The sequence below is a fragment of the Rhinopithecus bieti genome, unplaced genomic scaffold, assembly GCF_001698545.2.
Source record: "Rhinopithecus bieti isolate Rb0 unplaced genomic scaffold, ASM169854v2 scaffold_20101, whole genome shotgun sequence".
Taxonomy (NCBI): Eukaryota; Metazoa; Chordata; class Mammalia; order Primates; family Cercopithecidae; genus Rhinopithecus; species Rhinopithecus bieti.
In genome coordinates, this window is record NW_016810242.1 from 2555193 (window position 1) to 2627281 (window position 72089).

Sequence of the window (72089 nt, forward strand, 5' to 3'; positions counted from 1 at the left end):
TGTGCTTCCAAGCTTGGGGGAGGGTTAGGGAGAAGCAATAGCCTGGGAGTGGCCATGAAGAGCAATGCAGATACCTACCCCACCATCCGGCCCCGGTACATTTAAGGGGTGTCCCCCTGTCCCCAGGAGCTAGTCGGGCATCATTTAGAGCGTAACAGTGAGGTTGAGGATACAGAGGAAGGGGCTGGGGGTCAGGCGCCTGGGAGATGAAGTCAAATAAGGAACCATACAGAGCCGTGTAGGGGAAAGGCCCGGGAACCTTATACTCAGGTAATCACCAGGTAGGGCACAAAGGGACTAGGATCAAGGCCTTTCAGGGGAAGGTAGGTAACCTATTCTAATTAGAGCCTCTCTTTTGTATTTTATTTAGACTCTTGGGCAGCGTATTAGTTTTCTGTGGTTGCCATAACAAATTACCACAAACTTTGTGGCTTAAAACAACAGAAATGTATTCTCCCACGGTTCTGAAGCCTGGAAGTCTAGAATTGAGGTGTGGGCAGGGTCACGCTCGCTCTGCAGCCTCTAGAGGAGAACCCTTCCCTGCCTCTTCTGGCTTCAGGTGGCTCCCAACCAGCCTTGACATTCCCTGGCTTGTAGCTGCATCAGCCCACTTTCTGCCTCCATCTTCACACGGCCATCTTCCCTCTGTGCAGCCACATCCCTCTCTCTCCTTACAAAGATGGCAGACACTGGATTTAGGCCTCGCCCCAATCCAGTATGGCCTCATCTTAACTTGATTACGTTTGCAAATACCCTATTTCCAAATAAGGTCACATTCACATATGCCACAGGCTAGGACTTCAGCATATCTTTTGGGGGACATAATTCAACCCACAGCAGGCAGTTGGTGAAAGCAATGTGACATCCGGGAATGGGGTTTCCACCTAAATGACACCAGCTCCTTGGGCCACTGTGAATTCCACTGAGAACGTGTCACAAGCAGAAGAGGGTCAGCCATAGGCCTCCTTTCTGGCCCTCTGTGTCAGGGCCGGGGAAAGACAGTCTCAGCAGGCACATACACAGCTCCATGGGCTTCCTCAAACCCGCTTGAGAGAGAAAACAAAGCTCCACCAGGAAAACACATCCCCACAGTGGGTAAACAAGTCAACTCTCTGTTCATAGCAGGTCAGCAGTGTCTTTGAATACACATATTGCATATATTTGATGAGAAACCACAATTTGACAAGAGAATGAAAGCCTCAAAAATCTCCTGCTAGCTCATCATTAGCAACAATCAGTGAAATTGAATCCATCAAGACAATAAAAATAACCTGTGTTGTGTGGCAGAACCCAAATTTTGTTAAATGGGTAATGTACTCCATCCATCAATTATCAAGAATTAAGTGCCTAATATTGCAATGTTAACACAGGAAAAATAAAATGCACAGCGCCCTCCTGTGCTTAGCGACTAGTTGGGGATGTGAAGAAACTAGAGCCACATATTAAAGACACGGTATAGTTAATTGTTAAATTGCATGATGTAGATAGACTCAATAACACAGAAATACAAAAATAGGAGAGATCAAAGATTGAGGATTACTCAAGTTGGGCTTTCTGGAGTTTGGTAAATATTTCTATTCTGTATATTCTAGTCACCAGGCTGGCTGGACACTAAACCTTCCATATTTACTCTGTGAGAGTCTCAGCATTCCTGTTTTACAGGTGAAGAAACCAAGATTCACAGACATGAAGTGACTTGCCCAAGGTCAGATAGCAAAAATTTCCAAGTCGAGAATTGAGCACAAGTCTTTATCCCCAACTCCAAGGCTTTTTCTACAATGCCCTGAGGGATGAGTAGGGTCTGGATAGGTAAGGGAAAACAACAAGAGTAGTTCATGTATGGGAAATAGGATTAATATTTTATTATTACATTTAGCTCATCAGCTCCTGAGAGCTGGCCTGAATCCCCAGATGAGAAGCGGCTGTCAGTCTCTTAAAATAACTGCTCTTAAAATATCTGGGTCAGTGAGAAGAGGATCACAAGGTCTCCTTGTGGTTATTTTTAACTTAAAAAAGATAACCTTTGAAGCAAAAGAGAGGATAAAAATGAAATTAATAAATACATCAGAATTTTTACAAGCTGAAGTCAAAAGAGAACTGTTCTATAGGAAGAGCAGGTTATTGACCCTGACTTGGAAGCTGTAGGGAGGTATCCCCGGTGGATCACAGTAGTTCCTGGTTCCATCAGATCTGTAAAGGGTGGCCTGGAATCAGAAAATGGACCTGAGACATGAGCAGAAATGCAAAGCAGGATATGTGCAAGGGCTAGTGTCATTTCCTCACACTGCCTCCAGAGAGGCATTGCCCTTCACCCTTTCTTGAGAGAAGAAAGGGGGGAAGAAATTCAGCAAACCTGCACCTTCTACCACTGGCTCTCGCAATTTTCAGAACAAAAGGAAAGGAAGGGGAATCTTTTAAGCAAGCATGGTATGTTACGTGAAAGTGGCACTAATTGACATGTAAATGTTGTTTAATATTGAGAAAAATATTCTGACATATAAATGCTGTGTTAGTATTGAGAAAAATATTCTGAGCACTGTTTTATGTTTATTGTGACAAATTAGCAATAACATGAACTCCCTGCACAGGTTTTCCATCAAGTCAAAGGTTCTAGGAATGAGGAAGGAACTCTAGTTGTAAGCGCCAGAAAATATGTTTCCATCAAACGGAAAGGTTCCTGCAAAGCACCCCACTGTGTCACATGTCAAAGGCAGCACATGAAAACAGTAGGTTTCCCTCAGGTCCGAGGCAAGACAGGCACTTTCCTGCACTGAATCCCATGCCGGGGAAAAAGTATCAGATATAATAGAAGTCCCGAATCTAAGGAATTGACTTCTTGGTCGCATCTGTAATCCAAGACCTGGATCATAGCAAGTTTCACCGTTTGCTGAACATCACTGAAGGACAGGACTAACAGATACAATGCCGCAAGTCAAATATGCGAATCTATGGCGATCTGAGGACTGAATTGTTATGGGAGTTCTGAGGAGAGAAAGATCAATATAGGCTGGTTTCACTGAGGAAATGAGCCTTCAAATGGGCCCTGAATGGATACAACTTGCACAGAAAGGGAATGACAGAATCTTGGTACAGGGAGACTTGTTCCTCCAGGCTCTGGCATGCACCACAGACAGCATGGTGGACAAGGTGCATCCCAATCCCCACTTTCATAGAACTCATAGTCTAGCAATCAGTCTCAGTAGAGAAGAGGGTACTGGTGGGTCATGACAAAAGCTGGCACTTATCTAGGTAGGGTCTATGATGTGCCAGGCACTATGCTAAGTGCTTCACAAATATAATCTTATTTGATCCTCATAGCAACCCAATGATAAGGCCATTACTATTATCATCATTTTATGCATGGGAAACTGAGCTCACAGACCTAATTAGTGGTGAAGCAAAAATTCAAATTCAAGGTTTCCTAGCTCATGAGCCATTCTCTCTCCACTATGCCACATGGGAAATAAGATCAGATGCGATTGCATGAAGTAGTGCTTGAAAGCCAGGTGAAGTAATTCATATCTGCTATGGAAGAGATAGGAAGTTATCTGTTATCAGTTCTGTCTTCCTGTGACTGTGTACCCCCTCTGTCAAAGTCATACTCCCAAGAGATACACATGGAGCTTAAAGGATCCTCCTGGTAAGACATGCTTCCCCTGCTCCCAGATCTCCATCAGCTTTCCCACCTTAGTGAACTACAATATTTTTCTCTCTCCCTTAAATCCTAAACCAATGATAGCCATAGGAAACCAGTCCCCATGGTTTTTCTCATCCAGCTCCTGTACTGGCCTTTTTCAGGGTTCCTAAGATCCATAAGAACCCTGGAAGTTACCCAAGATCAAACACTCCCCATCTTTTAAGTGGCATCTTATCACCCAAAACATCTAAAGGAGAAGAAAGATGTTTGCAAAGTTCTCCCTACCTTTAGTTCTTTAGTTTACCCACCAGATCTTCCCAGAAAGGGAAAGGGGTATCAGAAAAGGGGTGTCTGTACTTTCTCCACCTCCCTAGAGGACCAGGGATTCTTCCCTGCCCTCCATCCTCTCTATTTCTTGAGTTGTGAGTACTGCTTCCTAACTAGGCTAGGGTCAGGAAGGGCACAGTAAAGCTCATCCTACCTGAAGGGCATAGAACTGGAAATGATACAATAAAAGAGGAAATTCTTAAATTTAAAGGATAAACTTATTTATCAATGACAAAACACTTTCAGAAACATTGCTTCATTTGAATCTCTCATAATAGTTAGTTGATACTACCTTCCCTCCTCCTTTTTTGAATAGATGAGTAAACTGAGGTACATAGAAGAGAAATGATTCTCTAAGGTCACAGAGGTAATACTTGCAGCCAGGCCCCTGAGCCCAAATTCTGTGCTCTCTGCTCTCCAGCAGGTACACTCAGGAATCTTGATGTAGATAAGGATGCCAGATAGAGGCAGGTAAGTTTAATAGTCATTCCCTATCATCATCCTAACAGATTAGGGAGATTTAACCAAATAGTTTTGGTTTCATTTTATAATTTCCTATGAATCTATCCTCTAACAATATAAATCTCTTACAATATTTGCTTTTGTTGTATATGTTCTATATGTTTACTCTTCTTCTGTTAAAAGTGCTATTTTGCTTTGCCCTAAAACTACTGCTTTAAAATGTTAAAGTTGTCCTTAGCTCTTATGCTCTGGGATTTAATAAGTTCATATTTTTATACTAGGTTTTCATTATCTTATAAATCTCAATCATATTCCCCCCTCAGCCTGTGTCTTTCTTTCCAGAATGAAAAGTTCTAATTCTTTTATCATCGCCCACAAAGAATGCTCTCTACCCTCTTGATCAATTTACATGTCCTTCTCTAGACCTTGTCTGGCTCTGTAATTCTTTGAGGTACATCAGATCATTGGGCTCCCATCACTCTGTCTGTTCTTCTATATAAAAGAGCACAATGACTTTAGCTAAAATGTAAAAATATTTAAGGGACCATTTTAAAAATCAAACGATTCTTTTGCTCCATGTCAGCCCAGCATATGCGGAAAAAAATATACATTTTTTGCTCCAATAAAATGAAATGAACTCTGAAATGAATTTAAATACACTGGTAAAAGTCAACCTTGTAATCTATTATGAAAACAACTCGCAAAGCACTTTGACATACCTTGTCTCATTTGACCCTCACGCGAACCACGCAAGGCAGAGAAAACATGTGACCCTTATCTTTCACATGAAAAAGGTAAAAAAGGTAACTAGACCAAGATCAAAGAGCTGGAATTAGAGCCCCAGTCCCTGGCCCTTCATTAAGAGGATGGTGCTTTTGCAACTGAGCAATGCATCCTTCCTTGTATTCACCTGGCACTTATTTTAAATCACCAGACTACCCCTTCTAAGACTTTTAGTGGTAAACAGCACAGTTATGAAATATTCCATGGTTCTATTGAAAGGAAACATGTTCAAGGCTAGTCTATACCCTACTCTTTTCTCACTCTACACACTCTCCATGGATAATCTCAGCCACACCGCAGGCATCAATATTACCTTCATGCAAATGATTCCCAAAGTTGTATCTCTAGGCCACATCTCTCTTCTGAGCCCCGGACAGGTATTTAACATGTACCGTAAATCGCAATATTTACAAAACTTAACCTTTTGCCCCATCATAGCCCCTCTCCACTGCCAAAACCCAATTTTGATATCCCTCTTCTCAAACATCTAGGAGCTAGAAGTCATCTTGACATTTCCCCCTCCTTATCCCTATACCCAATTTAACATCAAGTCTTCATTTTCATCTCCTGCATAGCTCTCCCTTCTGTCCATTTATCTCCTTCCCCATCACTACCACCTTAGTCCAAGATACAACCATCTTTCATTTGGACTTTAATGAACTCCTAGCTGTCTTTAAAGTCCTAGGGACTTTAATGAACTCCCTTCTCCCCACTATAGTTGAAGGGATTCCAAAAGGCCATTCTGGTCGTGCTGCCCCTGTTCCACCTCTGCTTACACTTCAATGGCACCCCTTGCTTTTAGGGTAAAGTCAAAACTCCCATAACTTGTTTGCACACCCCTGCCTAACCTGGTCACCACTGCCAGCCTCATCTCACAATAGTTGCCTTCGCTTCTCAAGCTTCACCCCCACCAGCCTTCTTTCAGCTCCCTTTATTCACTGTGCTTTCACTATCCACAGGGTCCGGGAATATTCTTCCCTTTCTTCCATATCTAAATCTCTAGGATTAAATTCCTAGAAGCTTCCATCTTCAGATAGAGGCTCAAAGGTCTTTCCTCAGGGAATGTTTCTTGACCTTCCTGAGTTGAATTTCTCCATTAGGCCTCGGATGGCACCAGTTTAGCATGATTTTGTATATTTGATTAATGTCTGTCTCCCCACTAGATTTTAAACTTTTGCTCACATAGAGGCACATCGATAAATGCTTATGTGAATAAGCTCACTAATAAGGAAATGATTATATATTATATACTTCCTCACTATGGAATACTAAGCAGCTGCTAAAAGAGATAACTTTTATACTAATATGGATGTCTATATTTTAATTTAAAACAGAACATTACAGAACAGTATGCATACTATTTTAAAACTTATATATGTATATCTTTATTTTTAAAAAACCTCTGTTTGGGGGGGGTTGTGGGGGCTGTATTTAAAAAGGTTTGCAAGACTCAAGACTAACAACAAATTGCTTGCAGTGCTTTCCCTGGAAAATGGAAATAAGACAAGAAAGAGGAAGAATAGGATAACAATTTCTACTTATAAATTTCTGGGTTGTTTGACTTTTTCCAGTGACCATATGGTATTGTAATTATTTTAACAATGCCATTTTAAAAATGATGATGTAGTTCACCAAAGTTCAAGAAAATGACCGTTTCTAAATACAGTGAGAAAGAGGTGAAAAGCCACTTTTACATGATTCCTCAACAAGGATACAGTTCTAGAAACAAGTTAATTTCCACGTCAGACCTTCAATCTACCAATAAGCTCTGATGAAGAAGCAAAATGGAAGAGAACAAATGGAAATGCCAGAATTTGTTTATTTAATTAGGTCTTCCCCTCACATCACTTTTTACAAACAAAAGAGATTTGAAAAGTTATTGCTGGCCTGGCGCGGTGGCTCACACCTGTAACCCGAGCACTTTGGGAGGCTAAGGTGGGTTGATCACTTGAGGTCAGGAATTCAAGGCCAGCCTGGCCAACGTGGTGAAACCCTGTCTCTACTAAAAAAACAAAATTTATCCAGGCCTGGTGGTGTGCACCTGTAGTCCCAGCTACTCAGGAGGCTGAGGCAGGAGAGTCTCTTGAACCCGGGAGGCAGAGGTTGAAGTGAGCTGCAATCATGCCACTGTACTCCAGCCTGGGTGACAGAGCGAGACTCCATCTCAAGAAAAGAAAAAACAGTCATTGCTCCTTGATTCCTTTATATAAACTTGGAAGAAAAATAAGAAAATGAAATAATAGAATGAATTTTTCTTAATTTACTCCAACTGTTTTAAATTAAATACAATTAGAATACATGAAGGCACTTCACTATCCTTTGCTTCTCAAATAATAGCCCTTATTATCTTTACCAAAACTCAAATAGAAAAGGTCGTTTTCTAAATTCACACAGATTACAGAGGAAGGAGCAGGGACAAATATACTGGTGGTGCATAAATAGGATCATTTCACAGCTAATGGCAGAAAACCTCATTTTGGTTTGGAGAGAAGTATGTGCAGGTGGAGAGAACCACAGTTACTGAAAAAGGGGAGGTGGGCGTGTGGGCATGATTCTTCCAGCAGCAGCCTACGAGGAAGAGCTGGGAAAAGTCTGTGAATATAGAATAAATACTGTCACTCGGAGCTGCATTGATTCTTTTTTCAGACTAATGGCTCAGATGGTAGAATAACCAAACGATGACTAAAATATGAGTCAAATGCTTTCAAATCAAATCACTCCAATGAAACTGGAACAGAGGCAAGCAGAGAACAGGTCATTAGGGGTTCTAACCAAAACTTGTTAAATCAGAAAAAACTCACTCTCCTAAATGACTGTCTCTTTCTATTTAAGTCATTTTGATGTTAGCGAACTGGGGACAATAGATCTTTATTACTTGTGACACTTACTGATCAGCTCTCAGCAGCGGAAAAGGCAGCTCCCGGCTGGGCTCATACACTTTTCCCAATCCTGATTTGTCTTCTCTCCCAGGATCTATCCAGGGTGTCTTCAGTTATGCCAAAGGGTGTTAGAAAACTCTAAAATAAGGCTCAAACTTTACTTTCTTAATATTTTTGAAAACCAACTTTCATTTAAATATGAAAGTAGTTCATATTAAGATGAAATGGGGTTGGGGGAAGGGAGGTGAGAAGAAGCCTATTATGAAATGGAATCACAGGGCATGAAGCTCCCAGAAGGCTGAAACACTCCCGCTGAGATTCGGAAGAGGCGGCAGCAAGTGTGCTGGCCCTCATGGAGGCATCACGTGGCCCACAACACACACGTGGGTGATTTCCCTGACATCTTTCTCCTCCCCCTTCCTTCTGCTAATTTCTCCATTTCAAATTCTTTCCTCAAATGTTAATCCCTATTTTATCATTCTATTCTTCAAAAAACATATATTTTTTTCTAAACAAAGCCTCTTAACACATTTATTGGAAGCGGGCTTCATCAAGAATAAGTGGAAGTACCCACATCTCCCTGTTGTGTCAGGTGCCTGTTTTTATCCTCGTGCCACCTCCTCCTTTCTGAGAATTATCACTCATGCAGTGGGAGGAATAGAGCACAATGCTTAGCACCCAGCAAAAGTACAGGACCTCTCCCAACAAACCAGGACGCCGGCAGAGACTGGAGCTGACTCCAACCTAAGCTAGGCACGCTACACACACTCCCTGTTCTCCTCCCTGAATAGATTCACTTAGAAAAGAGGATAACATGATTTTTAAAAACTTCTTTTATTGTTGTCATACATGAAATTTATCATTTTTACCATTTTTAAGTGTACAGTTGAGCAGTACTAAGTACCTTCCCACTGTTGCACAACCATAACCATCACACACCTCCAAAACTTTCCATCTTCCCAAACAGAAACATTGTACCATTAAACAATAACTCTCCCTTCTCCCCTCTCACCTTGCAACCAACATTCTACATGTTGCACATTGAGTATCCTTTATCCAAAATTCTTGAGACCAGAAGTGTTTTAGACTTCAGATTTTTTCAGAGTTTGGAATATTCACATTATGCCAATTGAGCATCCCAAATCCAAAAATCCAAAATCTGAAATGCTCCGATGAACATTTTCTTTGAGCATCACGTCAGCATTCAAAAAGTTTCAGATTTTGGAGCATTTCCCATTTCAGATTTTGGATGTCAACCTGTACTTTCTGTTTCTATGAATTTCACTACTCTAGGTACTTCATATAAGTGGAATCATATAATATTTGTCCTTTTCTGTCTGGTTTATTTCACATATAATGTCTTCCAGGTTCATCATATTGTAGTACATGTCAGAATTTCATTCCTTTTAAGACTGAATAATATTCCATTATGTGTATACCACAATTTGTTTATCCATTCATCCAGCGATAGACATTTGAGTGTTTCCAGAACAACATATTCTTAATTTAATACCACACCTTAAGACTTACAGGTAATTTAAATTCAATTCAACTTACTGAGTAGTTAGTAAGGGTAACTCACTATGGGAAGTACTGTGGGAAGAACAAGGGTAAATCAGACATGGTGCCTGCTCCCAAGGAATTTATGATACACTGGGAAAAGAGAAGAGAAANAAGTGGAATCATATAATATTTGTCCTTTTCTGTCTGGTTTATTTCACATATAATGTCTTCCAGGTTCATCATATTGTAGTACATGTCAGAATTTCATTCCTTTTTAAGGCTGAATAATATTCCATTATGTGTATACCACATTTTGTTTATCCATTCATCCATCGACAGACATTTGGGTGTTTCCAAGGCAACATATTGTCAATTTAATCCCACATTTTAAAACTTACAGGTAATTTAAATTCAATTCAACTTACTATTTACTAAGGGTAACTCACTATGGGAAGTACTGTGGGAAATACAAGGGTAAATCAGACATGGTGCCTGCTCTCAAGGAACTTATGATACATTGGGAAAAGAGAAGAGAAAGAAGTAGAAGTAACCAGCATTTGCTAATTGCTTGCCATATGCCAGGTGCTTTACCCAATCACTGCATGTATAGCTCCCAATGACTCTCTAAGTTAGGTATTGTAATATCTACTTTATATAGGGAGAAGAACGAAGGCACTGAGACCGTAAGTAACCACCTCCAAAGCTGGGATTTAAACTCATATCTTGGATTCAGAGGCCTGTGTTCACTCCACTACACATGTTGTTCCCTATGATTCAAGGCAGAATGTGACAAATCCTGGGGAAGCTACAGGAAGGTAGAAGAGGAAGAGAAGAGACTGCTCCTTGCCTGAGGGTAAAGGCACATGACAAAGGCAGGTCTTAGAGGTCAGGAAGGCTTATGTTTGACAGAGATGGAGGGTGGAAAAAATTGCACAAGCAGGGCAAAATAAGGGAGGCAGGAAAGTTCAGTACATACTTAAGGCTGGAAAGTGGTGCAGGGAAAAATCACAGTCATAAATGAAATGCTAGCTCAAGGGGTCTGAACTCCACCATCAGGCAATGGTGAGCCACTGTAGTTTTCTGAGATGGGCCATAGTCAGAGCTATGCTTCGGGAAGATCACCATGGCAATAATGCATCACAAGGATGGAGGGGGTGAGAGTAGTTTAAAGGTAGGAAAAGCAGTTAGAAGGTCACTGGTGATAGCAGTTGAGGCTTAATTAGTCAGAATGGAGAAGAGGATATGGACATGAGACATATCTTAGAGGTGGGAATGACAGAACTCGGCAATCACTGCATTTCATAATGCATTGAGTAGACTGACCATATACCCTGGTTTGCCTGGGATATGTTTTCCTGATGTAATTACTAATGGCACCCTTTTACTCTCAAAAAGGTTGGGACAATAAACTATATAATCATATTAGTTAGGAGTTGATTCTGTTGTAACAGAATCAGAGGTGACTCCAAGATTTTAAACCTGGATTAGTAAGGAAAGTGGTAACACCTTTGGAAACACAGAAGGGAAATCAGGTTTTGGGGAAAGATGTGGAGTTTTGATCTGGACATGTTAACTTTGCTGCTCAGGCGAGGATTTATTTAACAGCGAGAAGCACCTTGCCCATGGATTTCCCCTGTATCACATGAAGGAAGGCATCATTGACCTAAAACAAAATGCAAAAGAATGTGGTCAGATTTGCATATATGGATATTTCAACAAACATTTGATGCAGTATCAATTAATAAAATAACTAAAGTATTAAGATCTATCTCCAATGAACCATAAATAACTATGCAACACTAACTAGTTATCACAAATGCAAAGGAAAACAATAACATTGAAGAATAACCTCAGTATTTCTGTCTAAATGTATAATTATCAGTGTTGTCAGATAAATGCCAGATGGTAAAAAGCCCTAGGCCTGTCCAGACGCCACTGTAATAGTGCTTTGTTTTCCAGCTTTTGAAAGAATGGAGCCACTGGCAGAAGAATCCGTATCTTTATGTTTAATAACTTTTGTTTTTTTTATTAAAATTATCCTACTTCCTGTGTAACTGAAATTGTAATCTATCTTGAATCTTTTTTAAGGAAGTACAAGGTTACAAAACATATATTTAAAAGCAGTTACAGTAATCAAGGCAGTGTGATATTGGTGAAAGAATAGACAAACAGATCAATGGAATAGAATAGAGAGCCCAAAAATAGACCCATACAAATACAGTTAACTGATCTTTGACAAAAGGGCAAAGCGATTCAATGGAGACAGAACAGTCTCTCAACAAATGGTGCTGGAAAAACTGGATAGCCACATGCAAAAATATGAATCTAGATACAGACCTTACTCTCTTCACAAAAACCACCTCAAAATGGATCATAGACCTTAAATGTAAAATGCAAAACTATAAAACTTCCAGAAGAAAATACAGGGAAAAATCTAGGTCACCTTGGTTTAGCAATGCGTTTTTAGATACAGCACCAAAAAAGCACAATCCATAAAAAAAAAAAAAATGGGTAAGTAGTCTTCATTAAAGTTAAAACTTATGCTCTGCAAAAGACACTGTTAAAAGAATAAAAGACAAGCCACAGTCTGGGAGAAAATCTCTGCAAACACATATCTGATAAAGGACTTGTATCTAAAATATACACAGAATTTTAAAACTTAACAATAAAAAGCAGGCAAAAGATCTGAACAGACACTTCACCAAAGAAGATATACAGATGGCAAATAAGCATATAAAAAGATGCGCAACATCATATGTTACTAGGGTATTGCAAATTAAAACAACAATGAGATACCACTACATACCGACCAGAATGGCTAAAATCCAAAACACTAACAGAAAATACTGGTGAGGATGTGGAGCAATAGAAACTCCCATTTGCTGCTAGAGGGAATACAAAATGGTATAGCCACTTCGGAAGACAGTTTGGCAGTTTCTCACACAACTAAACATATCCTTATCATACAATCCAGCAATTTCACTCCTAGGTATTTACCCAAATGATCTGAAAACTTATGTCCACATAAAAACCTGTATATAAATGTTTATAGCACCTTTATTCACAATTGCCAAAACTTGATGCCAAAACTTGGAAGCAACCAAAATGTCCTTCAGTAGGTGAATGGAAAAACAACCAGTGGTACATCTATACAATGAAATACCATTCTGTGATAAGAAGAAATGATCTATCAAGCCAAGAAAAGACGTGGAGGAACCTCAAGTGCATATTTCTAAGTGAAAGGAGCCAGTGTGAAAAGGCTACATGCTGTCTAAATCCAACCATATGACATTCGGGAAAAAGCAAAACTGTAGAGACAGTAAAAAGATCAGTGGCTGCCAGGGATTCAGGGACTAGGGGTAAAGATGACTATGTGGAGCCCAGAGGATTTTTTAGAGCTGTGAAGCAATTAAATCTCGACAAAAAGCAATTAAATCTAGACAAAAGTAATAGTAGCATGACAAATGTGGAAGAAGACTTTTGCAAAGTCTCAAACTAACAACTAGCACTTTGCTACTCAAAGGGTGGTTCAAGAACCCCAGTCTTCCACATCATCTGGGAGCTTATAAGAAACGCACAAGCTTAAGCCCCCATCCTGTCTTTGTTGAATCATAATCTGAAACTTAACAAGATTCCCAGGTGGTTTGTATGCACATCAAAGTTTGAGAGTCACAGATTACACAAGGAACATTTGCAACTTAGTAAGAAAAAGACAGGAAGGCCAGGCATGGTGATTCATACCTGTAACCCCGGCATTTTAGGAGGCCACGTCGGGAGGATTGCTTGAGCCCAGGAATTGGAGACCAGCCTGGGCAACACAGGGAGACCCCATCTCTATTAAAAAGCTTTTTTTACTTAGCCAGGCAAGGTGGCACATGCCTATAATCCCAGCTACTCAGGAGGCTGAGGTGGGAAGTCATTTGAATTTGGGAGGATTGCTTGAGGCCCACAGGTAGGCTTCAGTGGACCATGACTGTGCCACTGCACTCCAGCCTAGGTGACAGAGCAAGACCTCATCTCAAAAAACAAGAACAAAACCCAAAGACAGGAAGCCAAATAGAAAACTACACAAAGAGCTTAAATTGCAATTCAAAGCACTGGAAACCTGAATGGATACCAAATATATAAAGAGATACTTAAATGTATTAGAAATCAGGAAAATTCAAATTAAAATAGTAAAATGCCACTTTACACCTTATCAGTTTGGCAAAATTCTGAATGTTGGACATATCAACAGAGTGACAAATAAACAAGAATTCTCACGTACTGCTGATAGAGGCATAAACTGGTCGAGTCATTCTGGAGAGTAACTGGCAGTCAAATTAAGTATGCATCCATCCTATGACCCAACAATCTACACCTGGGAAAATAACCCCAAAGTGACCTTTGCACAAGTCCCTAAGGTTGTGCAATGAGGCTGTTTACCGCCATACTGATTATTATGACTTGACTAGGGCACCAAGTCAACCTCAAAAGTTTATCAGTAGAGAATGAATCTGTAAACTGTGGTGGATGCATACCATGCACCATGATGTAGCAGTGGGAAGCAATGAACTGGATACAGGAACGGCAGCACAGATGGATCTTTAAAAGACAGCACTGAGTGAGTTACATGAAACAGAACAAGGTCTAGTGCATAACACCATTTATGTAACTTAAAAAGAAATTAACACACAAATTAACTCTATTTGTTTTACAAGGAAATGTGAATCCAAAGATACATATCCAACTCATCACAGACTGGCTCAGAAGGTAGGAAAAAGTGGGGAGAGGCAGTGGGAAATGAGGGTAAAGGGAATAAGTAAATACAGACATTCATAAATACACAGACATAAAAACAAAAGATCAGCTTTCCATGGCCCAACAATGAAAACGTACTTTGAAATGAAGATTATGATTAATCAACCCTTTCCATTTGAGATTCTCCAAAAAAAATAAAGAAAGAAAATAAAGAAAAAGAAGTACAGGAACAAATCAATCATGACAATCTCTCTGCCGCATGAGATTCCTGGTTTCAAAAACATCTGTCTTTCAGAGCTCTGTGCCTTACAGAGACCTTTCCCATCTAAGCAAATTTAGACTCTAGACGAGGAGGTGGAAGAGGTCTAAGACAGATGTTTGAAATGCTCATCCCCCCGTCAGTCATTTCCAGGTGACTCACAGCTGCATCACTCTCCCTGTCAGTTAGAAGTCACTTGTTCCCAGAGATGTGTCATAGTCCAACAATAGAAAATACTTGAGAAAATAAATATTATTAAAGCTAGTGATACTTTTCTCCTGGCATCCTAAGGGAGTCAAGGATCTTCTGCAAATAAATGTTAACATAAAAAGAAAGCTGTCTCTTCAAATGCTCAAGCTAATTTTAATCATTGTGCATATAAGTCTTTATTAAAATGTATCACATATATCTGTGACTTCTGTAACAGAGAATACTGGGGGAAAGCATAATCTTCTTGTCCCATGACTTGAGCATTTCAAAATTTTGAACATCCATTATTTTACCTTCTGTTTTTCCAATATTCTGTCACCTCTCCATGTCCAGTTGCCACTTCTGTTGTAACTGTAGCTACTTCTAAAAATAACCCAACTGTGTCCCTTTCTACTTGGTGGTCTCTGTCTGGGCTGGGAAAACAGACTCTCAGTGGTGTGTGGTGTTAAGGACTGGAAGTTTAATAAAAGTGATAGGGCTCTGAGTGAGAAACTAAAAAGTAAAATGCACGGCTTTAGACCAGAGTCCTTTGACAGCTACTTCAGATGGCCGAGGGACGCTTTCCTCCTGGATTCTACAGGCTGTGTTACAGAGAGGAAGACTGCACAGTACTGATGCCTAGGTATAATAGATACACAGGCTGTTCCCAGCACCCTGGTTTTCTGCCTTCAGGTGGATGAAGCCATAATTAAATTTGTCTCTGGAGATATGCAACCTGGAATTTGCAGCAAGATAAAAACATTGCTTTTGTTTTAGGATATGAAGTTTCTGCTGTTGGAATTTTTAACTAGTTCATCAATCAGGAATAACCAAAGTAACATAGAGTTTTCTAAATATATCATATTGATGTGTGCATTCATTAGAAACTGGCTCTCCCCCTATCACAGCACTGTCCTGAGATCTTCCCAACTAAAAAACAAACTCCTCATGGGCAAGACTAAATCTTACTTTTTATTGACTGACATACAGTAAATGTTTGGTGAATAAAATCATGAATGAATGAATATACCTGAGATGAGTGGGATTGGGTTTTTTTCTAATAGTTTTTGGAGTACAGGTGGCTTTTGGTTACATGGATAAGTTACTCAGTTGTGATTTCTGAGATTTTAGTGTACCCATCACCCAGCAATAAACATGGTACCCAATATGTAGCCTTTTATCCATCCCCCAAATATTCCCCCACACTGAGACCCCAAAGTTCATTAATATCACTCTTATGCCTTTGAGTCCTCATAGCTTAGCTCCCACTGATAAGTGAGAACATACAATATTCGATTTTCCATTCCTGAGTTACTTCATTTAGAATAATGACCTCCAGCTTCATCCAAGATGCTGCAAAAGGCATTTTTTTGTTTGTTTCTTTTTATGGCTGAGTAGAATTCCATGGTGTACATACACCACATTTTCTTTATCCACTCATTGGTCATTGGGCACTTAGGTGGGTTCCATATCCTTGCAATTGCAAATTGTGCCACTATAAACTTGTGTACATGTCTTTTTCATATAATGACTTATTTTCCTTCATTTTCCTTTGGGTAGATACCCAGTAGTGGGATTGCTGGATTGAATGATAGTTCTACTTTTAGTTCTTTAAGGAATCTCCATACTGTTTTCCATAATGGTTGTGCTAATTTACATTCCCACCAGCAGTGTAAAAGCGTTCCCTTTTCACCACATCCACACCAACATCTATTATTTTTTAACTTTTTAATTATGGCCATTCTTGCAGGAATAACATGGAATCTCACTGTGATTTTAATTTGCATTTCCCCGATTAGTGATGTTGAGCATTTTTTCATGTTTGTTGGCTGTTTGTATATCTCCTTTTGAGAAATGTCTATTCATGTCCTTCCCCCACTTTTGATGGAATTATTTGTTTTTGTTTTTTTTCCTTGCTGACTTGTTTTGAGTTCCTTGTAGATTCTGGATACTAGTCCTTTGTCAGATGCATAGCTTGCAAATATTTTCTCCCACTCTGTGGGTTGTCTGTTTACCCTGCTGATAATTTATTTTGCTGTGCAGAAGCTTTCTAGTTTAATTAGGTCCCATCTATTTATTTTTTGTTTTTGTTGCATTTGCTTTTGGGGTCTTAGTCATGCATTCTTTGCCTAAGTCAATGTCTAAAAGAGTTTTTCTGATGTTGTCTTCTAGAATTTTTATGGTTTCAGGTCTCAGATTTAAGTCTTTGATCCATCTTGAGTTCATGAGTTGATTTTTGTATAAGGTGAGAGATGGGGATCCAGTTTGTTTCTTCTACATGTGCCTGCCAGTTTTCCCAGCACCATTTATTGAATGGGGTGTCCTTTCCCCAATTTATGCTTTTGTGTGATTTGTTGAAGGGCAGTTGGCTGTAAGAATTGGGCTTTATTTCTGGGTTCTCTATTCTGTTCCATTGGTCTATGTGCCTATTTTTAAACCAGTAGCACGCTGTTTTGGTAATTATGGCCTTGTGGTATAATTTGAAGTTGGGTAATGTGATTCCTCCAGATCTGTTCTTTTTGCTTAGTATTGCTTTGGCTATGTAGGCTCTTTTTTGGTTCCATATGAATTTTAGGATTGTTTTTTCTAGTTATGTGAAGAATGACGCTGGTATTCGGATGGCAATTGCATTGACTCTGTACATTGCTTTGGGCAGCATGGTCATTTTCACAATATTGATTGTTCCCATCCATGAGCATGGGATGTGTTTCCATTTGTTTGTGTTATCTATGATTTCTTTCAGCAGTGTTTTGCAGTTTTCCTTGTAGAGATCTTTCACCTCCTTGGTTAAGTATATTACTAGGTTTTGGGGAGGGGTTTTTTGTTTGTTTTTTGCAGTTATTCTAAAAAGGGTTGCGTTCTTGATTTGATTCTCAGCTTAGTCGCTGTTAGTGTACAGTAGTGCTACTGATTTGAGTATAATGATTTTGTATCCGGAGACTTTACTGAATTCACTTCTCAGATCTGGGAGCTTTTTGGATGAGTCTCAGGGTTTTCTAGGTATACAATCATATCAGCAAATGGTGACAGTTTGACTTCCTCTTTTCCAATTTGGATACCCTTTATTTCTTCCTTTCACCTGATTGCTCTAGGACTTCCAGTACTACGTTAAATAGAAGTGGTGAAAGTGAGCATCCTTGTCTTGTCCCAGTTCTCAAGGGGAATACTTTCAACTTTTCCCCATTCAGTATGATGTTGGCAGTGGGTTTGTCATATATGGCTTTTATTACTTTGAGGTAAGTCCCTTCTATGCCTATTTTATTGAGGGTTTTTATCATAAAAGGATGCTGGATTTTATCAAATGCTTTCTCTGCACCTATTGAAATCATCATATAGTTTTTAATTTTTTTATGTGATGTACTATATTTATTGACCTGCATATGTTAAACCATCCCTGCATCCCTGGGATGAAACCCACTTGATCATGATATGTTATTTTTTTGATGGGCTATTGGATTTGGTTATCTAGTATTTTGTTAAGGATTTTTGCATCTATATTCATCAGGGAAATGGGTCTGTAGTTTTCTTTTTTGTTGTTATGTCCTTTCCTGGTTTGGGAATTAGGGCAACATTGGCTTCATAGAATGACTTAGGGAGCATTATCTCTTTCTCTATCTTTTGGAATGGTTTCAGTGGGATTGGTACCAATCCTTCTTTGAATGTCTGGTAGAATTCAGCTGTGAATCTATCTGGTCCTGGACCTTTTTTTGTTGTTGGCAATTTTTTTTATTACGGATTCAATCGCTCTGCTTGTTATTGTTCTGTTCATGGTTTCTATTTCTTCCTGATTTAATCTAGGAGGGTTGTATGTTTCTAGGAACTTATTCATTTCCTCTAGATTTTCTAGTTTGTACTCGTAAAGGTGTTTGTAGTAGCCTTGTATGATCTTTTGTATTTATGTGGTATCAGTTGTAGTATCTCCAGTTTCATTTCAAATTGAGTTTATTTGGATTTTCTCTCTTCTCTCCTTGGTTAATCTCACCAATGATCTATCAACTTTGTTTATCTTTTCAAAGAACCAGCTTTTGTTTCATTTGTCTTTTGTATTTTGTTGTTGTTGTTGTTGTTTCAATTTCATTTGGCTCTACTCTGATCTCTGTTATTTCTTTTCTTCTTCTGGGTTTTGGTTTAGTTTGTTCATGTTTCTCTAGTTCCTTGAGGTGTGACATTAGGTTGTCAATTTGTGCTCTTTCATGCTTTTTCATGTAGGCATTTAATGCTATGAACTTTCCTCGTAGCACTACTTTTGCTGTATCCCAGAGGTTTTGATAAGTTGTGTCACTATTATCATTCATTTCAAAGAATTTTTTAACTTCCATCTTGATTTCATTGTTAACCCAAAAATCATTCAAGAGCAGATTATTTAATTTCCATGTATTTGTATAGCTTTGAGGGTTTTTTCTGATGTTGATTTCCAGTTTTATTCCACTGTGGTCTAAGAAGATACCTGACATAATTTTGATTTTCTTAAATTTATTGAGACTTGTGTTGTGGTCTTCATATAGTCTATCTTGGAGAGTGTTCCATGTGCTGATGTGAAGAATATAGAATACTACAGTTGCTGGGAAGAATTTCTGTAAGTATCTGTTAAGTCCAATTGTTCTAGGGTATAATTTAAGTCCATTGTTTCCTTGTTGACTTTCTGTCCTGATGATCTGTCTAGTGCTGTCAGTGAAGTATTGAAGTCCCCCACTATTATTGTGTCACTATCTCATTTCTTAGGTCTAGTAGTAATTGCTTTATAACTCTGGAAGCTCCAGTTTTAGATTCATATAACTGTAGGATTATAATATCTTATTGTTGGACTGATGCTTTCATCATTATATAATGTCCTTCTTTGTATTTTTTTTTAACTGTTGCTGCTTTAAAGTCTGTTTTGTCTGTAAGAACAGCTACTCCTGCTCGCTTTTGGTTTCCATTTGTGCAGAACATCTTTTTCCACCTCTTTACCTCGAATTTACATGAATCCTTTTGTGTTAGGTGAGTCTCTTGAAGATAGCAAATATTTGATTGGTGGTTCTTTATCCATTCTGCCATTCTGTGTCTTTTAAGTAGAGCATTTAGGCCATTTACATTCAATGTTAATATTGAGATGTGAGGCACTGTTCTATTCATCATGTTAGTTGTTACCTAGATACTTTTTTTTTAATTGTGCTATTGTTTTTTCAGGCCCTGTGAGACTTATGCTTTAAGGAGGTTCAACCCTGGCCTACAGAATTGGGATAGTTTCTAAAAGGCAAAAACTTTTGGTTAGCAGTACGTTGTTATAGGTGAATTATATTCATCACATCATTGATTTAAGTTTATCTAAATCTTAGATACCACTACAAACCTAATGAAATGGCTAACATTCAAGGTAACAACTGACAAGACTAAGTTTTGGCAGATGCAGAGCAACTGGAACTCTCACACACAGGGAATGCAAAATGGCACAAGTACTTTGGAAGACAGTCTGCCAGTGTATTAAAAGCTAAACGTGTAGTAGCAAACCAGTACAAGCAAAATCCCAAAATGTTAAAACACAGAGCTCACCTTTGGGCACATTTGTATGCCAGAGCACCAGTTTCTAATCCAGAATACAGCCAAAGAAATAGAAAACCTGTGTGATACGGGCTTTGATAGGAATATAGTAACAACAGCCTTCTCTTCAAAATCACAAAATATAGAAACTGAAACAGAATTATTTCTGAATACCCGAGGCATAAAGAGCTGCTGATATAATCGAAGTTGCTTCTTTTTGAAGGGGTATCAACATTTGTTCTTTTTAGAATTCTGCACAGATTTATTTTAAAGTTATCACTCAGAAGCAGCTACAATTCAATCCTTGCCTTATATCATTCTTGCTTCATGATGTTATCTAGGCAACAATGGAGAATGAGGAGAAAAGTAAAACCAATTACACATCTGTGTAAATTGTCTTAAGTTAAACATACGTTTAGCATATAACCTAGAAATCTCAGTCCTAAAATATATAAAACCATATGTCTATACCTGTCATGAATGTTTATAGAAGATATATTCATAATCACCAAAAACTGAAAATAATTGAATGTCTACATACTGGTGAATGAAAAAGACTGTGGTACATCCATACAATGAAATACTACTCAGCAATAAAAAGGAATGGACTACCGACACATGCAGCAACACGGTGCACCTCAGAAGCATTACATAAAGAGAAAGAAACAACTCAAAAGGCTATATACTGTATGATTTCATTTATATGACACTCTGGAAAAGGAAAAATTAAGTGGGAAGAAAACAGGTCAGTGACTACCAGTAGCCATGGAGCAGGAAAAGGAGACTGATTACAAGGCACACAAGGGAACTTTTGGGGGTGACAGAAATGTTCTTATATCTTGACTGTGGTGGGGTAGCTACATGCCATGTAGGTTTGTCAAAACTCGGAGAACTGTACACCTAAAAAGCGTGAATTTTATTATATGTAAATTATATCTCAACAAACTTAACTTTTTTTAAAAAAATGTCAGACAATGAGGTACTAAACATAAGAATAAAAATATTTTTGAAGTTGAGCATCAGCATGAGCCCTTAGAAAATAGAATCTAATCAAAAGTTATGCCCTAATGCATCAGAGGGTTGCAATCCCAGGGAGGCAAGGGTAACAGAAAAAGTAAAGCAAACAAAGGAAAGAAGGAGAGAAACTACAGGGCATTGTGTTACTGATTTTGAATTGGTTGTAGCTTCAGGGGGACATGTAATTGGCTGTTTTTCACATGTGACCTCTATAGAGAAGCCATTGCCACTATCCAGTGGCAATGGTTGAAAGAAAGAAAGAAAGAAAGAAAGAAAGAAAGAAAGGAAGGAAGGAAGGAAGGAAGGAAGGAAGGAAGGAAGGAAGGAAGGAAGGAAGGAAAAAGGAAAAGGAAAGGAAAAGGAAAGAAAAAGAGAAAAGAAAAGAAAAGAAAAGAAAAAAGTCTAGGTGGAGTGGCTCACGCCTATTGTCCCAACACTTCGGGAGGCCGAGGCAGATGGATCACCTGAGGTCAGGAGTTTGAGACCACCCTGACCAACATGGTGAAACCCCAACTCTACTAAAAATACAAAATTAGCCATGAGTGGTGGCAGGTGCTTATAATCCCAGCTACTCGGGAGGCTGAGGCGGAGAATCACTTGAACCCGGGAGGCAGAGGTTGCAGTGACCGAGATCGTGCCACTGCACTCCACCCTGAGCAACAAGAATGAAACTCCATCTCAAATAAATAAATAAATAAATAAATAAAGCAGCCATATGAAACAGTCAACAGGGAGGAGAAAAGGCAAACAATTTATCTCCTTTCATTCCTCCCAATGAAAAGCTGCCCAATGGAATGAAATACCCGTACTTCTGGACTGCATTGCCCAGACCCTGTATATAGTTTCTGAGGAAGCCAGAAGCTTCAACAGGTCCATGTGGATCAAACCTCCACACCAGAGCTGCAGACGCTCCAGTATGATGAACACAATGGCAGCCTTGCCTCTAGGATCAGCTCCTAACCCAGGAAAGCACAAGGCAATCAACGATGTTAGGAGATGCATCCTAGGGATAGTGGTCTGGGCTGTATGAATTGTAGGATGAGCTATAGGAGTCATCACTGGAAAAGCATGACAAGTGGCCAAGGCCTGGGGCAGGTGGGGCCAGCAGATACGAGGAGTTCCACAAACTGGCTCTAGAACAATGGGCTATAACTAATAGACCTTCTAAACCAAAAGAGTAGTTTCATTTTTAAGAATATGCTGGCCGGGCGCGGTGGCTCAAGCCTGTAATCCCAGCACTTTGGGAGGCCGAGACGGGCGGATCACGAGGTCAGGAGATCAAGACCATCCTGGCAAACACGGTGAAACCCCGTCTCTACTAAAAAATACAAAAGCTAGCCAGGCGAGGTGGCTGGCGCCTGTAGTCCCAGCTACTCGGGAGGCTGAGGCAGGAGAATGGCGTAAACCCGGGAGGCGGAGCTTGCAGTGAGCTGAGATCCGGCCACTGTACTCCAGCCTGGGTGACAGAGTGAGACTCCATCTCAAAAAAAAAAAGAATATGCCACAGATACACTGAGAAAATTTCAAGCAATTTCTATCCATTAACAATTTCTATCCATCTGTTCATGTGATGATCTCACCTGACCTTTAAATAATAAATAAGTTCAGATCTGTGAGGTTAAATACCATGTCAGACTGACACATTCAGGGACAACTCCCTATAGAAAACACACTGCACATCAAAATAATGCCCTCCTCTGGACAGATCACAGGACCAATTCGTGATCCACTCACCACAGCATAGACATAATCCTTCAGAAAATAATACATTCTAGGTAGAATTCAAAATCTAAAGACTGTCTTATAATCCTTCCCTCTGAGACATCAAAGCAAAAGTGTTATAGTTGAGGGGAACTGAAAAAAGCTCAACTCCATATTTTATCATGGAAATGTATTATGCTTTTTAAAAGTTACTATATTCATTATGTGCTTTTACATGTATCATGTTACTTAATCCTCATAATCACCCTAGGAGGCAGGGTATATTACTGCCCGTTACAGATGAGAAAACTAAGGCACAAAGATGTGTAATTTGCCCACAGCCAGCATCTGAATGCTGTTGGTCTGAGCCCAGAGCCCCACACTCACAGTCATTTAACAGGCATGTGAACGCCTGCCAGAAGCTGGAGATATAGAGGTGCAGACAGCACATGGCCCTGCTTGCACAGAGTTTATGATCTATGGGCAAGACAGGCATTAAAGAAGTAATCACAAGTAAATAAAGGAGAAGCAGAATCCTACAGAAGTTCATACCCTGTGCCTACTCAAAAATCTATGGTGCAAAGTTTGTGGTCATATTAGTATCAACTATCAAGGTTAAATCTGCAAGCACACACATTCAGGAGAAAATGCAAGCCAGTCAGAAATACTAGTGCTTTTTAGTTAGTATTTTCTCTATATACAGTATAGTGGTCATTTTCCAAACCCAAACAGGTCCTGACAAACAAATTTTTCCAGTATGTTAACTAATTTACACATTTACTGATTTACTCATTTAATATTTCTCTTACCCAGGCTTCAGTGAAATTAATTATATATTCATTTAACCATCTTCATTTTCAAAAGAACAAAGAACAAAAGAACAAAATATATAAATTCTGGTACTGCTTAGGAAAATATAACAGTATAACTATAACATAGTCAAAATAATGTCTTTCACACAGATAATTCTATGATAAATAGATAAACTACATCCTATAGAATAAGGCTTCTTGGAAGTGATTTCTTGACTTATTTGAGGAGGGAGTTCGACACAGTCATAAGGAGCCCAGATTCTGGCATCAGATGGACCAAGACTAGATTTACTTCCTACCTATCACTGGGCAGGGCTCCTAGACTCTATAAGTCCTGATTCTTTCATCTGTAAAATATAATCAAGTTGGCATACCTCAAAGGGTTGTTGTGAAGGTTAAAGGAGATAATGCATGTAAAGTGTTTAGCATAGTTCTTGACCCACAGTAAGCACCTAATGTATATGAGCTGTCGTTCCTATTATGAATCCTCTAAATGATTTGCTTATTGAAAGAAACAGAAAAAGAAGACATAGTAAATGGATGGTATACGAATGAGATGCTTGAAATGTGTTAGGGAGCATGGCCTACAGATCCACTCGATTACACCAAGGGCAGCAGAGTGAGAACAACTCTATAAATCCCACATGCAGAGCCCTCACTGGAAAGCAGAAGGGCAAATGGAAGCTGACAGGTGGTTAGTAATTACATAGTCAATTCATGTTTACAGAGGAGAGAGAATTTCAACGGGGATAATTAAAACAATAATCCACCTCTGGCTTTCCTTCCTGCCTAAACAGCACCTAAAAGACCTTGAGAGAGAAGAGACAGTTCAAATGGATACTTGTTTCCACTTCTGTATGCCTACTTGTCCTTATCCCTTATCAACAGGTATAGCCTCAAGTTAGAAGTCACATGATAAAAGCCACAGGATGGAAGGGGACCCAGAACTTGGGATTTTCAAGTTTTTAAGCCACAAGACCTTTTCTTAAAAGTTTGAAAAAAGTAGTTAAAATGTGCAGCTACTCAAACCCCAGCAGCGATGGGGTCCCACAGCCTAGGCAGCTCACATCAACACCTGCTACCCTAGCCCCACATCCCTGCTGTGGCTCCTGCAGCACAGTCTAAAAACCACTCATCACATCCTCCTGCTTATTTAGAGAGGCGGAAACTAAAGTCAGAAAAGCAAGGGGACTTCCACAAAATGACATGGCAGGAGGGATGAAGCTGTGACTGGCATCCAACCAGTTTTCTACTGGCCAGTCAGGTTCTCTTCACCATTGAACACCATCTCCCTGACTTACGTACTAAACAGATAAAGAAAATAAGCCATGTTTGAAAAGAATGCGTCTCCTCACAGGAAGAAACAACCATGGAAGGCTGGTTAGCAATGAAGTCTGGCACCAACAGCTTGGGCTCCACTAATCTGCATTTGAACAAAATATCACCTCCATCTCTGGCTGACAAGAGTTACCATGACAGTTTTTTGAACATTAAAACAAATTAAGTCAAAAAAATAACAAAGACTTCACAGTGAATGCCTAACAGATTCACATTTACAACTATATTGCATATGCATGCTCACAATTACACTTTGGAGGAAGTTTAAGCCACATTAATGAGATTGGGGGGAATGAAAAAAGGGAGTGAATAGCCAATAAAATTAACTACAGTGACTAATGGATGAATTATAGTCTTATGATGCCAGGCATGATTTAGAGTTCTCCTCACAGAACCCCAACTTAGATCATCTGGTTGTGCTTTAAAGCATCTATATTTTAAAACCAAAGATCAAGCCAAGCACTTTCTTCTTAGGCTTGTATGTTGTAGAATTCAAAGTTCATATCAACATGTGTAAATCATTTTCTAAAGGACCATAACTTTCCTCTATCTGAGCGAGCAGTGATGCAGACAGAGCCCTCAAATTTCGGCTTCACGTGGCCTTCACGGATTCAGATTCACATTGGGCCTGAGTCTACAGCCATACAACCCGAAGGCTGGAAAAAATCCTGTGACTCTGACACCTGTGCAATCCTACTATTCTGTATTGCATTTTCATCTTTTCCTTTTATAAAAAAAAGGATTTATAGCATCCAGAGATAAACTGCCCAGTAGCTTGCATAAATTATTTCCTGGCCTCACCTGCATCACATCCCTTAAGTGTGTCTCACCTCCTCCAGCTTGAAAACCATTCCGACATATGGTTGGATGTGCCCTTGCTGGCAGTACTGAGGCACTGAAGATAGGCTCTTAGAGAAGATGGGAAAGTTCATTTCTTTGTATCAGTCACAGTACAGGCCCATGGCAGAGACATTCTTCAGGAGCAGACGGTTGGCTGGTACAGAAGCAATGTTTCCTCCAGCAAATCCCACCACCACAATCCTGCCCTCCCATGCCAGGCTGAGGAGAAAGAGAAGAAGAAAAAGAAATTATAAAAAAGCAACATACATTTCACACCCATTAAGAAGGCTAGTCTCGTAAAATAACAAGTGACAAATGGCGAGGATGTGAAGAAATGTAAGCCCCTGTGCACTGTTGGTGGAATTATAAAATAGTGCAACTACTACAGAAAACAGTATGAAGGTTCCTCAAAAACTTAAAAATAGGTTCAGCAATTCCACTTCTGATATACATCGAAAAGAATTAAAAGCATGGTCTCAAAGAGATGTTTGCACAGCCATATTCACAGCAGCACTATTCACAGCAGCCAAGAAGTAGAAGCAACCCAAGTGTCCATCAACAGACAAACGAGAAACAAAATGTGATATATACATACAATGAAATACTATTCTGCCCTAAAAAGGAAGGAAATCCTGTCACATGCAATAACATAGATGATCCTTGAGAACATTATGCTAAGTGAAATAAGCCAAACACAAAAAGACAAATATGTATGATTCCACTTATATGAGGTATCTAAAGCAGTCAACTCATAGAAACAGAAAGTGAATGGTGGTTACCAAGGGCTAGGGAAAGGGAGGAAAGGAGAGTTGTTGTTTAATGGCTATAGAGTTTCAGGTTTACAAGATGAAAAAGTTATTGAGATCTGTCACACAACAATGTGAATATAATTAACACTACGGAACTGTACACTTGAAAATGGTTAAGATGGTAAATTTTATGTTATCTGTTTTTTACCACAATAAAAAAAAAGGAGAATAAAAAAAGAGCAATGTACATTAATTCACAGAGACAGAAAGTAGGACAGAGGTTACCAGAGGCTGGGGAAGGGAAAAGAGGTAGCTAATGTTTAACAAGTATAGAGTTTTGTTGGGGATGATTATGCAACATTATGACTGTATTTAATGCCAGTGAATTGCACACTTACAAATCATTAAAATGATAAATATTAGGTTATAGTATATTTTACCAACATTTAAAAAACCAAATGTATTAAATCCACAGCTGGGCACTCCTCTTGACCTTGCAAAGTGGCAGGAGTGAACCATCATTTATTACTTTGGGCTTCTCAGTTAAAAAAAAAAAAAAAAAGCCATATATGCCATTTTATATGCCATATGTTATATATGCCATAAGCAAGGTATTAGGGAACCAAAGGAACTAGATAATTTTATAAGGGGGCCCACTTTAGACTCAAGGCTGTTGAGCCAGGTGCCGTGGCTTAAACTTATAATCCAAGCACCTTCGGAGGCCAAGGCAAGAGGATCACTTGAGCCCAGGAGGTCAAGACCACCTCGGCAACATAGTGAGACCTTGTCTCTACAAAATATAAAAATATTAGCCAGGCATTGTGGCACATGCCTGTAGTCCCAGTGATACGGTTTGGCTGTGTCCCCATCCAAATCTCATCTTGAATTGTAATTCCCATAATCCCCACATGTCGTGGAAGGGACCCAGTGGGAGGTAATTTACTCATGGGGACAGTTACCCTCATGCTGTTCTCATCATAGTGAGTAGGTTCTCCAAAGATCTGATGGTTTTATTAGGGGCTTTTCCCCAGCACTTCTCCTTGCTGCTGCCATGTGAAGAAGGACATGTTTGCCTCCCCTTCCACCATGATTGTGCGTTTCCTAAGGCCTCCCCAGCCATGCTGAACTGTGAGTCAATTAAACCTTTTTCCTTTATAAATTACCCAGTCTCAGGTATGTCTTTATTAGCAGTGTAAGAACAGACTAATACACCCAGCTACTCAGGCGGCTGAGGCAGGAGGACTGCTTGAGCCCAGGATGTCAAGGCTGCGTGAGCCATGCAGCCATGATTGCACCACTGTGCTCCAGCCTGTGCAACAGAGTGAGACCCTGTCTCAAAAAAGAAAAAAAAAAAAAGAGAGAGAGAATCAAGACTATTATTTAAACTACCTCACCACTTATGTGGAGAAAATTGTGGCATTATAAACAAATGTCGGCGGGCATGCGGTGGATCAAGCCTGTAATCCAGCACTTTGGGAGGCGAGACGGGCGGATCACGAGGCAGGAGATCGGACAATGCTAACACGGTGAAACCCGTCTCTACTAAAATACAAATAGCGGGCGAGGTGCGGGCGCTGTATCCAAGCTATCGGAGAGGTGAGGCAGCGAGAATTGCGTTTAAACCCGGGAGGCGAGCTTGCAGGTGAGGCTGAGAGTCTGGCCATGCACTCCAGTCGGGGGACAGAGCGAGACTCTGCCATCAAAAAAAAAAAAAAAAAATGTCATTCCATTTGTTTCCAAATGTCTGAGTTGTACTGAGACAACTCAGTTTGAAGATTATGAACTTAGGAAGCAGGAATAAGAAGACATACACTTTAATGAGGGAAGGACCATTTGCTTCATACAAAGACTTACTTTAGGATTCCTTTAACACATGTGCCTCTTTAGAGAATTTTAAATAATCTACAAAAATTCATAAGTATTCTGCAGCCCAGTATGAAAAGTCCCCTACAGTACCATTGCTAAGCAATGAGTTACAGAAACAACTTTTGCAAACACCTTGTACATAAAATATGTGTATATTTGTTTGGCTTTTGTTTTTTGCTTTTCTTCTTTAGAAGGGCAATGAGAAGCTATTGCTAAAACGCAATTATCCAGAAGGCAAGGAGGAAGGTAAGAGATGAGCAAGTTTTACCAGCTCTCTATCCTGGCTTTCCACTTGGACTACACACTCCTACCTTTGCTTCTTCTCTAAGCACAGCACCAGGCATGGTGCAGAGGTGAGCAAACATATAGACTGCCTGCCACCCAGCTCAGGGGCTAGAGAATCAACTGGATCTCTTTTGTGGGTAGGCTACTGTCTCTGCTTCTGCGACTTCTACCTGAAACTGAGATAAACTACAACATTATGCTTGCCAGGATGACGTAAGAAATGAAACCAACGCTATCAGAGTACTCCAGAATCCTTGGTTGAAAACGGAATGAGAATTGGTGTGATACAACACTCCTACTAAATCTCCAGTGATATTTTTTAAATAAAACAAGTCAAGGAATTACCTACGCTGCTGGCTGCTTCAGAAAGCAGTAAGATCAGAAGAGCCTGTACCTTGGTCCACAGTGACCTGGGAAAAAGGGAACTGCCACCCCAGTAATTCTAACAGCTGAACAATGCCCTCTGCAAGAATTCCCCCCAGACATGGATATAAAGTAGTTAGTGGGAACTGGCATAGCTGTATTTAACACATGAATAATTTCTAAAGCATTTGGCATTGCCAACTAGAGAGTCTGCAGTCATTTTTTGGATATTTTCCAGTTGGGTATTTTGTTTTTGCTATATATAAGCATTTCCTGATTTTCTCTGCTTCTATTCCTTTTCACCCACCCACTCGCTGTTCTCGTTGATGCTGATGCCTACAGGAGAAGTGAACAGCAAAGATGAGAGAGAAGCAAGGCCAGAGGGAAGGCAGGGATCAGGAAAGGTTTCAGCTCTAGCCCACTCTAGACAGACCATCACGTACCTAAGGAGAGCCTCCAGGCAGATGTCTCCTCCCACCATGTCGATGGCCACATTCACCCCACCCTAGCCCAACAGCTTCCTCACTGCCTCCTTCAGGCTGCCCTAACTGTAGTTCATGCTGGACTGCACACCCCTCTGCACCGCCACCTTGCACTTCTCATCACTTCCAGCAGCAGCTATATTACCTGCATCAAGAACACAAGATATCTGATTATCCAGAACATGTCCCAAGAAAGGGGTACCCCACCTACTCCATCTCTAGCCAAAGGGTGCTACTCAAGGAAATCATTGTGACGTTGCTGCCCTGGCATTGGCCTTGAGCCCACACATCAGGCCCAACACAGACAATCTCACTGGCCCCTCCATGCCCTACTAGCCACGAGGTCCACATTTCTAGTAATCCTGGAACCCTAACAGGGATAGCTAGAAGGTGGTTCAAGAGACACTCAGAAAGTCTTCTCAAATGCAAATGAAAACCACATTTATTGAACATCTACTATGAATCAAGCAGTAAGGACACAAGACGGATCCTTTAGAGCCAAGAAAGCAAGATATAGCAGAGTGATGGGGGAAATAAAGAGGGGCCCAGAAATGTAAACAAGAGGTATCCAACCTAAATCTAGAGGATCAGGAAAGACTTCCTAGAGGGTAAAACATGATTCAATAGAAAGATCTTGAGGTTAGAGAGACCTTAGTCCAAATCCTGGCTTTGCCACTCACTAGCTGTGTTAACCTAGGCGAAATACTTAGTAAGAATTAATACATTTTGTTACTATTTGCCAGTTAACATTCTAAACGTTTTACATATATGAATAACTCATTTAATTATAATAGCCCAGTGAAATATACAGTATTATTATCCTTGTTTTTGAAGAAACTGAGGCAGAAGAAGTTAAGTAACTTGTTGCCCAAGGAAGGTCGCACAGCAAATGGGAGACAGAGCTGGGGCGCAAACCCAAGTAATTCATCTCCAGAGTCCATGCATTTAACCTCCATACTACCTGCCAGCTTCTCAAGGTTTCAGTTACCTCATCAGTAAAGTAAGACATTTAAAAAATTATCGGAGGCCGGGCACGGTGGCTCATGCCTATAATCCCAGCACTTTGGGAGGCCCAGGTGGGCAGATCACAAGGTCGGGAGTTCACGATCAGCCTAGACAATATGGCGAATCCCCCATCTCTACTAAAAATACAAAAATTAGCTGGGCGTGGTGGCACGCGCCTGTAGTCCCAGCTACTCGGTTACTCGGGAGGCTGAGGCAGGAGAATCGCTTGAACCTGGGAAGTGGAGGCTGCAGTGAGCTGAGATGCACCACTGCACTCCAGCCTGGGCGACAGGGCGAGTCTCTATCTCAAAAAAAAAAAAAAAAAAAATCAAGGGTTGGGCACGGTGGCTCACGCCTGTAATCCCAGTACTTTGGGAGGCCAAGGTGGGTGGATCACAAGGTCAGGAGTTCGAGACCAGCCTGGCCAATATCGTGAAACCCCGTCTTTACTAAAAATACAAAAATTAACTGGGTGTGGTGGCATGCACCTGTAGCCCCAGCTACTCAGGAGGCTGAGGCAGAAGAATTGCTTGAACCTGGGAGGTGGAGGTTGCAGTGAGCCGAGATCATGCCACTGCACTCCAACCTGGGCGACAGAGCGAGACTCTGTTTAAAAAAAAAAGAAAAATATCTCCAGGCTAAAGAGAAATAAAGGAAAAAGAATTAAATGGGACACTGTATATAAAGCACTTCGAAAACAAAGTGTTAGATAAACTGAAGCCACTATAACACCATGCAATCATTTATTCTATTTGAACCTGAGAAGAACATTATTGAGGAGATACAATTACTCCCAGTTTACAGACAGAGACATAGACTCAGAGAGCTAAAGCAATCAACCAGGGTCGTCCAGGTAGCAGGTGTTAGAACAACTACTCAAGCCCACTGCTGTGTTACTCCAAAGCCCATGCTTTTCCACTCCATCACCCTAGCAGAAAGCCATACCTAAAGCCTGAAACAGATGGCATAGATGGTGGCGAGCAATACTATGGGGAAGTCTGGGGTTTGGAAGTTTCCAGAAAAGCTGCAAACACTCAAGCATTGCCTAGACATGCCTCACCACGGGGCAGCACCCACCAGCCCAAGCCCTTTAGTCTCAAAGTGAATTTGCAATGAAATACTCCAAGAACACTGGTGCCCTTAAAAGATTCCAAACTTACTCATAACTATTTGAAACTGAATGCTTCCCTCAAATATTCCCTGGTGGAACCCTGAAATAGTCGCAGTTCCCTGAGGGCTACTAGCACACAGTGCCACAGTGGGCAGACACTGCTCTAGGGTCAGGCACCTGAATTGAATCCCAAGATTCTCCCTAGGTCTCCATGAGACCTGCAGTGAACCATTTTCTCTCTTGGTGCCTCGCTTTCTTGATCTGTGAAATAGGGATAATAAACACTTACACTACCCATGCTCTCAGGGGCTTTGTGAGGATCAAGGGTAAGATCATTGCTGTGGAGGCACTTTGGAAGCAATATGAAATGCTGTGGATTCAGGGTGTAATCAACATGACCTGTTCCACATAGGTGGCATGGTAACACTTCTATTTTTGCTTGCTTTTGTTTAAAACCATTATTGCTGTTCAAGAAAAAACAGATTAGCTTACTTTTAATATATTAATTAAAGTGAGCTTTTCTCTCTACTATTTATAACAATTTATAATGATTTAAAACAATTTGTACAATTTTATCTTCCTCGAAATGTTAAATAACCAATAGCTCTAGACAATAAAACCAATTACAGTCTCTCCCCCAAACAGGAGCTAAAAGCCAATCCTTTTAACATGAAATGTGTTCATATCACTTGAGGAGCCTCCTGGTATCTATGATTACTTTCAGAACTCACATGTCCTCCCCAAATGGAACTTAATATGAGAAAGGAGAGATGTCCCCTAAAGGAATTCCAGACCAATCCAATTATCTCCAGACCTATATACCTAGCTGCCCTCTGGCTATCCAATTGCATGCTCCACAGGAACCTCACATTCAACACAGAGAAAACCCAACTCGCTATTCCCGCCTGTGTTCTCAATCTCAGTAAGATGGCAACTCCTCGAGTTAACTTAGTTTGCTCCTTCCCACTCAATGTCTAATAATAACAGGATTCTTTTTAAAGAGATTCTTACTGACATGCCCCGCCCTCTAATAGGCACTGCACGTGTAATCTCAATATTCGCACAACAACTGCATGGAGAAAGCATTCTTTTACAAGTGAGAAAACTGACAATATTAAGCTGGAGGCAGAGCTGGAATCTGAACCTACGTCAGACTAACTTTAAAGTCCTTGTTCTTTTGACTAGAGCAGGATGCTCTCCAGGTACCAAAGTATCTACTTTTTTCCACTTCAGTATCTCTCAATGCATTGCTTCCACTGCCTTGGTTCAGGTAGCCTATCCTAATCCTGGCTTGGATTGTTCCAAGAGCCTGCCCTATTACTTCCAGACTACCCTTGACCTTTCCCCTAACCCTTATTCCCATGGCTACCACCAAATGCAAAAATATCATGTCACTTCCCTACTTTAAATCCTCAACTGCTCTCAATAGCTTCCAATAAATGTTCAAATTCTTCAGCCCCACACAAGGCCCCTCATGATCTTATCTCTGCCTTCCTCTCTAGAGTCACCTTCCACCATTTCCCCCCAGGTCCTTGGCTCCCAAGATGCTATCTGTAATTCTCTGAATGCACCATGCTAGTTCTTAGTTCTCTATCTTCTAATAAGTCTTCCCACCACTAAAATGGCCTTCACTTCCCTTCTTCCTCTATTCAACAGCTACCAATTATTTAAAAGTGAGCTTAAATGTCCACCTTCTCTAAGAAATCCCCCTTTTCCAACACTCAAAGCCTTAGAAAGATACTTGTGAAGAGACCTAAGTCTTTTTTCATTATTTTATTCATTCATTCATTCATTTAAGAAATAGTTCTTGAGGGCCTACTATGTTCTAGGTACCATGCTAGGTGCAGGACTACAGGGATGAACCAAAGAGACAATGTCACTGCCTTTATGGGGATTACAGTCCAGTAAGAGGGAGACAATAACCCGATAATGACACAAATAACCACACCCTGAGCTATGTATTATGAAAGAGAAGTAGAGGGTGCTATGAAATCACATGTACAGAGGAGGGAGAGGGGACTCACCTAGACTGAGGGACAGAGAATACTTCTCTGAAAAAGTGACATTTGAGTTTAAATCTGAACGACAGCTCTGAGCATTACAGGTAAAGAAAATAGCATGTGCAGAAGGCATGAAGTGGGTCAGTCCTTGCCAGGGTCTAGTAGCTGGAAGGATGAGTGATTTGCTTCTAGGCCCCCTCCCTAGTCTGTAAGCGAATAGATGGCAAGACCCTGCTCTGGGTTACTTTATATCCCCAATGCCTTGCACGTAGTTTTTAATCAATGAATGAATATATTGTTTGAATAAATATGTGCTTGAAAACTGGAGTTATGATTTTTTTAAATGGTGACTTTAACATACAAATACCTTAGCCTGAAGAACATTTGTTGTCACATCACTGCAAGGCCTGTGCTCCAGCTGCTGCCATCACTAAAACAATTTCTCTGTGCCCACGAAAGATGAATGCTACTTCCGAAACCTTCAAAAGTCAACCAGTAATATGATTTCACAAATATTTTAGAAACAGAACATTTTAAAGCACGAATGTTAGACGTTGTTTCATTCAAACCTTCGTATACATCTGTTCTCTACCCTGTAAGCTTACGGATGTGACTTCCAGATTAGCGTTAATTTGGTTCAGTTTTGAAGACTTGCTAGGAAAAAGATTCCTAAATCTCTCTTGGTAGCCTCTCCCTCATATCAGTGGCAACCTTTCCTTTGAGCTACCACTCCAATTTATTCTTCAGAAATTCTATCTTAAAATCCTTCTCATATTAGATACTGCCCAATGTTACAAGGTGATGAGCATGTTACAAGATGAGTTGAGCCACAGCTCAACTAAACCCACCTCTCTGAAGCAATTCTGAGTCTCAGCTCTCTGAAAAGATCAAGAAGCAGTATGGATGCTCAAGGTAAAGAGTCAAACTTCAGCACCTTTTCTTCTGAAATGTCCCATCTGGCACACTCAACAAGGCCTCACAGAAACAAATATCATGGGCCTCTAACAAACTCAGAGGGAAATGAGCTTAAATAAACCAACTCTCACACTTTAGTATTTTTTATGAGATCTCCAGAGTGGTCACATTTGAGAGAGGTATTTCTCCAGTTCACACTGACCAAGTTCACAGTCTATCATTTCCTCTCAGACAGAGGGATGTCCTCACAGTCAAAAAACCCCAATCTCAAGTGGCTACCTCCCTTTGGCCTGTCGTCAGCCAAAAGGAAGGGAAAGGAAGGGAAGAGGTGGGGCACGGCCTTGTTGGACACTTCTGAAACCAAGAGATGGGTGCCTTCTAGCCTTCTGTCATCTACACAGTCCTTACCCAGGCTGGGAATGGGCCCGATGCTCAAGAGCAAAAATTGCAGTGCCACAAGTTATAGGGAGGACAGCAGCTTCTTGTAGGGAGACCTTTTCTGGAATCTGCCACAGGTCCTATAAAAGAGATAATAGTGACTTACGGATTGAGTGGATGTACCTAGTCATAAAGGCTGCTCAGTAAATATTAGGATTTGATTCAGTGACTGATTGGCAAAGGCAAACACCTGCCCATAACCAAGCCCAGAGGAAGTCAAAACTAAGCAAGCTGTAGCAGATTTCAGGACTTGAATGCACCAGACTTCAAAACCCCAAGGCTAGCATCTGGCTCAGGAAGGAGCCAACAGGTAGAGAACTGAACACAGATCACGGTACTGTGATGGGTGAATGGTCTAATATGTCAGTTTTACCTCAATAAAGCTGGGGGGGACAATTGTGTACTGTCCACCACCAGGGGGCACCATTCACACCCTGCACAACCGTACTAGACTACCCTGGCTGGCTCCATTCCCAGGGCTATCTCTTTCATAAGCTTTGTGTCCGGGAGTAGCCCATTACATCCAGCTCAATGCCCAAAACCAGTTTTTCTACTAAAACTACCTAGTCCAAATGAACAGCCAGCTCGAGGACTCAGAAAACAAAATGTTGTTCTTCGTTAAAACACTCAACGCAAACAAAGCTCTGTGCAAAGTGTCACGTTAATGAAGAGAAGGAGTTTAACATTTGAAAAAAATGAAGTGCTTAGCTGAGAAACAAGACATGACCAAATAAACACAAAGAAAAAGAAGGAGAGGGGAAGACAGGAACGAGGGATAGGTGGAAATTAAAGAAAAACAAAGGAGAAAAAACATCTTCAACCATTAATCTTGAGTGGTACAGATACCTTCTGGTCAGTGATGCATTCTTCAACCATACAATTAAAGTTTCTTATGCCAATAGCTCTATCTCCCTAAAGGAAACATACCATTAAAGATATGTGCAAATGCATGACCTTGCATTCCTTTTCCTGAGTTAATCAAAAAAGAAAAAAAAATGCACATCTCTGACTCCAAAAGACACAGGTTGGTCTTAATTATCTATTCAGAGTTAATGTTTAGTAAATAAAATAATAATTCTCTCAATACCACCACCAGATTGTCAAGCCAATTTGAGTGAGCACATTTGAGACGATGAGATAGAGTAAGGCAAAGGCTGATTTGAATTAGAAGCCCAGTCTTAACTTCACAAGAGGCTCAAGTTCTCTGTCCTCTCAGTTAAAGGCTGAGGTGCTGCCTTTTATTCATAATAAAAAGTTTAATGCAGCCAGGAACTTCCAATGATTTCCTTTCCCCAATTCAGAATTTGTTTCTTACCTTTCTATTTAGGTTTCCCTTTGGTGTCTGCAGGCAAAAGCCAGTAGAAGCAAGACCCTTCGGCTACAAATGAAGTTAGCACATTTTTCATAGCTCCAGATATATTGATTCCCTAGACTTCAACTAATTTACCTCTTTAACTGTGCTGACATCTGTGCCTGTCTCCAACACTGTCCCAGAAAACTCCATTCCTGAAAACATATTGTTTAAAGATTAGGTTATCTGTAAAACACAACACCATGGAGATGAGAAAACACTGATCGACAGGCTAGTCCAACAGCTTTTGGAGCTGAGGGAGTTTAGGTGTCCTTCCCCCTCTCCATACGCAGGCAGAGAGATAAGGGTGGTATACCCAAAGCAGAGGAAAGTAAACATAAGATTTCACAATCACAACCTGGGGAAGCTATAGTAGTCCCAGTCTTACCATGACACAAATGAAAATTTCAAGAATGTGCAAAAGCACAGAGAATCACAGGTACACAGGTACTTTTGACCCTCATCACTGGGACCTCCTGTAGCACCCCAATGACAATGTTCATCCTATTTATCTGTTTTCAAGTCTCTTCTGCTGGACTATAGGGCCCTCAAGGACATGAACTGTGTTTATTCAGACAGTACTTGGCTCAACTGGATGAACTAATGTTGTCTGTCCTTTCCTCTTTCACCTCTGAATTTTCTGAAGTAATTATAATGTTTCCTACTTGAGCTGCCAGGGGAATAACTCAATTGAGTATGACATCTTCCCCCCAACCAGTATTTCAGCAAATATAAACAGAAGGAAATGGTTCCAACTGTTGAGATACAATCAAATACCCTGAGACCAAAACACGGTAACTATTTGCAATCACTCTATCTTTAATAATATACATCTGTATAAAATATACATGTACTCTATACATGCTAAGCTATACTTATATCCCTTTAAACACATTTCAACAACAAAAATCAGTCACTTGTCCACATGTTAAAGATCTAGAAGTAGATTGGGAACAAAAATCAGACAGACGGCTGCTAAGAAATCCATACCCTTTTCTTCTCTCTGATCCTTTGGCATTACGTTTTATTGGGAATGTGTCTGTGAGGCTGAAGTTTTAGCTGCAAACAGATGTCTGTGATCCTTCAGTGAAGAAACAAAATAGGGGCAATATCAAGCAAGGAAAGAGAATGAATGACTAGGACTAATGATAATTCTGGTGAACAGAATTTTGGTGAAAATTCATTTGTTCATTTCTTCATTTTTAGAGTATTTACTGAGCACCTACTAAGAGCCACATACAATGCTAAGCTGGGGGATATAATATTGAGCAAGACAGGCACAGACTTTGCCCTCATGGGGCTCACAATCTAGTGATCCCAATTCCCAGTGAGACGGACACATCTAACTGAACCATCACTGATGGCAGGCAGACACCAACAGAGCACTGCCTGAGACCAAGGGCATGATTCTGAAAACTCCCTGTATCTTTTTTTCCTGAAGCAGTCACTTGGTCTCCCCATACTCACCAGGTGTGAAGGGAAGATGGGGCCTTTCCTGATATTGACCATGGCAGATCAAAATATCACCAAAGTTAACTCCACAGAAATGGACATCAACCCTGACCTACAAAGAAAATAGAGCCGCAAAGCAGAACAGTACATATCCATGGAGACAATGTTCATTCAATCATATCAAAATAGTTACTGAATGGCAATGACATGCCAGGTACTAAAGTAAGAGCCAGCATACACTCAGGAGGCAAAATGGGCAAGGTCTCTGCCTTCATGAAGCTAAAGTATAGTAGAGAAAACAGATATTAACCAGATAATAATGAAGATACATATATTAAGTTATAACTCCAGTACCAAGTGTTAATGATATAAATATATGGTGCTATGAAAGCACATAATGGAAGGATTTGACCATTTGGGGAAGTCAGGAAAAGCGTTCCTAAGTAAGCAACACTTGAACTAACAACCAAGAGTTAACTATTCAAAATAGGAGGCAAAAGGCTTGGCACAGACAAAAGCAATGGCATCTACAAAGACACTACAGTGGGGACACAAGAGACTTTGAAGCCTTACTGAGGATTTTTTTTTTTTTTTTTTTTTTGTTTGAGACGGACTCTCACACTGTCGCCCCGGGTGGAGTGCAGTGGCGTGATCTCCGCTCACGGCAACCTCCGCCTCCCAGGTTCAAGCAATTCTCCTGCCTCAGCCTCCCAAGTAGCTGGGATTACAGGCATGCACCACCACGCCCAGCTAATTTTTTTTGTATTTTTAGAAGAGGTGGGGTTTCACCATATTAGCCAGGCTGGTCTCAAACTCCTGACCTCATGATCCACTTGCCTCAGGTTCCTAAAGTGCTGGGATTACAGGCGTGAGCTACACGTCTGGCCTCCTTTCTGAGGATCTTGATTTTCATACTACAAACAATGGAAAGTCATTAGTGAATTTTAAACAGAAGGGTAAAATGATCAGCTGTTTGGGGAATCTGAAATCCTTTAGTCTAGTCCCAGATCCCCAACCTCTATGTTTTGCGATAGTGCCATAGCTGAGGCAGACCAACAGCAGTGTAACCAGCAGTTTCGCCAGGCCCTGTAAGCCTGTGGTTCTCAAAATGTGGCCCGAGACCACTAGCATCAGTATCACCTAGCATAGGCCAGGCACAATGGCTCACACCTATAATCCTAGCACTTCCAGAGGCCAAAGCAGGAGAATCACTTGAGCCCAGGAGTTCAAGACCAGCCTGGGCAACCATCGCTACAAAAATAAAAATTAAAAAATTATCTAGGAATGGTGGCATGTACCTGTGGTCTCAGCTACTTGGGAGACTGGGGTGGGAGAACCGCTTGAGCCTGGAAGGTCAAGGTTGCAGTGAGCCATGATCATGCCACTGCACTCCAGCCTGGGTGACAGAGTGAGACCCTATCTCAAGAACAAAAAAAAAAAGAAAGAAATTCAAATTATCAAGCCCCATCCCAGGCCTATCGAATCAGAAACTCTGAAGACAAAGCCTAGCATTCTTTTTTAACAAGCCCCAACTGATTCTGATGCATGCCAGACCAGGGGTTCCCAACCCCGGGGCCAAAGACTGGTAGCCTGTCAGGAATCTGGCTGCACAGCAGGAGGGGAGCAGACAAAGCAAGCATACCGCCCAGCTCTGCCTCCTGTCAGATCAGGGGCAGCATTAGACTCTCATAGAAGTGCAAACCCTATCATGAAATGCACAGCAAGGGATCTAGGTTGCGCACTACTTATGAGAATCTAATGCCTGAGGATCTGAGGTGGAACAGTTTCATTCCAAAACCATCCCCTCCAACCCCCATCAATCCATGGAAAAACTATCTTCCACAGAACTGATCCCTGGTGCCAAACAGGTTGCGGATCGCTGTGCCAGACAACCACTGTCATAGACCAACACATCCCAAGAGGGGTTGGAATCACTGGAAGAAATGAAAGCTGAGATGCCAAAGGGATGATATTGATTTGTTTGTACAGAGGTGGCCATATTGGTGAGAAGACATTTTTATCTACAAAATTCATTCATTCAACAATTTTTTAAGCTTCTGCCACATGCCAGGAACCATTTTAGACTTCAGGGATTTAGCAGTGAGTAAAACTAACATAGTCACAGCTCTCATGGGCTAATTCCTTACAACGCAATGTCTAGACAAATAACAGAACAAAGGAGCCTAGCCTTCAGCCTGGACCCATTCGGTGCAGAACTCATCGGTTATTGACAAGTATACACAGGGTACACATGTGTTCTCCAGCCACTCCACCTAGATTGAAGGATGATTTGAGGATGAATGTCATTCAGCACGTGAATCCCAGGAAGTAGTGCTCATCCAAATAATCCATGTTAGCCATGTTAGTTAACAGGCTCCATGCTGGTAATACTTCAGGGTTACAGCTGCCTTTCTCCCTCTCCCTGGAGGTCTCCAACACTGAGACCCACTGCCTGCTTCACACTGTCTGAGGTTCTCATCTCCACACCAGATGATACTGTGTTACCAGAATGGCAACAGGCAGAGCCAAAGTGACTTCCACATTTCAGTGGACCAGCTGCCCACATCCCTAAAAGAATCCAATCCCGGCCGGGCGCGATGGCTCACGCCTGTAATCCCAGCACTTTGGGAGGCCGACGTGGGCGGATCACAAGGTCAGGAGATCGAGACCATGGTGAAACCCCGTCTCTACTAAAATACAAAAAATTAGCCGGGCGCGGTGGCGGGCGCCTGTAGTCCCAGCTACTCCGGAGGCTGAGGCAGGAGAATGGCGTAAACCCGGAAGGCGGAGCTTGCAGTGAGCCGAGATCGTGCCACTGCACTCCAGCCTGGGCGACAGAGCGAGACTCCGCCTCAAAAAAAAAAAAAAAAAAAAAAAAAAAAAAAAATCCAATCCCAAATCTCTGCAATACACCAGAGGCGTATGTTCACATGGAAACACGGGGGTTGCCGGGCTGGTTTCAGGGAGGCAGAGGCCGAATAATTCGATTCCGGCACTGAGGTGGAACGAAGCAAAGGATCAGGTCTATGTACCTGTGTTAAACCAATAACTTGCACATACAAAGTCATGTGCAAATCAGAATTCTCTGTTTCTAAGGCAACAACTCTGAGCATTGAGAAAGCGGCCTATAAGCGTGTTGTAGGGGAACAATCTTCCTTTAGCACTTTAGACCTTGGAAAGGGCTTCAACCTCCTAGACCAGGACGAAGTTGCCCTCCAGTCTCTGGGTCGCCCCCTCGCTTGGGAACTGGGAACTTGATTCAAGAAGGAAGCCTGCGGGGAGTGTGTGGTGGCGAGAAGGGGAGAGTAGAAGGGGATAAGCCAGCCCCCTACCTCGTGAGCCCGACGGGGCGGGGGTCCACCTCTTCAATGGTCAGGGTCTTCTTCAGCTCTGCGCAAATCGCGGCGCGGTAGTGCCGGCCGCTGCCCTGTCCGGCTCTCCTGCAACACAGAACAAGGGCAGGGTCAGCCGGGCAACCCCGCCGGGAGCACCCCAGGGCTGCCTTGCGGGGCTCAGGGAGGAGTCAGGGTTGCACCTGCAGACCCACGCCCGAGGGAAGCACTGCCTGCAGAGCAAGGCCGCCACGGCCAGGCCAAGCAAGGGGCGGAGGGGGGAGTGGCCAGAGCGCGGCAGGAAGAGCCAGACAGCGCCGCCCAGCCCCGGGAGAGCCGAAGGGCGGCCCAGGAGGCCTTCTGGCGACGAGCCCCGGCAGCCACGACCCAACCCTGGCGGGGCGGCTCCGGCCCAGTGAGCCCGTCTTCTCCGGCCGCCGAGCCCAAACGAGCGCGCGAGCCCCCTGTTGGGCCTCTCTGTAGGTGGAGCCGACTGGAAGAAAAAAAGAAAAAAGAAAACACCAGGAAACGGAATTAGATTACCCGAGATTAACCTTCGTTGGCATTTTTGTAACAAATTTGGGAGACTTTTTTTTTTTATAGTTTCAACTTTTATTTTAGATTCAGGGGCTACATGTGCAGATGTGATCTGGGTATATTGCATGATGCTGAGGTTCATGGTACGAATCATCCTGTCATTTCGGTACCGAACATAGGATCCAATAGTTTTTCAACCCTTGCCCCCTCAGAATTGGGAGACTTTTTAAACCACGCTCGGCGACATTTAAATAGTGGTTCTTGGCTGGGTGGCTCACGCCTGTAATCCCAGCACTTTGGAAAGCCAAGGCAGGTGGTGGCCAGTGTCTGTGGGCTCAGCTACTCGGGAGGCTGAGGTGGGAGGGTCGCTTGAGCGCAGGAGTTGGAGGCTGCGGTGAGCTATGATCGCACCACCCTGAGCGACAGAGTGAGACCTTCTCTATAGATTAAATAGACAGACAGACAGATGATACATAAAGGTCCTTGGGTCCTCTGCAGTGCAAAAAAATCCTAAATGCACAGGTAAAGTCTTTATTTATTTATTTATTTATTTATTTATTTATTTATTTATTTTTGAGACAGGGTCCTGCTCTGTCAGCCAGGCTGGAGTGCAGTGGCACTATTTCGGCTCACTGCAACCTCCGCCACTCAGGGTCAAACCATCCCCCTGCCTCAGCCTCCCATGTAGCTGGTACTATAGTTGTGTGCCACCACATCAGGCTAATTTTTGTATTTTTTTACAGACGGGGTTTCACCGTGTTACCCAGGCTGGTCTCGAACTCCTGGCCTCAAGCGCCCTGCCCGCCTCAGCCTTCCAAAGTGCTAGGATTACAAGTGTGAGCCACCACGCCTGCCTAGGTAAAGGCTTTCAAGTCAGCATTTGAACACCTTGTTAGAGTTCAATTCTTGTTACTAATTTTCTCACATTTACAGGACCATTTACACTAAATCTAAAGAGTTACTAATGATCCAATGTTGAATGAAACTACAGAAATCCAAATAATACTTCCAGTTAAAATCAGGCCAAAACCCACCACGGGGAGAGTGGAAGGACATTGGTTCTCATGTCCCCAATGCCTATATTATGTTTGGCACATAGTAGATGCTCAATAAATGTTTGTTGATTCGAAGACCAACACAGACCATACACATTAGGTGAATAAGCACACTCTGGAAGAATTGAAAATATACAATATAATCTGTGAAATATTATAAAATTGGGTAGATCTCTACTGCAACAGTAACCAAATATTTATAGGCTAGCTATATAAGAGAAGCACACATGTTGGAGAGAATATTTCATTTGACAGGTAACTTTTAAAGACAGCTCAATGTCTTTAAAACATATCTGGCAGAAGAGTAGTCTCAGGTTCAGGCCCAGCTCTACCACTTATTTGTGGGTTTAACATTGACACTTGTTGGCTCTCTGCTTCAGTGAACTCCTCTGTAAAGTGAACACGTTGGGCAGAATAATCCTTAAGTTGCTAAGTTCCTTCTATTTTTTGACAAAAACAGAAATCCCAAATAGAGCATGACCTGGAAGGCATGATCAGGAATGGAATAAAGGGAAAATGGAGAGCAAAAATGAAGTAGGAATGAACTTCTGAGATTATAGCCTAAAGGCTCTGGGGGACAGGAATCCAACAGCAAGGTCCTCACCTTGGATATACAATAGAGATTACTGTTATTTTAAGAGCACTTACAAGGAATTCAAGAAGTCATTTTAGTCCTCTCCCCTTCCCACAAGAGGAAGACTAGAACAATGACTAGAAGCTGAGAAGATGAAAAAACTTGTGTTTCCAATGAGACAAGAAAGCACTTTGTGAACTGGAGAAATACTAATGTTATCATCAAAGTGAACATTCTGGTTGCAAATAACAGTGAGTGGCTGGGCGCACTGACTCCTGCCTGTAATCTCAGCACTTTGACAGGCGGAGAGAGATGGATTGCTTGAGGCCAGGAGCTCAAGACCAACCTGGGCAAGATAATTGTCAGGCCTCTGAGTCCAAGCTAAGCCATCATGTCCCCTGTGACCTGCACGTATACATCCAGATGGCCTGAAGCAACTGAAGATCTACAAAAGAAGTGACAATAGCCTTAGCTGATGACATTCCAGCATTGGGATTTGTTTCTGCCCCACCCTAACTGATCAATGTACTTTGCAATCTCCCCCACCCTTAAGAAGGTTCTTCATAATCTCCCCCACCCTTAAGAAGGTTCTTTGTAATTCTCCCCACCACTGAGAATGTACTTTGTGAGATCCACCCCCTGCCGGCAAAACATTGCTCCTAACTCCACTGCCTATCCCAAAACCTGTAGGAACTAATGATAGGTGGGGCACGATGACTCACGCCTGTAATCCCAGCACTTTGGGAGGCCGAGGCGGGCGGATCACGAGGTCAGGAGATCGACACCATCCTAGCTAATATGGTGAAACCCCGTCTCTACTAAAAATACAAAAAATTAGCCAGGCGCTGTAGTGAGCGCCTGTAGTCCCAGCTGCTCAGGAGGCTGAGGCAGGAGAATGACGTGAACCCGGGAGGCGGAGCTTGCAGTAAGCTGAGATCATGCCACTGCACTCCAGCCTGGGTGACAAAGTGAGACTCCGTCTCAAAAAAAAATAATAATAATGATAATCCCACCACCCTTTGCTGACTCTCTTTTCGGACTCAGCCCGCCTGCGCCCAGGTGAAATAAACAGCCTTGTTGCTCACACTAAGCCTGTTTTGGTGGTCTCTTCACATGGATGTGTGTGACATTTTCCTGAAACCCAGGACAGGAGGACTCCTTTGGTAGACTGCTCCCCTGTCCTCGCCCTCACTCCGTCAGAAGATCCACCTATGACCTCGGGTCCTCAGACCAACGAGCCCAAGGAACACCTCATGAATTTCTTTTTTTTTTTTTTTGAGAGAGAGTCTGCTCTATAGCTCAGGCTGGAGTGCGGTGGTGCGATCTCAGCTCACTGCAAGCTTGGCCTTCAGGGTTCACACCATTCTCCTGCCTCAGCTTCCCGAATAGCTGGGACTATAGGCGCCCGCCACCATGCCTGGCTAATTTTTTCTGTTTTTAGTAGAGACAGGGTTTCACCATGTTAGCCAGGGTGGTCTCGAACTCCTGACCTCGTGATCCACCCGCCTCGGCCTCCCAAAGTGCTGGGATTATAGTCGTGAGCCACCACGCCTGGCCACATCTCATGAATTTCAAATCGGGTAAGCAGTCTTTTCACTTTCTTCTCCAGCCTCTCTTGCTACCCTTCAATCTCCCTCTCTCGCTACCCTTCAATCTCCCTGTTCTTCCAACTCCAGTTGTTTTTCCTCTCTACTAGAGACAGTTTTCCAACTCCAGTTGTTTTTCCTCTCTACTAGAGACAAAGGAGACACATTTTATCAGTGAACCCAAAACTCCAGCACTGGTCACGGACTCAGGAAGACAGTCTTGCCTTGGTGTTTAATCACTGCAGGGACGCTTGCTTGATTATTATTCACCCACACTCCATTGGTGTCTAATCACCGTAGGGACGCCTGCCTTGGTCATTCACCCACATTTCCTTGGTGGCAAGTCAATTGCGGGGATGCCTGCTTTGGCTGCTCACCCACATTGCAGTCCAGGGCTGCTCACCCACCCTCTTCTCCGTGTCTCTACCTTTCTCTTTAAACTTACCTCCTTCACTATGGGCAAATTTCCACCCTCCATTCCCCCATCTTCTCCCTTAGCCTGTGTTCTCAAAACCTTAAACCTCTTCAACTCTCACCTGACCTCGAATCTAAGTGTCTTATTTTCTTCTGCAACACTGCTTGGCCCCAATACAAACTCAATAGTGATTCTAAATAGCTAGAAAATGACACTTTTGATTTTTCCATTTTACAAGACCTGCATGATTTTTGTCGAAAGATGGGCAAATGGGTCTGAGGTGCCTGACATCCAGGCATTCTTTTACACATTGGTCCCTCCCTAGTCTCTGCTCCCAATATGACTCATCCCAAATCTTTCTTCTTTCTCTCCTGTCTGTTCCTTCAGTCTCCACCCCAAGCTCTGAGTTATTTGAATGCTCCTTTTCTCCAGACCCATCTGACCCCTCCCCTCCTCCCCAGCCTGCTCCTCACCAGGCCAAGCCAGGTACCAATTCTTCCTCAGCCTCTGCTCCCCCACCCTGTAATCCTTTTATCACCTCCCTTCCTCACACCCGGTCCCGCTTACAGTTTCCTTCTGCGACTAGCCCTCCCCCACCTGCCCAACAATTTCTTCTTAAAGAGGTGGCTAGAGCTGAAGGCATAGCCAAGGTTAATGCTCCTTTTTCTTTATCTGACCTCTCCCAAATCAGTTAGTGTTTAAGCTCTTTTTCACCAAATATAAAAACTCAACCCAGTTCATGGCCTGTTTGGCAACAACCCTTAGACGGTTTACCACTATAGACCCAGAAGGGCCAGAAGGCCGTCTTATTCTCAATATGCATTTTTTTTACCCAATCTGCTCCCGACATTAGAAAAAGCTCCAAAAATTAGATTCTGGCCCTCAAACTCCACAACAAGACCTAATTAACCTTGCCTTCAAGGTATACAATAATAGAGTAGAGGCAGCCAAGTAGCAACGTATTTCTGAATTGCAATTCCTTGCCTCCACTGTGAGACAAATCCCAGCCACATCTCCAGCATACAAGAACTCCGAACGCCTGAACCGCCGTGGCCAGGCATTCGTCCAAGACAGCCTACCCCAGGATCTTGCTTAAGTTCCAGGAATCTGGCCACTGGGCCAAGGAATGCCTCCACCCCAGGATTCCTTCTAAGTCATGTCCATCTGTGCGGGACCCCACTGGTAAGTGGACTGTCCAACTCACCCGGCAACCACTCCCAGAGCCCCTGAAACTCTGGCCCGAGGCTCTCTGACTGACTCCTTCCCAGATCTTCTGGGCTTGGCAGCTGAAGACTGATGCAGCCCGATCGCCTTGAAAGCCTTCTGGACCATCACAGATGCTTTGGGTAACTCTTACAGTCCGTCCACTTCTTAATCAATGCAGAGGCTACCCACTCCACATTACCTTCTTTTCAAGGGCCTGTTTCCTTTGCCTCCATAACTGTTGTGGGTATTGACAGCCAGGCTTCTAGACCCCTTAATACTCCCCAACTCTGGTGCCAACTCAGACAACATTCTTTTATGCACTCCTTTTTAGTTGTCCCCACCTGTCCAGCTCCCTTATTAGGTCAAGACATTTTAACTAAATTGTCTCCTTCCCTGACTATTCCTAGGCCTCATTGCCACCCTTTTCCCCAGTTCAAAGCCTCCTTCACATCCTCCCCTTGTATCTCCCCACCTTAATCCACAAGTATAGGACACCTCTACTCCCTCCTTGGCAACCCATTATGCACCCCTTACCATCCCATTAAAACCTAATCACCCTTACCTCACTCAATGCCAATATCCCATCCCACAGCACGCTTTAAAAGAATTAAAGCCTGTTATCAGTTGCCTGTTACAGCATGGCCTTTTAAAGTCTATAAACTCTCCTTAAAATTTCCCCATTTTGCCTGTCAAAAAAATGGACAAGTCTTACAGGTTAGTTCAGCATCTGCACCTTAGCAACCAAATTGTCTTGCCTATCCACCCCGTGGTGCCAAAGCATATACTCTCCTATCCTCAATACCTCCCTCCACAACCGCTCCATAACCCATTGTTCTGTTCTGGATCTCAAACTTGCTTTCTTTACTATTGCTTTGCACCCTTCATCACAGCCTCTCTTCGCTTTCACTTGGACCGACCCTGACACCCATTACACTCGGCAAATTACCTGGGCTGTACTGCTGCAAGGCTTCACAGACAGCTGTCATTACTTCAGTCAAGCCCAAATTTCTTCCTCATCCATTACCTATCTTGGCATAATTCTTCATGAAAACACACGTGCTCTCCCTGCTGATTGTGTCCGGCTAATCTCCTAAACCCCAACCCCTTCTACAAAACAACAACTCCTTTCCTTCCTATGCATGGTTAGGTACTTCCGCCTTTGGATACCTAGTTTTACCATCCTGACTAAACCATTGTATAAACTCACAAAAGCAAACCTAGCTGACTCCATAGATCCTAAATCCCTTTGCCACTCCTCTTTCCATTCCTTAAAAACAGCCCTAGAAGCTGCTCCCACACTAGCTCTCCCTAACTCATCCCAACCCTTTTCATTATACATAGCCAAAGTACAGGGCTGTGTGGTCAAAATTCTTACACAAGAGCCAGGACCGTGCCCTGTAGCCTTTCTGTCCAAACAAATTGACCTTACTGTTTTAGGCTAACCCCCACATTATTCCTGATACCACACCTGAGCCCCATGACTGTATCTCTCTGATCTACCTGACATTCACTCCATTTCCCCATATTTCCTTCTTTCCTATTCCTCACCCTGATCACACTTGATTTATTGATGGCAGTTCCACCAGGCCTAATCGCCACTCACCAGCAAAGACAGGCTATGCTATAGTATCTTTCACATCTATCATTGAGATTACCACTCTGCCCCCCTCCACTACCTCTCAGCAAGCTGAACTAATTGCCTTAACTTGAGCCCTCACTCTTACAAAGGAATTACAGGTCAATATTTATACTGACTCTAAATATGCCTTCCATATCCTGCACCACCATGCTGTTATGTGGGCTGAAAGAGGTTTGCTCACTACGCAAGGGTCCTCCACCATTAATGCCTCTTTAATAAAAACTCTTCTGAAGGCCACTTTACTTCCAAAGGAAGCTGGAGTCATACACTGCAAGGGCCACCAAAAGGCATCAGATCCCATTGCTCAGGGCAATGCTTATGCTGATAAGGTAGCTAAAGGAGCAGCTAGCATTCCAACCTCTGTCTCTCAAGGCCAGTTTTTCTCCTCATCAGTCACTCCCACCTACTCTCCCACTTAAACTTCCACCTATCAATCTCTTCCCACACAAGGCAAATGGTTCTTGGACCAAGGAAAATATCTTCCAGCCTCACAGGCCCATTCTATTCTATGGTCATTTCATAACCTCTTCCACATAGGTTACAAGCCACTAACCCGCCTCTTAGAACCTCTCATTTCCTTTCCATCATGGAAATTTATCCTTAAGGAAATCACTTCTCAGTGTTCCATCTGCTATTCTACTATTCCTCAGGGATTATTCAGGCCCCCTCCCTTTCCTACACATCAAGCTCAGGGATTTGCCCCCACCCAGGACTGGTAAATTGACTTTACTCACATGCCTTGAGTCAGGAAACTAAAATACCTCTTGGTCTGGGTAGACACTTTCACTGGACGGGTAGAGGCCTTTCCCACAGGGTCTGAGAAGGCCACTGTGATCATTTCTTCCCTTTTGTCAGACATAATTCCTCAGTTTGGCCTTCTTGCCTCTATACAGTCCAATAATAGACCGGCCTTTACTAGTCAAACCGCCCAAGCAGTTTCTTAGGCTCTTGGTATTCAGTGGAAACTTCATACCCCTTACCATCCTCAATCTTCAGGAAAGGTAAAATGAACTAATGGTCTTTTCCCAAAAACTCGCCAACCAAGCAAGTAATTACACTGAACCCCCTTGGGCACTCTCTAATTGGATGTCCTGGGTCCTCCCAATTCTTAGTCCTTTAATACCTATTTTTCTCCTTCTTTTATTCGGACCTTGTATCTTCCATTTAGTTTCTCAATTCATCCAAAACCATATCCACGCCATCACCAATCATTCTATACAACAAATGCTGTTTCTAACAACCCCACAATATCACCCCGACCACAAAATCTTCCTTCAACTTAATTTATCCCACTCTAGGTTCCCATGTCACCCCTAATACCGCTTGAAGCAGGCCTGAGAAACATCAACCATTATCTCTCCATACCACCCCCAAAATTTTTTGCCACTCCAACACTTCACCACTATTTTGTTTTGTTTTTCTTATTAATATAAGAACACAGGAATGTCAGGCTTCTGAGCTCAAGCTAANAGACAGGCTATGCTATAGTATCTTTCACATCTATCATTGAGATTACCACTCTGCCCCCCTCCACTACCTCTCAGCAAGCTGAACTAATTGCCTTAACTTGAGCCCTCACTCTTACAAAGGAATTACAGGTCAATATTTATACTGACTCTAAATATGCCTTCCATATCCTGCACCACCATGCTGTTATGTGGGCTGAAAGAGGTTTGCTCACTACGCAAGGGTCCTCCACCATTAATGCCTCTTTAATAAAACTCTTCTGAAGGCCACTTTACTTCCAAAGGAAGCTGGAGTCATACACTGCAAGGGCCACCAAAAGGCATCAGATCCCATTGCTCAGGGCAATGCTTATGCTGATAAGGTAGCTAAAGGAGCAGCTAGCATTCCAACCTCTGTCTCTCAAGGCCAGTTTTCTCCTCATCAGTCACTCCCACCTACTCTCCCACTTAAACTTCCACCTATCAATCTCTTCCCACACAAGGCAAATGGTTCTTGGACCAAGGAAAATATCTTCCAGCCTCACAGGCCCATTCTATTCTATGGTCATTTCATAACCTCTTCCACATAGGTTACAAGCCACTAACCCGCCTCTTAGAACCTCTCATTTCCTTTCCATCATGGAAATTTATCCTTAAGGAAATCACTTCTCAGTGTTCCATCTGCTATTCTACTATTCCTCAGGGATTATTCAGGCCCCTCCCTTTCCTACACATCAAGCTCAGGGATTTGCCCCACCCAGGACTGGTAAATTGACTTTACTCACATGCCTTGAGTCAGGAAACTAAAATACCTCTTGGTCTGGGTAGACACTTTCACTGGACGGGTAGAGGCCTTTCCCACAGGGTCTGAGAAGGCCACTGTGATCATTTCTTCCCTTTTGTCAGACATAATTCCTCAGTTTGGCCTTCTTGCCTCTATACAGTCCAATAATAGACCGGCCTTTACTAGTCAAACCGCCCAAGCAGTTTCTTAGGCTCTTGGTATTCAGTGGAAACTTCATACCCCTTACCATCCTCAATCTTCAGGAAAGGTAAAATGAACTAATGGTCTTTTCCCAAAACTCGCCAACCAAGCAAGTAATTACACTGAACCCCTTGGGCACTCTCTAATTGGATGTCCTGGGTCCTCCCAATTCTTAGTCCTTTAATACCTATTTTCTCCTTCTTTTATTCAGACCTTGTATCTTCCATTTAGTTTCTCAATTCATCCAAAACCATATCCACGCCATCACCAATCATTCTATACAACAAATGCTGTTTCTAACAACCCCACAATATCACCCCGACCACAAAATCTTCCTTCAACTTAATTTATCCCACTCTAGGTTCCCATGTCACCCCTAATACCGCTTGAAGCAGGCCTGAGAAACATCAACCATTATCTCTCCATACCACCCCAAAATTTTTTGCCACTCCAACACTTCACCACTATTTTGTTTTGTTTTTCTTATTAATATAAGAACACAGGAATGTCAGGCTTCTGAGCTCAAGCTAAGCCATCATATCCCCTGTGACCTGCACGTATACATCCAGATGGCCTGAAGCAACTGAAGATCTACAAAAGAAGTGGCAATAGCCTTAACTGATGACATCCCACCATTGTGATTTGTTTCTGCCCCACCCTAACTGATCAATGTACTTTGTAATCTCCCCCACCCTTAAGAAGGTTCTTCATAATCTTCCCCACCCTTAAGAAGGTTCTTTGTAATTCTCCCCACCCTTGAGAAAGTACTTAGTGAGATCTACCCCCTGCCTGCAAAACATTGCTCCTAACTCCACCACCTATCCCAAAACCTATAAGAACTAATGATAATCCCACCACCCTTTGCTGACTCTCTTTTCAGACTCAGCCCGCCTGCACCCAGGTGAAATAAACAGCCTTGTTGCTCACACAAAGCCCGTTTGGTGGTCTCTTCACATGAACATGCATGACAATAATGAGACCCCATCTCTACCAAAAATACAAAAACTTAGCCAGCCGTGGTAGCACATGCCTGTAGTCCCAGTTAGTTGGGAGGCTGAGGCATGAGAATTGCTTGAACCCAGGAGGTGGAGACTGCAGTGAGCTGGAATTGCCCCACTGCACTCTAGCCTGGGTATCAGAGTGAGACCTCGTCTAAAAAACAAAAAAAGAAAAAACAGTGAGCAACAAGAAACTGCAAGTTTATTAAGTATGAAACTGGAATTTATTGTTCTGAGGATGAAATGAGTTATTACACATGGAAAGGGTTTTGTAAAATATTAACTATTTATACAAGGTATAAAGCAAGTGGCTCTTAATTGAGCTCCTTGAAAGTAGCAATCATTTCTTAATCTCCTTTATGTTTGCAGTACTTTGCATAATACCTGACACAGCCATTTAATACAGGTTTATCTAATGAATTGTTCAATAAACATTGAGTTATCTCTTATAAATTTTCTAGATAACAAAAGTATCTTTAAGAATCAAACTTTTAATTAAGTGTTTTGTGGAAAATTTTCAATTATGATTTTCATAAAATCCTTGTCATTCTCAGATAATATGAAAATATTTGGGATGAGAATATTTAGAGAAATCAAATAGTTTGGAGAAATCGGTCAAGACTGCATTCTGCATTTATAACAATATCTGAAGAAAATAGTAAAAGCCCCATTAAGAAGAATCTTGGAGGGAAATGAAAGTATTTTCAGTAATTGAGGTGATTTTAAGCACATATGCAAAATAACTTTCACATTTCCAAAGAGAATCAAAGGTATGTAACAAGGCATTTAATAGTAGTTGCTATAGTAGCAAAAGAAATATTTGGTCTATCCATCAAAGTGCCACCACCACACCCTACTATCTAGTTTTGGTGATTGTTTCTGATTATTTTATTTTATTTGAGGGGACTATGGAAAGGGGATAAGAAGAATAAAATTTGAGTCATGGGAGAGAATAAGACCAAGCAGCTATATCTGAACCCATCTGTCCTCTGGAAAAAAAAGAAAGAAAGGATAGATATCTGCCCTGCAAACCAGCTTGAGGGCTCATTAAGGAAGTAAAAGAGTAACAGATGACTCTTCCTTCTGGTACAGCTCACATGAAGAGATAATATTTAACATCCAGAAGCTGGTGGAGAGCTGAGGGTGGGGAAGCAAGCCAAAGCTGAATACACAAACAGCTATATTTTCACTGAATAATAGACAAACAATATATAAACAATGTAAGCATCATGAAGGACTATGCAGAAAATACAAAAGTATCCTCCACAGTTAAAATGCTTTACCCAATAAATTGTCAGTCCCTTGAGAATAGAGACTATCTCAGTAGCCTCAGAGCCTACCACCACTCCTGGAACATGGCAGGTACTCAGTAAATGGTAGGAAGGTGTGAGGAGCTGCCAGCCACAATATAACTATCCAAAGCCTGAATCCAGACAATTTTAAGGGTTATTGCACCCACTTCCTTAGCTAAGTATACAGATGCTGAACATAATCTCATCTTCTTTATGACTAGTTCAGTATTGCCATTTTAGGTATAAATTCTCTTCTGCCACAATGATGTCCTCCAAAATTCCTGAGGTGGGTAGGAGTAGTTTGCTTTTTCACTGCATTCCCCTAGGAATGCTCTTTCTGATTGTTGCAGTTGGGGTTAACTTTTATCAACTTCAGAAATGTACTTTGGCCATTAATATATAATGCATATTGACCTACTCTATTCCAGGAAATGTGTAAGATTTCTACGTAAGTTATTAGCTCCAAAAGTCATGGAATCATAGAATTTTGGAGCTAGAATGGGTCTTCAAGATAATCTAATCAAACAACTTCATTTATAAGTTAAAAAAACTGAGGTGAGGGGAGAGGCTGGCCCAAGGTCACACTGCTGATTAGTGACGGGAGTAGCACTGGGATCTGGCTTTCCTGACTTCCTATTCACTGCTCTTAATACCATGCTCTTTGGATCTCACTCCTCAGCAGTATCCATAATAGTGATAATATTTCACATTTTTATAGTGCTTCATAGGTTTCAAATCACTGTCACCCAAATTTGTTCATCCTGCTAACCATGAGAGTAATAATAATCATCACAAGTAGCACTGGCTAGGCATGGTGACTCACACCTATAATTCCAGTACTTTGAGAGGTCATGGCAGGAGGATCACTTGAGGCCAGGAGTTTGAGACCAGCCTGGGCAACATAGTGAGACCCCCACCTCTATAAAAAAAAAAAAAAAAAAAAAAAAAAGAAAATTAGTGCCAGGCATGGTGACATGTGCCTGAAGTCCCAGCTACTAGAAAGGCTGAAGAAAGAGAATCGCTTGAGCCTAGGAGCTCAAGGTTGCATTGAGCCATGATTGTGCCCCTGCACTCCAGCCTGAGCAACAGAGAGAGACCCTGTCTCTAAGAAAAATAAACAAGTAAGTAAATATGTAAATAAACAGTAGCACTTACTGGTTATTTTTGACAAATCAGTCACTAAGTGCTTTTGCATGATTTCATTAATCTACCCGATAGTTCTATGACTATGATACTATTATTTTTGCTCTTTTATACATCAGGAATGTAGATTTAAGGAGGTTAAGTAACTTGCCCAAGGCCACATAGCTCGGAAATGGAGCAGTTTAGAATCATCCTAATTGCCTGGTACCAGAGCCCCTACAACAGTATCCGGCTGCCTACTGTGCTTTCCCTGACAAACGCCCCCGAGAGCAGACAAAAAGGTATTATACAACATATTTTAAAGCAATCCTTTGCTTTGCCGTTTTAAGCCTCATTTAATAGGAATTTTACAGTCATTCAAGCCTAGAAAATAGATTAATTCCCTGGAGGAGAGAATAGAGAAAGCAGCCTCCAGGGACGCCTGTAGTTAAGGGACAAGAGCAGGAAGAGAAGCTAACGCATAATTAGGGGTTGCTACACTATTCCATATAACCATAAGCTTGAAAATACACTTATTTCATTTAAATGTAAAGTATATTGTGCAAGATTAAAACTGTGATTATGTAAAGTTGTTTTCATATTCACACACTCACAAATATAATTTCAATGAAACAATGTGCTGACAGGGTTGCCTGGTTACCCGTCATCACTTAAGCAGGTACCAGCAGGCATTTGGGCTGCATTCCTGGCACCAGATGGGCCAATTTGGAAGCAGTAGTGACCTGGGCAATGGCTGCTGTGGCCCTTAAAACCAACCACCAGGATTAAATGCAGGGAACTGTCTTCCACCTTGAACCATCATTATCAATTCAGTCGACAAATTCCCAAGCATTCTGGCAACCTTATGAAGCTCTTCCAGCTCCCACCTCCCACAAAGGGAACAAATTATTCCCTTCCATATGTCACCCCAAAGAACTTTGTACCAACCTGTAGTAGCTTGCTAATCTCAATGTTCAGGTGGTATTTATCTATTTACCCCCACAGCTAAGCTGTGAGCATTGTAGATAATTCCAACGACAGCATAATGAAGTGAAAAGAATTTGGGCTTTGGAATAAGATGTACCTATGTTTAATTCCTGAGTTAGCTGCTTACTCACTGTGACCTTGTAAATTTATCTAGCTTCTCTGAGCCTCCATTTCCTCATCTTTAAAAGAGGCATAATAAGTCTGGCACAGTGGCTCATGCCTGTAATCCCAGCACTTTGGGAGGCCGAGGTGGGTGGATCACAAGGTCAGGAGTTCAAGACCAGCCTGACCAACATGGTAAAACCCAGTCTTTACTAAAAATACAAAAATTAGCTGGGCGTGGTGGTGCGTGCCTGTAATCCCAACCACTTAGGAGGCTGAGGCAGGAGAATCACTCGAACCTGGGAGGCGGAGGTTGCAGTGAGCTGCTATTGTGCCATTGCACTCCAGCCTGGGTGACAGTGAGACTCCATCTCACCAAAAAAAAAAAAAAAAAAAAAAGGCATGAGAGGCTGGGCGCAGTGACTCACGCCTGTAATCCCAGAACTTTGGGAGGCCGAGGTGGGTAGATCATCTGAGGTTGGGAGTTTGAGACCACCCTGACCAACATGGAGAAATCCCATCTCTACTAAAAATACAAAATTAGCCGGGTGTGGTGGTGCATGCCTGTAATCCCAGCTACTCAGGAGGCTGAGGCAGGAGAATCACTTGAACCCAGGAGGCAGAAGTTGCTGTGAGCCAAGATCACGCTATTACACTCCAGCCTGGACAACAAGAGTGAAACTCCATCTCAAAAAAAAAAAGAAAAAGCATAATAATTCCCACCTCAGGTGGTGGTTGTGAGAATTAAACAAAGTAAGCACATTTGTGGCAACACCCAATCTATAGCAGCTTTTGTTATGAAGACACTGTTCCTGCCCTTGAGCCTCTCACTGTCTAGTGGAGTGAAGTTTGCGTAAAGAGGCATCTCAAATGCCTGTGATGTATTCTGTGATGAAGGGCTGCAAGAGGGAATACGGGAGCAGAGAGGAAGGTCAGCCTACCCCAGCCAGAGAACATCATTTCAGAAGAGCCTCAGAAAAGAAGAATGAAGAATTACCCAGCCAGAGGACACAGCTAAATGTGTCCCAGGCAAAGGAGTACACATGACAGAACGTGGCATGGTCAAGGAATTGCAAGCAGTCATTTACAATTGAAGCTATGGTTCGAGCTGGAGAATGATGAGGGATGAGGCTGATGTAGAAAGAGCATAGGTTTTGGAGTTCCAGCAGTCAGGAATTCCAGCTTCTTCACTCTCCAACCACATATCCTCAACAAAGTGACTTCTTTCTCAGTCTCGGTTTCCCCATTTGTAAAATGATGGTGATTATATGAACTAATGTATGTAAAGTACTTGGCACAGAATATACATTGTTTAAATGATAACAAGCACTCTTTAACTGTGTTTATCTAGGATACATTTGGTGGTTGGTCCATCGTATACACTCATTTTTTATTGAATCAATTGAAGGGGGAATGGGTGAATCATTCACTTACTGCATATTTTTTAGACACTCTCCGTGTGCCAGTCACTGTTCTAGGCAATGGGGACACAGCAGCTAACAAAACAGACAAAAGTCTCTGCCACGGTGGGACTTACAGTTCATGAATTGAGATGGGAAAGGGGACACAGGTGTCCGTGAGGGGACAGTGTACTTCATGGTCCCGGTGTCTTTATGATTCTCTGATGAAAAGCTAATAAACTGACAAGGCAAAGTTCCCAAGAGGTCTGGATGTTAATTCCACTTCATAATAACAATGAGGAGGCTCTCATCCTCTCCCTTAATCGCTTCTCACTTATCAACCCCAGCTTCCTGTTGTGATCTGGGGAACTGGTGAGTTGTGTTGTTTGTCAGGAAGAAGTGTCAAGGAGAGCTCAAGTCATTATTGGGCTCTAGTGTCTAAAGCGATGGCAAGAGGAAATAGGAAAGCAGCGCACACAAAAAGGCTATGGAGAGGGAGATTTGCCTATCTCAGAAGCCAAGTGATAAATGAGCTCAAATGCCTTGTGATGATGCACGGAGGTTTCATTTCAACAGCAGGATAATCATACTTCACATGTGTGTATCTCCTTAGAGAAAGGGTTAACCAAGGGGATCTCATTTAATCCTCAGAAAGATTCTGTGAAGTAGGAATTAACCCCATTTAATCCCATCTCTCTCCTGTAGGTTAACTCCTGCCTCTCCATTGTGGCATATAACGATGCCCGCGTTTCAGTCATAAACAAAAACAACAAAAGGCTTCCTTCATTACTTATCCCTGTCTAGCCATCATCTCCTCCTCACAGCCAAGTCCACCAAACATTAAGAATATGCTTGTTAGCTCCATTGCTCCCCTTCCATTTACTCATCCTACTGTGATCAACCCCCAAAGGCCACTGAAATTGTTGTGACTTCCCATATGCCCAGTCCAAGGGATGCCTGTCGGTCCCTATGATAGTTGGCTTCTTTAGCATTCAAAGCCATTCTCTGCTCTTTCTCCTCCTGCTTCCGAGCCTGCTCCTTCTCAGTCTTGTCCTCAGCTTCTTCTCCTCTGCCACACCTTAATACTGTCGCTCGGGATTCTTTCTACCACCCTTCGGTGTGTGTGTGTGTGTGTGTGTGTGTGTGTGTGTGTGTGTGTGTCTCCCTCTCTCCAAGTGAACAGGATTTCTTTAAAATCCTGCTCAGGCTTCTGATTTGTGAAACCCTCCCTAGCAGCAGTCCGATCACCTCTCACCTTCTCACTCTGCTGCCCCACCTTGAAAACACATGCATTCCCCCTTTCTCTTGCTTTCAGTGGCTCCTTCCTAGCTTCAGTAAAGCTCACATCACACTGTGCTGTGACTGTTTGTGTATATGCCTTCCCTAGGAGATTATGAAAAACTTCAGGGTCAAGACTGTGACTTCGCTATTTCTGTATTCTCACTGCCTGGCTAGGCACCTGGCATATGGTAGACACAGATTTAGAGGTGTTTGGTGAATTCTTAAGAGTCAAACCAAGAGCAATTGATAAAATGTCAGGGCCTAAACCCCAGTCTCTCTACCTCAACCCCAGTGAATTCTATAAATTAAGAGGCAAGATGGAGGGAAGGATTTCCTTTTGCTCACAGATACTGCCCCAGCTACTAGGTGTGGAAGGATTGTTTGGCATTTGTAGCCTTCCTTTTGCATACCCCAGGATAAGAGAAAAAAAAAAGACCCACCTCCCCTCTCTTCCTCCCAGTGGACAGCCGTCACCATCACTTCCTGTTAAGCCAGGAGGCAGGAAACATATCCTAGCTCCTGAAACTCCCGATTTCCCTCAGGTTTCCTCACAGACCCAGGGGTGGAGAGTGTTTTAATAAGATGCCTTGTAGCCAGGCTTGCCCTGAATATGATGTCTACCATCCTGAAGTAATACTCCTGAAGAAACCTTCATAAAGTGGTCAGAGATACACCCGGAAGGAAGGAAATTTTGCCTTTACCAGGAATAAACAAGCCTTCCAGGGAGAGGCTCTGAAATCAGATAATGTGTGCATTCAGCAATTACAAGTTGAAGTTCCATCCAAATACACACAATCAAAGGCTTTAACCAAGGCCATCATTACTTGTGCAGGGCCCTCCTGCTGTTTGGGCAACATTTTAGTGCTTCAGTGAAGCAAGAGAAATGTCGTCAAAGCGAAGAGGTACTGATAGACCCATTCGGCAGTGCCTTTTCTTGACCTGATGATTCACTTCACCTTGTCGTTTATAATGCTGCAGCCTGGGAGGGAAAGAAGGAAATGAAGAGGAAAAGAGTGGGCCGTGTTGTGCATGTAATTTGTTTCACCATTTCAGACGGCTTTTTAATGAGCTTTCTCATTAAGGGCTCTGTGAGTCTATGCTTAAAGTTTTCTGGACAAGCAAATAAGCAAGACTGAAATCAGATGGCATCAGCCCAGCACCTCATAGTTTGTTTCAAAGCTACAGTCACGGGGAATGGGGGAGCTTTAAAAAACATTATTTGTGAGAACAGAGATTTGATAACTCTTTTGTCTTAAGACGTTTGAAAATTAATGATGTGGTCTTAACTAATCCCCATGAAAATTGCAATGTTCATCAAGTATTAGAAATTTAGAGTGTGTCTGTGATAGCATTTCTCTATTCAGCTGGTTCCCATGGAGAGAGGTAATTGTCCTGTGCTATCCTAGCCCTGGGTTCATATTTCTGGTAGAGTACCCATCACATTGCATCAGATAATGTCCCCTCTAGACGCTGACCCCTGTATAGGCAGTCAGCCTTACCCAGTCCTCCTTTATACTTCTTGAGCCCAACACAGTGTCCAGACATATAGTAGACACTCAATAAATGTAGCTTTGCCATTTAAATGAATTCATTAGGTACAATTAATACATGAACAAGTACATAAAAGACTTAGACTTAAGTAGTAGACTTCACATCAGAGTAATTTATCACCTCGAAAGGTTCAACAAACATTTTAGTTTCCAAACAACCCCTTAGTAAAGCGGCAGCCTTCATTTAAAATTATCAAGAGGGAGGCCGGGCGTGATGGCTTACCCCTGTAATCCCAGCACTTTTGGAGGCCGAGACGGGCAGATCACCTGAGGCCAGAAGTTAGAGACCAGCATGAACAACATGGTGAAACCCCATTTCTACTAAAAATACAAAAATTAGCTGGATGTGGTACATGCCTATAATCCCAGCTACTCAGGAGGCTGAGGCACAAAAATCGCTTGAACCCAGGAGGTGGAGGCATCAGTGAGCCGAGATTGTGCCACTGCCTCCAGCCTGGGCGACAGAGCGAGACTCTGTCTCAAAAAAGATAAAAAATAATGATAAAAAAAAAAGTTATCAAGAGGAAGGAAGAAAAGTACTGGTGGGGATTTTGAAGTGTTTGGTTTTTTTTGTTTTGTTTTGTTTTTTTGTCATTGATGAACACTGTATATTGGGTTTCTGACCATGAATTGGCCCTTTTTGTGATTGAGAATGTGATGCAGTTGTTACTGTATTTATCTTTCCAGTGAGTTTGTTAACAGAACATAAATACAGACACATGAAAGTGAATTCTTTCTGTTGCCTATGCTTGAACCAGTTGTCCGGCAAGCCTTCCCTCTGTATGGTACAAAGAATGCCTCACTCTCTATGATTCCAGGGACTTCTAGAGATAATGTACTTTAAAAGTCTGACATAGTGGTGGCCATGGACTGTTTGCTTGATAAAAGCCAGGCACCTCCCGACCCTTGTTCCAGGAAGAGTACAAAATGAGGAAAGCAGTGCTCTTCATTAGTGCTTTATTGGATTGGAGATAGATGTCAAAAGAGGGTGACACAATCCTCCCTAAAATATTCACTCAGTGTTTCCATCCAGTTTTTGCTGCTCAACATTCTTGTGTGTACTGGACTCATACCAGAGATGTAGACACTGTTTCTTCCCTCTCTCTCTCTCTCTCCCCTCTCTCTGTCTTTCTCACCCAAATCCATCCTTGAGTAGTAAGCAAGAAGTAAGTGATCCATCCCTAGGAGCAGAAGAATGGGTGTGGGTGTTCTCAGATTACATACCTGGAGAGTTTTTTTCTGATGAGCATCACCTAGTCAGTATTTCACAAAGTGTGACCTGAGGACTGTGTGCATCGGATCCCTGAAGATGCTGATTGAAGGGCTTGATCTCCCCGCTGGGTTGGCATTCTGGGAAGGAGCACTGATGTCTATAGTTTTGTCACGCTCCCCGGATGATCCTGCTTCCTGCTGAAGTTCAAGGGCCTCTGGCCCTGACTTCTGACCTGGTAGTGCTTTGGCTCACTAGAGGGCACCATGGAACAATGTTTTTTCTGACTGCGGGCTTCCTGTTCCTGCCAACCCACCAGGGCCGCGGCGCCCACATAGTTCTGGACTACAGCTTCCAAGCCCATCCTGGAACCACAGTTTCCTTTAAGAAACTTAGTCCAGTTGCCACATCACCAAACAGATCTAGTATTCATTTCCACAATGGCACTATAATAAATTCAATTTCTAAAGAAAAGTTAGGGTTTAAGTTATCTCGTGTTTATTCATTAAACACAAATTGTGTACTACAAAAGCATTAGGTATCAACAGGATTAATAAAAGAAAACATCCTTCCTACTATCAAGAAAAACCTGGAAAAGATAAGACAAAATTGTAAAATCATTTAAAAGTAATTATAATTAATAGTAATTTTCAAATGAATAGTAAAAAACATTTTTTTAAATTACAAAATCTGGCACAGACATTTGCCAGTAAATGTACACATAGGGAGTAGCCCCTAAGCTGACTGGGATAACTGCAAACCAGGATTCCTGAGAAGGCATCGTGGAAAAGGTGGGATGAGAGAGGGCCTTGGAATAAAGTGAAAGGGTTAAGAGGAGGTCAGGGCAGCCTAATTACAACACATGTCTAATTCAGGGCCCTTCCTTTGTCTCAGCAGTGACTTAACTAAAATAAACATGTGGAATGCAAATCTGGGAAGTACCACTGGGCTTTCAATTGTCATATTGGCACAGTAGCCATTTATTCAACAACTACTTGCATAGCACTACCATACAACGCTGGACAAGGCAAATGCTTAGTGCTGCCCTCATGTGTGTACAGTTCAGCTGGAGAGACAGGCTGGCAAGCATAATGATTCCAGAGCAGTGTGTGATGTGGTAGGTAAAGCAGGAGGTTTGTGGGAGTTCACAGGAGAGAAGCCTAATCCAGAGCCAGGGTGGTAACGGAAGGCTTCCCTGGGATAGAAATGTCCAATGGAAGGAAGGATGCGTTAGGAGCAGAGGGAGAAAGAGCATGTTTGAAGGCTGGGGAAGATAGGAAACAGTATATTTGAGGAACCGAAAGAAAGGCAGTAGAGCTGGCCCCGTGGTATTGGGGGTGTGCTGAACAGCATGGAGAGCACACAGTAGACTGGGGCCAACTCATGAGGAGTCTTGTAAATCATAACTGGGCTACCTAGACATCATCCTCTGGGCACTGGGGAACCACTGAAGGATTAAGAGCATGGTGGTTCCCTAATGAGATCTGCATTTTAGGAGGACCTGTCTATGCCAGGGTCAGTGCTACCCTGGAGTAGTAGTAAACAAGCAAAGTCATAGGAATCAGTCTCTCTTTAATTGGACGTTTCCAGTTTCCTTCCTCCATCCCCATTCACCAGCTTCCCTTGAAACCTTTTCAAACTGAGGTCTGTTTTTAAGGTCTGCTTCCCATGCTGGATAGCAGAGGAAGCAGGAATAGCTTAAAAATGTGACTGTCACAAGCTGGACTGCCCTTCTCTGTGTCCCTTAAGGTCCTTGAAAAAGGCCATTTCTAGTAAAGTGCAGAAGGAGGCAGAGTCACACTGGATTGTGAGGCAGAGTGGTCCAAACCCTAGTCCCCAGGTTGGACAACCTTGGCACTTGTCACCGTTTCAAGGCAGTGCCTATTGAATGTTCCCGACACAAAGAAGTGATGAATATTTGAGATGATGGAGATGCTGATTATCCTGATCTGATCACTGTACATTATATGTATTGCAATATTCCTATGTATCCTATAAATATACACAATTATTATGTGTCTGTTTAAAAAAATTAATTAAATAATGGCAATGCAGAGGGGAAAATTATAGACAAATGTACAGATCAGTGAACAAAATTAATGTGGAATGTACAAAGAGGGGCTTTATCTTCCTAGGTAACTGCTGTTTTATTACTGCTATGACTGACTTACGGCTTTCACTTTGCTCACACATCAAAATATAAAACTCTTCATCAGGCCTCACGTCCTTATCTACATGGTAGCTGAGAAGCAGGTGATGATGGCAGTAAACTTTAATGACCAGAGGAAGTGTAATACTAATGCGGCCGTTTAAACCTCCCAATTTAATTAAAGTCTAGTTCCACACTTGCTGCTTGCCTGGAGAATAGTCAAAGGAGAACTTTTCTTTTCTTTTCTTTTTTTTTTTTTAACCACTAACTCCACCCTCAGGCCAATCCCAAAGCAGCCTGCGCTATATCCTCATTTCCTAAAATGGAAGCCGTGTGTATGGAGAACAGGCCTTGGAGGAACACAGGTTCCTCAATTCCGGCCTCTGTGACAGAGGGCTCTCCCGCCCAGTTTCCTTTCCTTCAGAGTGAGGAAGAGTCTGTGTGCAGGGACTGGAGCCTCTGGACACAAAAATAGAATATTTGAGCGTTTGGATTTTCCTTTCCTGACAGTGAACTTACTCAGGAAGAGGCACTGAAACAAGATTTTTTTTCCTCTGTTTTTCAAAAAACACGTTTAATGGGAGGAACAAAACTGTTGAGAGAAGACTTTTCAGCCCCATCTTCTTTGGCCCCAAACAGGCTAAGGTGAGGCAGTCTTTTTCTTCCTTAATCACCCTTTTTGCTTGTAATCACATTGCCCCCCACCCCCACCCAGGACTCCCCCCAGGATGCTTCTAGACGCCTTTGCAAGCCCCCCACCAAGTCTTCAAAGCACCACCATGTCTTTGATTATTGGGCTTATAACTGAGACTTCCCACACAGTGGTATGAAGAGACATATGATTCAAGCATCCTCATTCCAGAAATATTATTAGTCTCAGGAAAAAAAAAAATAGGGGCCTGCTCTATGTCTGTCACCTGAAATAAACTCCCTGTTCCTCTCCTACTGCTTCTCAGATACTCAATTCTAAAGATTATTCCAGCTTATTTTGCCACCCCCAAGGTTTCTAACCCCAGCCCCCCAGCTAGTGACTGAAGGAGAGAGAGGAAGAAAGGGGCCCTCTGAAGTTGGCCACCTCAGGGTATGTGAAGCACATGCTTGTCACGTGGAGAAAAAATGTGCTGGGCTAACCTCTGAGACTCCCTAGAGAATCCAGAGTTTGTGTCTCTTTGCAGAGCTCAGAACAGCCTGTATGTTCTCCTCTCCCTGTTGTGTGCCTGGCGCTTCCCCAGTGAGATATCTCCTGCAAAAGCTTTTCCTGTAAGGGGTGGGGAGCTTTTGTTCTCTGGGAAATATGGTGAAGCTAATTAGGAGCATTGTCCTGTGAGGGGGGAAGGCGGCGGGCTTTCTGAGACTGTGGTTTCCACCAGTGTAAGTGAGGGCTGCTGAGATCTCTCTGTCCTGCTGGGTTAACCGTTTTAGGGGGAGATTGTGATGAAGCCCAATAACATAAAAATAGATATGTGAAGTATAATCTCTCCCTCCCTCCCTCTCTCTTTCTCTCTCTCTTTTTTGGCATTTGAGTTTCCGGTGCTAACTCACTTCAGAAAAGGACGCTCCGACAATTTGGCTTTTAACTCCCACTGACCCGGTAGAGACTGGAGGTCACAGGACTAATGCCTTATTCTATTTCACCCTGAACATGCGGGTGTGCTGCTAAAGTGAAATTTCCAGCAACGATATAGATTTGTTTGTGAGCTGTTCTTGTAGAAGTAGTTCAACAACTCTTAGTTCTTGACTTCCAAAACAGGAGTAGCATATTTTATGGCATTTGTAAGATATAGCACCACGAAAGTCTTAAAATATATAAGCTATGATTGTCCCCATAGCAGCAAACCCAATTAGGAGCAAACGTGTTGAGGCAGCATTCTGTAAGGTGTATCACTTACCTGGTTTGCTCTCTCTGGATTTTAAAATCTTTATGTATCGAATTCTACAAATATTTATTGAGTACATGCTAGGTAGTGTTCTGGGTGCTTCAGATATATTCGTGTATGAAACAAACACAGATTCCTGCCCTTGTGGGGCTTATAGTCTAGCTGAGGAAGATAAAATAAAGAACAATAAGTAGGTTATATAATATATTGAAAGCTGATAAGGGCTTTGCAGGGAAAATATAGATCAAAATAAGGGCAACTGGGAGAGTTGTGGTGAAGGAGGCAGGTTGCAATTCAATTAGTGTGGTCAGGGTAACCATGAGGTGGTCATTGAGGTGACAGTTGAAAAAGACTTGATGGAAGTGATGGAAAGCTGGGTGCAGTGGCTTGCACCCGTAATCACAGCAACTCAGGAGACAGAGGTGAGAGGGTCACTTGAGGCCAGGAGTTCAAGACCAGTCTGGGTAACAAGACCCTGTTTCTAATAAACAAATGAATGAATGAATGAATGAATGAATGAAGTGATGGAGTTCAACATGTAGACATCTATGGAGAAGAACTTTTCCAAAAGAGAGAAGAGCCAATGCAGATGACTTGAGAAGAAAATGTGCCTAGAACAACAAGGAGGCTGCTATGATTGGAGTAGGAGAGCATAGGAGGACAGTGGAGAGAGGTGACAGACTCCAGCTCAGCAGAGCCCTGTGTGCCATGGTAAGGACTTTGCCTTTGACTCTGAGCAAAAGAGGGAACCATGGGAGATTTTTGAGCAAAGGAATGAAGAGATCTCATTTAAATTTTTACAGAACCATACCGGCTGCCTTGTAGAAAATAGACTGGGACAGTGTATCAGCAAAAGTGAATAATCCTAGGTATATAAACATATATTTTTTTTCTGGATATATTTTGAAAGTAGAGCCAACAAGATTTGCTGATAGATTAGATGTGGAATGCAAGAGTAAGAGTTACATCAAGGACAACTGCAAAGCGTTTGGCCTGAGAACCGAGAGGAAGGAAAAAGCATCAGTGGAGAAAGGGAAGGGTGCACCAGGGTCACTTGGGGTGCATTTGATCCAAGTAACTTATCTATGGTTCTTATCCAAGTGTGTTGATCAGAATCGCATGGGACGCCTTCACAATTATACTTGCCCAAGATCCCAAGAGATTCTTCTTTAGTAAGTCTGGAGTAGGCGTCCAAAAATATATATTCAATGGAGAGCCGCTAAATTGTAAAATAATAGTTGGTAGAGTTCTGTGTTTAAAATTCTGGATTTTATAATGAAACAAGTGGAAGGAATTATAGATAATCCTCCCACTGTCTGGGATGAACTATACTTTAGGTCCTCATTTCAAAATATCTTCCAAATAAACTATGCATAACTTACTAAACAGTTAAAGCTGAAGCATACAAAAATGATGAATAATAGAAGAAAACTGCCAGGTTAATTTCCAGTCTTTTCCATTATGAAATTGGTAACATTCATAGCCATTTATGGGACAATTGTGTCCTAAGTATACTTAGGTTCCTTTGAAGCTAAGTTAGTGTGGGCTATCTAAACATCGAGCCATTCACCATCCCTCCAGCAGTGAGCAGAGAGGGAAAGGCAAACCTTCAGTGTAAAATACACAGGAAGAGAAAAAGAGTGTCTCCAGGAACAATTGGGGGAATGGTTAAAAAGGGGAATGATGGTGTCTCCAATCCAAGCATTACTTAGAAACATTCATCAGTTGGTGAAGATTACTGATCCCAGTTTCCAGATTTAAAAACCGAGACTCAAGGCTAACCGAGTTCTCCTTCTTATACCAACTAACAATTCAATGGTAGGACCAAGCTTCAAAGTGACTAATCACTTTGGAGACCAGCTTTGCTGGTTCCCAGGCTGTCAGCCCTTGCTTGTCAAATTGGTTCCGCCAAAAGTTGGAATCCCTCGGTGAAAGGAAGGATTGCGTAATGAAGCAGCATTCCATGGGGACTTTCTATTCTGTCTGACTCCCAACCAGATCTTTCTTTCATGCTGGATCATTTTCTCAAACTATTTATTTCTGTGCGGTGGCGGTGGAAACATTGACGACAAGATGGCACCTTCTTACTCAATTTTGCTGCTCCCTGTGTGTCTGACTCACACCTGCTGACAGGAATGAGCCTCTCAGCTTCTTCCTTCCCCAGGGAGCTGGAGGTGGATTTTAACTTGCCCTTGCCCTCCCCACCATCCTCACGAAGACTGTCAGCTTAGCTCTGATTTTAAAACAACAAAAAAGAGAAAGAAACAAAGCAACTCCACAAACCTTTATTACTCAGCAGGTCACTAGAGGCGGAGAAAGAGCAGCTCAATTTTCCAGTCTCACATGGAGGCACCAATGCTGCCTGTGAAAGGCCAGCTTTGACTTGTAAAACAGCAGCTAGATTGTCCGCAGAGGCTCTTATGCAAGCAGCAACAAGGGGCTCCCCTTTCCGTGTTCAACCTTCACGCAGAAAATATTTTTTGCACTGGCAGGAACGTCTGTTTGGGGACATTTATTTGGGCAACATTTAGAATACTGGTCTTTTTGAAATCAAGTATTCACTTGACTTAAAAAATAATGCTCAGGTCCAATGAGAGTGTGGGACAAAGTAATGTAATGTGCCACTCTTGTTGCCAATAGGCTGTGATTGTGAGTTGGTACTTTCTTTTCCCATTACTGACAATAGGCTGGTACTCATTTTTCATTTTCCCTTTCTGCCCCAGACTCTCTGGAGCACAGCTCTTTGCAAGACAGCTGTCCTAGGAGTAAAGGTTGTGTCACTATTTACAAAGAGTAAAGGTGTCTAGTTATATGTGGATTAAATCGCTGACTTACCTTCCTTAACACCTTGTTCTATGATACCAAGACAGAAACCATTTAGTATAGAGGTGCTGCCTGTGAAATCTGTTAGGAGTTAGCCGATCTTTAAAAATCACTTTCTTTGGAGGCAGGACTTGGGTCATTTTTGGACCGTGTTAGAATATTTTACCTTTCTATGCACATTTGTTAGATGGCCAGTGATTGTGCTTTTTTTTTTTTTTTTTTTTTTTTGCCTCTCTTCTGGGGTTGCTTTGGGATATTGGGAACGGGACACAGTGAAGAGCATATTGCTCTGATTGATATTGTGTTTGTAGTTGTCTATCAAGGTCATTTCCCTAGACGCCAGCCTTTCTTTGTTGAGACAGAAATACTGTGTCTGTGTCTGTCTAACCCCTCAAGAGGCAGGAGGCCAATAAGGAAGACAAGCAGTAACAAGAGTAGGATGCACATTTATTTATTTACTTATATACATGGTAGGTTGGTGCTATAAATATGCCTGTTCCAGCTTTTCCTCCTACTCTGAAACTTCTCTTAAGTCACCTCAGTTCCCTCTTACATTGTGTCCTTGGAAACAAATCCAACGCTGTTATACAATACTATTCTGTTTCTTTCTCTCCCCCTACCAAACAAACTAAGCATCTAGAGGCACTACTTCTGTTATTAAAACTTGACTTTTAAATCCCAAGCTTGTGAAGCTTGAACTAAGGCCTGGCTTCTGTAACTCTGAAAAAGGAAAGCACCTGCAGAACTCAGCCCTCTCCTAAGGCAGGATGCATGAGATTGCAGGTGTCTGTGACACTGGAAGAACCGAGGGCCTAGTCCTCTTAAATTACTGGAAAACAAGTTAAAACAGTTACCTTGATGTTTACTTGCTTTTAACAGTCACGTTTATGTAAAGAAGACATTACCTCAGTCTCAGTCATGACGCCTTCAGGAACCTTGAGGTGTCCTGTTTGATTCAGACCTCCTTCCTCAAGGGAATAGAATTCCCTGAGTGCTTGGGTAGAAATAGAATGACCTCATATTCAAAAAGCTCCAAGTGACCAGCAACCAAGGTGGTATAATTTTTATGATCGGTGCTTAGTGTAATAGATTTAGTATTCACTTATGGGTTAATGTTAAGAATTTTGGTTTAAGACACAAGTATTCATTTTATAAATAATGAGTAAATAACCGTATGGGGATAAACGATACAGTATCTGACTTTAGAAGTAATAACAGCAGGCTGGGCATGGTGGCTCAAGCCTGTAATCTCAGCACTTTGGGAGACTGAGTGGTAGGATAGATTGAGCTCAGGAATTTGAGACCAGCCTGGGCAACATAGGGAGACCCCGTCTTTACAAAAAACTAAAAAAAAAATTAGCAGGGCATAGTGGTGCATGCCTGTAGTCCCAGCTACTCAGAAGACTGAAGCAGGAGGATTACTTGAGCCCAGGAGGTCGAGGCTGCAGTGAGCCATGATTGCACCACTGCATTCCAGCCTGGGCTACAGAGCAACAACCTGCCTCAAAAAAAAAAAAATGAATGACAGCCAAGACTCATTGAATATTTGCTACATTCCAGGCACCATTCTAAATGCTTTACTTAGCTTTTCTCATTGAATCCTCACAACAAGCCTATGAGATAGGCACCAATATAATCTCCATTTTGCAGACGAGAAAACTGAGGCACAAATTTGCAAGTTGTCTAAGAATATAGTAACAGGATGTTGTAGATCTTGGATTTGAGGCCAGGCAATCTTATTCTAGAGCCTGAATTCTGAACCAATTGTACAGTAAGTCCTCACTTAACATCATTGACAGGTTCTTAGAAACTGCAACTTTAATCAAAATGATATATAACAAAACGAATTTTACCATAGGCTAATTGATACAAACGAGAGTTAATCTCCTAAGGCACATTTCTGGTTACAAACCTCACCAAACTTCTAACTGAGGACCCCAAAACACTTCTAATATTAAAGATTGAAATAAATGTGAACTATGCATACATTAAAGAAAGAGAAATAAAAACGAGTAAGATACTTATTAGTTTAATTTTTGGTGAGCCAGTGAGTGACAGCAGTCATTGTGGTGGTGCGTTAAATCAAGGAATAAATGTTTGCAAAGCAAAAATTATAAGGAGCACCTCCCTCCGCCACAAAGGTCAAACACAAACCGAAATGAATATGTTGGGCTCACTGAGTACTTTCCTACCACCTCCTTTATTATCATACATTTGTATGATTATCGTTGAGTTTAAGTTTATTTATTTATTTATTTGGTCTCGTTCTATTGCCCAGGCTAGAGTGCAGTGGTGCGATCATAGCTCACTGCAACCTTGAACTCCTGAGTTCAAGTGATCCCCCCTCGTCAGCCTCCCAAGTAGCTGGGACTACAGGTGCATGCCACGGGCACTTCGCTAGGTTTTTTTTGTTTGTTTGTTCGTTCGTTTGTTTTTTGTAGAGATGGGGTCTTGCTTTGTTGACCAGACACGTCTCTAACTCAAGCGATGGCTTCAAGCAATCCTCCTGCCTCGGCTTCTCAAAGTGCTGGGATTACAGACATGAGCCATTGCGCCCCACTGAATATTTATTGTTTTGCAGTAATTTGTATTCATTCATTTTGCAACCTGCTTATTCCAGTTCAGGGTGGTGGATGGTCAGGGCCTGTTCCAGCAGCTCAAGGGACAAAGTCGAATCCACCCTGTACGGGACCCCATTCCATGTCAGGGTGCTCTCACACACACACCCGTGCTCACTCACACTGGGACCATTTTGACATGCCAGTTCACCTAGCGTGCACATTTGTGGGATATGGCAGGAAACTGGATTACCTGGAGAAACTCAGGAAGACATGGGAGAGCATGCGCACTGCACACAGACAGTCACCTGGTCTGAGAATCAATTATTTTTCTCATCAACATTGTAATGAATGATGTTGAATGAAACAATGTTGTTTGAGGATCGGCTATATTTGATTGCCATGGCCTCACATGCCTTGAGGCTTAAAGAGAGAAGAAAAATATGAACTATGAGAGAAGGAGGTATAGAAAAGCAGGAAACATTTAAGAGATATATTGACCCAAGCTACCCACCATCATGACATACATTTTTAGACAAGTTGCCTGTTTTGTGTGAGACTCAAGAGCCTGTCTGAGAAAGTACTTTAACTTCATCCATAGTAGGCCGAAACATAGACAACATGGAGATTGATAGAGAAGAGCAGGTACCCCAGAGGAAGAGTTAGCAAGACTTTATCTTATTGAGACTAAGGACAGCTTTCTTTTCTTTTTTTTTTTTTTGAGATGGAGTCTCGCTCTGTCGCCCAGGCTAGAGTGCAGTGGCCGGATCTCAGCTCACTGCAAGCTCTGCCTCACGGGTTCGCACCATTCTCCTGCCTCAGCCTCCTGAGTAGCTGGGACTACAGGTGCCCGCCACCTTGCCCGGCTAGTTTTTTGTATTTTTTAGTAGAGACGGGGTTTCACCGTGTTAGCCAGGATGGTCTCGATCTCCTGACCTCGTGATCCACCCGTCTCGGCCTCCCAGAGTGCTGGGATTACAGGCTTGAGCCACCGTGCCCGGCTGAGACTAAGGACAGCTTTCTAGCAGAAAATCCAGAATCAGTTCATCAAGGCTGGATGGAAGGCTGGAGTGGGAAGGGAACAAAGGAGAGCTTGCTAAAAGGTGGCTGGGTCATGAGAGGCCACACATGCCGCACCAGGAAATCAGAGCTCCATCCTGAAGGATTTACACTTTATAAAGATCATTCTGGGCCAGATGCAGTGGCTCATGCTTGTAATCCCAGCATTTTGGGAGGCCAAGGCAGGAGAACCACTTGAGCCCAAGCGTTCGAGACCAGCCTGGGCAACATAACAAGACCCTGTTTCTACAAAAAAAAAAAAAAAAAAAAATTAAAATTAGCCAAGTGTGATGTTGTGCACCTGTAGTTCCAGCTACTCGGGGGCTGATGTGGGAGGATTGTTTGAATCTGGGATGTCGAGGTTGCAGTAGGCCATGATCACACCACTGCACTTCAGCCTGGATGACAGAGCAAGACCCTATCTCAAGAAAAGATCACTCTGGCTGCAGGATGTAGAATGAATTAGGGAAGGACAAAACTGGAGGCAAGATCAGTTGGGAGATGCCTGTAGTAATTCTGGTTAGAGGAGATGGGGACTTGGTCTGGACAGTGGTAGTAAACATGGAAATAGTGGATGGATTCCAGGTATATTTAAGAGATATTGTCAAACTTGATTAGAAATGGGGTGGTGGCTCACACCTCTAATTCCAGCACTTTGGGAGGCCAAGGTGGAAGGATCACCTGAGGCCAGGAGTTTCAGACCAGCTGGAGCAACACAGCAAGAGACCTCACCTCCTAAAAAAATAAAATAAAATAAAATAAAATGAAAATTAGCTGGGGGTAGTGGCATACACCCATAGTCCCAGCTACTCTGGAGGCTGAGGTGGGAGGATCATGTGAGCCCAGGAGGTCATAGCTACAGTGAGTGATGATTGTGCCACTG

The 72089-nt window shown here is 42.2% G+C and overlaps 1 protein-coding gene across 10 annotated transcripts; it reads right to left on the reverse strand.

The window, feature by feature from the left end:
- Nucleotides 1-9768: 9768 nt before the first annotated feature.
- LOC108541922 (quinone oxidoreductase-like protein 2) lies at nt 9769-41806 on the reverse strand. 10 transcript variants are annotated; one of them, XM_017891692.1, is made up of 9 exons: nt 41560-41806; nt 41357-41464; nt 38040-38136; nt 37563-37653; nt 36669-36727; nt 36068-36133; nt 35192-35301; nt 25998-26226; nt 9769-11254 (listed from the first exon to the last, which is right to left on the reverse strand). In XM_017891692.1, the coding sequence occupies exons 4-8, from the start codon at nt 37588-37590 to the stop codon at nt 26109-26111; spliced, it is 381 nt and encodes a 126-aa protein (XP_017747181.1). In that variant the 5' UTR covers nt 37591-37653; nt 38040-38136; nt 41357-41464; nt 41560-41806; the 3' UTR covers nt 9769-11254; nt 25998-26108. The 10 variants fall into 10 exon arrangements, 5 of the variants coding, with proteins under 5 accessions (XP_017747181.1, XP_017747180.1, XP_017747182.1 ...); XM_017891691.1 differs by having other exon boundaries at nt 25969-26226; XM_017891694.1 differs by lacking the exon at nt 9769-11254 and adding an exon at nt 34236-34347 and having other exon boundaries at nt 26143-26226.
- Nucleotides 41807-72089: the final 30283 nt, after the last annotated feature.

Excerpts from the sequence above, each read along its gene's own strand:
- LOC108541922 (XM_017891692.1), bottom strand. The coding sequence starts at position 37,590 with ATGCCAAAGGATCAGAGAGAAGAAAAGG. Across the intron at positions 36,728-37,562 it reads GGATCAGAGAGAAGAAAAGG|GAATGGAGTTTTCTGGGACA; the intron begins GTATGGATTTCT and ends ATATGTTTTCAG. Across the intron at positions 36,134-36,668 it reads ATGTCAGCACAGTTAAAGAG|GGAGATAGAGCTATTGGCAT; the intron begins GTAAATTAGTTG and ends TGTTTCCTTTAG.